Below are 72,089 nucleotides of genomic sequence, written 5' to 3'. Positions count from 1 at the left end.
AGGGGCACGTGACTACATAGGCGCGACATTGTCTCGTCGCTTCTTTATACAGGGGGTGGAAGGACACCATAACTGTCCGGTAAGCTAGTAAGCTCACTAAATACCGTATTTGCTTCCAATCAAGAAGTGTCTGTTCTTGATGGTTCGGCGCGCCTGTCGACTCGTGAGCAAACGCCTAAAGTAATCCTCTACCTTTTAGTTCCGAGAGGTAGATCTCGCAAAGCTTGAGCTGAAGTGAAATTTTACGCAACACCTACGCCGTACAATTTTGCGCCGTACGATACACCTTTTGCATATTTACGCTGCATGACAACGCCTTGCTTTTTGTTTTGGACATGAAAAAAGAAGAAAAACCGGACATTTATAACGTTAGTACAGTAAAATGACAAACCTGTCTATGGGTGCTTTTACATAAAGCACCACCACGGAACACCTTAAGACACTCTTACGAAAAACGTTCAAAACGTATAATTAGGGAAGGCACAAAGCACGGTGTGCATGCAAGAATGATGCAAAAAACTAAAAAAGAAGAAAAAAAACTACAAAATGCAAAGCAATTTAAAAGATTTTGATAATTTGCGCGCCATTACGTCTAATAACGAGCAAAAACCGTTGGAAAATGATCAAACGGATCAAAATTAGGATACCGATCATTTAAGTGACCAGTAGCCGCGCGCAACTCAGTAGGTCGCGCTGGCCAGGCGCGCACATCATTTTGAGTTGCGCTGGTCTATCTTGCGCAAGTGATTCAGTTGCACGCGACATTTAGTTCAGTAAAAAGAAAATCGCAGAGCGCGATTCTTCATTTCGCTCTCTCTCCTTTCTTCACGATTTTCGCCTCTTTCTCCTTCTATAGAACTCAAATTTTCTTGTTTTTTGAAGCTAAAAGAAGTAGATCTTGTCCCTTACTCATATTTTCCATAGTCCAATGTAAGTCTTTTGTTAAATTTCGTTTAATTTTTGCTTAATTGGGACGATTTTCGAATCGTTAAACCCCAAATTTTGAATTTGGGGGTTCTCAATTTGGTCTATTATTCTTGAAATTGTTTGTTCTATGTTGTTATGCTATGTTTAAGGAGTGTTTTGCAACAAATTTCATGAAAAATGGTTAAGTATTGAACCTTATATGAGCATTTATTTGTTTAAGTTTGTTCTTGCTCTTTTTGTTCGAATTTTGCTCGAATCTATGGCTTTTTCTTGCTTATTTTGGTTACATTTTCTGATTATGAAGGTGATTACAGTAATGGAACTAGTATTACTTTCATAATTTACATTTTGCGAATTTTGAATTTTTGAAAAATGGCTCGAAGCATACCCTTAGCTTGTTTTTCGCCATGTTTAAACCTCAAAATTGTTTGGTAGACGATAATCATGTTTGTATTACTGTTATTTGTCTTGGAGTAGTTTATTCTTTGAGATTTTGAAATACAATCCCTTGAATGCTTAGTTGAAACTGGTATTGGATAGTTTTTGTGGGTGTTGGAAGCCCCCATTTATTGAGTTTAACTGCACGTATCGTAACCCCCAAGTATGGGTGGCATTCGACTTTCGTGTTTTGCCCTATCGGCAGCCGTTATGCTGCCGAAATGGGCCTAGAACACGCATATTAGCTTAGTTTTAGAAAGAGAATAAACTAATAAAGAAACCTTATCTAATCATAGCATGGACTCGCCTCCATTCATTGATGTTGAGGAGATTCTAGAGGGTCCTGACGAGGCGGTCTGCCCTCGAATGAGGGTGACCAGTCCTCGAAAGGGTGTTCGGGAGCGACGCGTCGCAGCCGATCGATGTCGCCAAGAGGATGTGGTTTGGGAGGCTCCTCCCAACTGGAACCCTAGGGTCCTTAAGTGGGACCCAGACCATCATGTCTCGATCAGAGGGTGGCGTGACATCGTGAGTTCTTTGCGCCTTCGTTTTTCTCTCTTTTTTTGTTTTTTCTCCTTTTCAAACCATAACCATTTTTTTTTATTTTCATTTTTTAATTTTTTGCTTAGAGTGAGCCTATCATGCGTCTATACGAATCTGGTGACCTACGAGCCCGTTTTGCGAGTTTTCCCGAGGTGGCAAAGGAGATTGTGGAACTTTTGGGATTCAGCCCCCAGCTGGCGGCTCCTCGGGATTTATCGAGTCAGCCTGCGTCGTCAGCTTTCCTCCGTGGATTGCTGGAGTTTTGGTGGGATTCCACCAACACTTTCCATGGGGAAAGATGAAGGTTACCCCTTTCGATTTCTCAATGATTACGGGATTTCCTTTTGGAGGCGAGCCCGTAGGCATAGATATCGTTAAGGGGTCAGACGAGAGACTGCGTGACCTTGTGGGAGACCGTCTCGCGGCGGCCCTTCATGTGTACGCGCAGTCTTGTCCTCACTCGGTTCTTGTCAACTAGTTGTCGGCTGACAAGCTTAATCGGTAGTGTACACCTGAGCAGCTGGCTCCGATATACATTGCTCACGTTCTTTCCGTCACTATCTTGAGTGATCGAGGAGATCGTATTGGGTTACTTATTTGCCTCAGTGATTTGGGGCAAGTAGGTAACCTGGGTTGGACAGAGGTGTCGTATGCCCGTATGCTTACAGCTATGGGAAAGGCGACCCGAGTGATGGATTCCGCGGCAGCTACTGAGGTGCCTCGGATGTAATCCCCCATATTTTTAAAATATATTATAAATGAAATTATATATTATTTATTTGTATTTTTCCGGAATTTAATTTCAAAGTTTCAATTTTTAATTTTGGGTCGAAAATTATTTTGGTACAAATTTTTATACATACCTTCATTCTATATTTATGTCCAAACAATCAAAGTCAATCTCACTTTACATACTTGATTGGCCCATTAATTTTATGAGGCCCAATCTTACAACTTGCCCTACACCATTCTCTCTCCTATAAATACCTCATACATCCCCAAATTTTTCCCCACACAAAAAGGTTAGTCTTCTTTTCTCTCCTCTTTATTTTATTTTCTTATTTTCCTTTTATTTTTCTTTTTCCTTTATTTTCTTTTTCCTTTTATTTTCTTTTATTTTATTTTCTTTTCTTTCTTCTTTCTCCTTTCCTACGTGAGTTACTACTCACTATTGTCGCCCAGCCACCTCCGGCACCCCCCCTGCCGCCGCCACCTGGTCGCCGGCGACCACCCAGCCGGGGCCAGCCACCGCACCACCCTCCCCCCTTCTTCTTCCCTTGTTTTCTTAATTTTGCTTAATGTTTGATTAATTAGTTTTGGGTTTTGATTTTTGTAGTATAAAGTTTATATTTTTAGTATCAAAATCATGTCTTTGATGTTTTAAACTAATAATTTCAGATTATAATTGTGTTATAAATTTTTAGATTTTATAATTTTAAAACCTAAGCTTTCAATTTATTTAAATTGGGGTTTTAGGGTTCTTATGGTCAATTAATTTGGAGCTTTTGTTCCTATTGAATTTCTAATGATTAATTAAGCATAAAAACATGTTTTTGATGAAGTTTTAAGGAGATTTAATCTAAATTATATTGCTGGAAATTTGGTTAAGTATTAATTTATTGTTGTTGCTTGTTTTCTAGGAAGTGATTATTTCTTAGGAGACTTTTAAGTGATTAAAAGTGGCACAAAGGATTGTTTATACGAGGTTCGTACATGTCTACTACGTTGTAAGTAGTATCATGTTTATGTACCAAAGAAAAGAACTTAGTTTCATGATTAGAGAACACTTGGATGGAAATTGTTTGGTTATACATTTGATTTATGCATGTGCTTATATTTATGAGACATGTTTTGGTGAATTGATTATGTTTGTATGGAATTATGGATGCAAACATGTTGAATTATATTGGATTAATTATTTTATGGAATGTTGATACAAGCATATTTTTATTGGATTGGTTTGTTAACCACATTTGGATTATTAAAGGATTGAAATTGAATGGTTTAATTGGAATGAATTTATTAATTATTCCACAAGGTTGTTATTTATTTTATTACTCAAGCATGACTTGTTAGTATGTTGAGTAAAGGTGGATTAAGCCGAAATGGCTAGGTGGGTTAACTATGTTCAACAACTTGGATAATTTGGAAGTTTAATGAAATTAAAGGTCAATTTGTGATGTGATCACCATTGTCCTAAATAAGATTAAAAGTAAATTGATGTATGATTTTTATGTATGGTCTATTTGATTGAGTCGGCTATCAATTAAAATTGTAATCACGTAAAGTGAAACATGGATGAACAATAAAACTCTGGAAAGCGTGCACTTCTGGAGTATTGGCAATTATGGGTTGGGGTACACGGTGGCAGCCCGTGGCTTTCCGAGACTTGTTTGATCAACATGTCCTCTTTTCTTTTGGTATTTACATTTTATTTTATAATGAAAGTTAGATGGGATCCTAGACTAACTTTGTGAGAATGGATTCGCGCCCATTCTTGCATCGCGCTAAACTTTTATTTTAAATGGTCATTTAGGACCAAAATGATTTGGTGGATTGGACAACCTCGTCTATTGCTTACTACAAATTAAATTAATTAAATTAAATATAAAGAGTCAAATGTTTGGAATTGATTAGCAAGTATGTTGAGTCGATTGAATTTTTTAAGTGTGGAGTCTTGATTAATGAATTCGTGTTGTATGTTTATTACTTTAACTAGTTGAGCATGCTAGATTTTGTGCGTTGTAGCTTGTATGTACTCAGCTTTGCTGATTGCGTGCTTTTGTGTGTTTTCTTTTGGTCATGGCCTTCGCCTTTCAATGACCCTGTGATGATCCAATTATTACACTTGTATTATTGGGGAGCAGTATTGCACAGGTTAGCTTGATGATGTGAAGTTCGGGGATTTGACATACGCATTGTCAAGGGATTGGTGTGATTGAGAGTATTCGTTCTTTGTGTTGAACTTATTTATGTTTTACTATTTTAATTATGTTTTGGGATTTTGGAATATTGGTTTGGTTTTAATAAGGGCCTTTATGGTTCCAATTTGTAAGCTTTGACTTATTCGTTTTCTAAATTATATTATTTTAATATTTAAGTTGGATTTCTGCTGCAATACTTTGATAAAGCCTTAATGTTTTAACACGTGGCGGTAACATTCCAATGGTTCTCCTCTATTTTTATTTAAAGTAAGTGGTTTGGAAAAAGAAGAATTATTGGGGTGGTACAAAGTGGTATCAGAGCTTAGGTTAGATTTAATTACCACTAAAGCCAATTTTAAATTTTTTAGGTGCCTAACGTTTTAAATTTAATGAGTTTTATTTAACTACCTTATTTAAAGTTAACTTAAGTTTTCAAAAAAAAAAATTATTTTATTCTATTATATTTATTTCGGCTTTATAAAAAAAGAAAAACGTATTTGTTTATTTTATCTAATTTTCGAATTATTTATTTATTTTGAAATAAAATTAATTAATTAATTTATTTTATTTTCTTAACTTCCTTGCTTGTTTCATTTTATCGGTGACATTTGGGTAGCTTTAGAAAGGGCGTATAGGATAGATTATTTCTTTCTATATGCATTGTAATTAATTCTTTTATCTTTTTATTATTGTATGAAGTGATTATGCAAGTTATTTAATTGTGTATGTTTTATCTAAAGGTGCTACTTAATTGTGATCACCTAGTATCATGTTTAAGGTTTAAAGCACGTAATATGGAACTATATGTGATGATTTGTGCTATATGATATGTGTAAATTAACTTTACGTGAAGCATGTAATTATGTGATTATTATAATGTGTTTATTTAATTATATTATTTACTTAATGTTTGGATTTTGGAAGGGATTTAATCAAGGGAATTATTTTATTTATTTTCTTATGCGTAGGAATGATTAAAATTTAATAATCATTTCCTTTAAAAGTGATTTATTAGGGGCGATTGTGTGGTCGTGTCCACCTTTCTACCTTAATATATATATTTGATGATTATGAATGTGATTATTGAGCAAGTGAGTTCTTTCGTGTTGATGTCGACCTGAGAGTGTGTTGCGTTTCTAGGCAGGGAAGGAGGATGGCTAACAACGATGTTTTAGCTGATGCTATTAGGCTTCTAGCTGAGAACTTGAACCAAAACCGCAATGATAATCCTGATCCTGCGGGTAAGATGTTTAAGAAGCTTGCCCAAGTCAAACCACCATACTTTGAGGGAGGTGTAGACCCAACTTTTCTGGAGAATTGGATTAGGGAGTTCGATAAGATCTTTGCTGCTTTGAATTGTCCTGCGAATATGAGAGTGGATCAAGCTGCCATGTATTTGAAGGAAGAGGCAGATATTTGATTTTGCTGCATTAGTTAAACAGATAAAAGAGTTAAGAAACGCGTATCTTGCACCGTCGAGCACACGTCTCTAAAAGTAACCGATTGTTGCTGTATGTTGCTGTTTGTGTTTTGACGACCTCCTGCAAGCTAGAGAATGCCATCCCGCTTGAAAACCACTACGCCTTGTAACTGCTTCCAATTAGAACATTGCTTTGCATGAAACTATCCTCTCTACTGTGATAATATTCCACGTCCAAGGGAATATCATCGAAAATTATTTCTCTTGAAATAATTCTCATCCGCATTATGATCATCTTCCATGCCTCATGAACTATGATCGAAGACAATTTCGCCCGAAATTACCTTCAGTTGTTTGTGACAACTTTCCACAATCTAGGGAATGCCACCTTGCTGTTTGTTTTGACGATCTTTCGCAATCTAGGGAACGCCGTCGATCAATGTTGCTACATCTTTAGCCTTTTCTTGAATCATAGTGACAACCTTTCCAATCATAGCAAAAGTCATCGAAGACTGCCCATCTCGTGCTATCTTCTCAAATCTTGGGTGACAACCTCCACAATCTTAGCGAATGCCGTCGAAGACCGCCCATCTCGTGCTATCTTCTCAAATCTTTGGTGACAACCTCCACAATCTTAGAGAACGCCGTCGAAAATAACTTTACTTGAAGTCATCCTCATTTGATGCGATAATTTCCCAAAGGAAAATACCGAAGATCCACACCTGTCGATCTTTAAAAGTTCGCCTGAACTTTGCTCTCGCTATGCCTGTACGTCGGCGCTCTTTTGCTCTTGAACCTATATGTCGGTGCCCTATGCTCTTGAACCTATATGGCGGTGCCTTTTGCTAACGAACCAATATGTCGGTGCCTTTTGCTAATGAGCCAATGCTTAGGCGCTTTAAGCTAAGTGAGACGATCTTTTTATCAGGTCGATCACTTTATGTAATCAAGCCGATTATGTCAAATTGCTTATAGGGGCTAACTGGCGTACCAAGGAACCCGAAATTGCTGCATGAAGTCGAAATCACCTTTCTGAGAGGCTTCAAGCTCTGTCGTTGCTGAGATATTTCTGGGGCCAAGAATTGACTCTGTCGCCGAATGCTGTGATAGGGTCTTCCCTGTTCTGCTGCACCTGTGTTTATTTTTGACTTTAGAACTTTGCCAATCTTTTTAATCATCTTAGGGTTGACCTAAGGCTTAACGTTGCTTGACTCATCGACTTGACACGACTCAAGGCATAAACTTGACTCGATATGTTGACTGACTCGAGGTTGACTCGACTCGAAGTGAAATGACATGTGTTAGACTCAAATCAAAGTGATATGACACGACATGACTCAATGTGTACATGACTCGTGTGTGCATTGTAATGTGATCGTGCGACTCGAAAAATGCAAAAACCAAAAAATTTCCGTCAATTTTGGAGGGTACCGACTTTCTCCCGAAAAAGAAAGACGCGAAAAAGAAAATCAAAAGTTTGAAGATGCATGTTGTATGAGCTTAGTCAAATGTTGTTTGATACTATCTCTCAAGGTTCAAGGATTAATTCATCCTAGGCTATCTCAACTGATGACTCAATGATGAAAGTATTTGGGTAACTTAGGCACGGAGGCTAAGCACTTCATACTTCGTGATGCAATGATGATTACGATTGATGAGCGATTTTGATATGACAAGGCATGCTTCAGCGTTGTATTAAGATTTCATGAAAAAGGGTTCCTAAGGGAAGTATATTTGGTCATGTATCTTTGCGGTGTGTGATAGTAACACTAAAGTTAGGCCGCAAGAGCTAAGTGTGTGGAAAAATATATTATTGTTAGAAGAGCCAAATAATGGTGGTGACTCTTAGGCTAGGTAAGCTAATGATGTAGGGATCAAGGCCCCAAGTCTAGCTCTAAGTGAAAAGGGATGAGCATAGGAGATCCCTTGATATGATCATGGTGAAAGTGTGTGAATGTGAATATGAATGCATGTTTATTACGGCCGCACCTCGATGTGAGGTTGCCTACGTATCCGTTAGGAATCAGGCCGAACGTAGCTCTAGCCAAACCTCGCACAAGTGTGTATACCTCAAAAAGGTCTTTTTAAGGGTTGTAACGTGGTTAGGCTAAAGGTTATAGAAGAAGAAGGGGATAAAGGCTCAAGACCCTAGATAAGCCCCCAAGGTGTGCAACCTCGCTTTTGAATCTTTATATTTTTATGCTTAAGTTTCTACTCTTTTTTAGCTCTCTTTTATCTTTTGCTTTAGCATTTATTTTATTTTAATAAGTGTGGGCAATCCCGATCATGCGGTCTATCACTCACTTGGCATTCATGTTTCTCAGGCACGGTACCGAGCACTCGATAAGAGACGCAATCTGAGGCATGCTCTTATCAAAGATATATCTAAGACATTGGAACACTTGCCCTTTTGTATACTTTTTTTATTTTTTTGCTTTTGCTTATTTTTGCTATTTTGATTTTCTGAAATCACTCAAGCTTTGTTCTTTGAAAATTGCATAAGTTGCACACCATCCCATCCCAAGATTAGATAAATGTAGGTTGAAAAAAAGAGGGTCTATCGTTAGACGAGGCTCAAAGTGGTTTATGAAGAAAGGATTGTAAATTTGAAAGGTGAAAGGAGATATGATGTGGCCACAAGGGGTGCCTCAAATCATTGGTATACCTTGTGCTTAATTCGACATGGTTTTTTTTTTTTTTTTTTTTTTTTTTTTTTTTTTTTTTGCAATTCAATGTGATGATCATATACAAGTAAATAAATGCTCATTTTTATTAAAATAAAATAAATAAAGAATCTACAAAAATTAATCTAAGGGAAAAGAAAGGTGCCTATGCTAGACTTATTGAGGAAAGGAAAAAATGAAAAAGAAATAGAAAAAGAGGTCATGAAATCTTTTTGTTGGAGCTCGCCTCTTGTCTTGTGTTGTTTCCTTTATCATCACTCGCTCTTCTTGTTAACTGGAGGCATGGGAAGCTTGTTATTATCAATCAAATGTTAGATAGCCTCCTTTAGCTTCCAACAGCTCTCAGTAGTATGACCCCTACCTTGATGATACTTGCAGTGTTCGTCTGGATTCCAACTAGGCAATCTCTTTTCAGGTGCGGGATCTTGAATAGGTCCAATGGGAGTAATGAGTCCTTTGGCATGGAGTCGATCGAAGGCAGTATCGTAGCTCATCCCAATGGGGGTGAAGTCTTTCCTTAGTTGCTTCTTAGATCGTTGGTTATCTATGGCTAAAACTTCACTGAGATCAAAGGTACTAACATTGTTACTAGAGTGGGCGTTTTCGGAAGAAGAAGGATTGTCGTTCTTCTTTCCTTTCCAGCCACCGTGGTTACTATTGTTAGTAGCTTTTTGCTTTGCAAGGTCATCTTCGATTTCAATTCCGATGTCATAAACGGCCTTGAAAGTATTCAAATTGTGTTGATATTTTAGGTGCTTCGAATACTTTTCTTGGAGATTCTTGATAAACATCCTCACAGACTCCTTTTCGGTGGGGACCTCAATCATCTTAGAGGAAGTTTCCCTCCATTTATTAAAGAAAGAAGTAAAGCCTTCATTCTCTTTTTGTCTTAGCATCTCAAGTTGTCTATGATCGGTTTCAACTTGAATATTGCACTTGTACCTATCAACGAAAGCGTTTGCTATTGATTCCCAGGTAGAGGTTTTCTCCTTGTCAAGGGAGAAGAACCATTGTTGGCAAACGGTTTCAAGAGATAGTGGGAACAGAGAGGGGAACACCTTTTTATCGATACCCTTAATGGTCATTATAGTTTCAAAAGCTCTTAGATGGAAGTAAGGATTATCTGTTGCCTTGAATTTTGGGATGTCGTTGGCATTGAACTTCTGCGGAAGAAGATTTTTGTCCACCGAGACCCCTTGTGATGTAAGCTCTTGAAACTTGTAATCGCTAGACAACTTGCTTAGGATCTCTTGCATGAGGTCTATCTGTTGTTGCTTCACGGGATCATCAACCTTGAGGGTGAGTAGCTTCAGTGTTTTAGTCATGGTAACCAATTGATTCCTAACCTCATTGACTTCTTCTTGAGTTGCCATTATCTTCTTAGCCTTCCTCTTTTGACGAATCGGTTTATAAAAAAGCGAGACTTGAATAAAGAGGTTGTCCTTGATTAATCGCCCTTCTCTCCTCGACCAAGTACTGTGGGAAAGGAATTTGGAGATACTTATTGTTAATTATTTGACTCAATATTTATTCAACATGCAATGGATGGAGGAAGTGAAGAAAGATTGGAATAGAATGTGAAAGAAGATTTAGATGGAGGTGGAGGGATATGAAGATTTAGGAATAGAATGTACCCCAACTCAAATGACGGAAAGACCGACTCATGCATGAACCTAAGACATGGCCATGGTGATGTATACTCAAAGTGTGTGCTAAGACTAGTGAGTGTAGATGGTGCGTAAAGACTCGTGTCATGACCATGTGGCTAGACTATGTGACCAAGACTTGATTAATGACTCGACAAGGTATTATTGACAGCGAAAATTAACCGAATTAATTAGTAAACTGGTTAATTAGACCCTAGGTGATAACCTCACAAATAATCCGAACTGTCGGCCAAGAGACAGGACTGGCGTCACAATATGGTGATTGGCGCCAGACTTTTTAGTAAATGTCTGGCGCTACACACCATACAGTGGCGCTACAGCTCAGATTTTGGCACCAATGTTGGAGCCTCGGTCTGGGACTGTTTTTGGTATTATTAGTCAACTGGGGTATGCCTAAAGTCGTACTAGGTCGATTCCGATTAAAAGAAGAAAAAACGTTATGGACTCGAATTAATTAATTAATTAATTAATTAGGAAAAGTTTTTTAGTTCATTAATTATAATCTCAACACAAATCAACAAACGGTTAGGAGAAATCACATAGAGTATGCACAACAAATAATGCACAATTAGTCAAGTAGGCACAATATGATGCAATGAGTTCGCAACCTAACCATGGCTCTAGTTCTCTAAAGTTCGGGATATGGTTTAGTCAAATAGGGTCCATGGTTAATTGTCCAGATGCACCGCGTAGAAGCCTAACCGTGAAGGGTTAACGTGTGTGGATAGGACACCGCAAGTTTTTAGAAAAAACTCACTTCCATGGTTTGGTGAATTCAACCTCTCAGATGTACCCTTTGTTGCCAGGAGCGTTCAATCGGGTAGATAGAGCATGAATTCCCAGAGGTTTATGTCCATATGTAGAACACATATGGGTTTCAGAAAAATGAGAAAAAATTCAATCAGGAAGTAGGATCGAGCAAACAATACGAAAAACCGGTCGAAATTAGAACGTATATTTCTGGCTCGGTATTGGGGGAAATTGGCGCCAGCAAACATAGACTGGCGCCAACTTTTAACTGTAGCGCCTGGCGCCAATACTGGCGTCTGGCGCTACGGCTAAAAGTTTGGCGCCAAGCTCTGGCCCCTGACGCTACTTCCCACATGCCTCAGCAGCTTTCTGTGCTCAATAAAATCATCATGTTTCGCGCAGTGTTATTTCAGTCCTAGTTGTGAAAGACATTTCTTAAATTTCCTACGTGTGAAATCCTTATGTTTTTTGACTCATTACGGATGGTCTATCCAATGAGAACCTTTTTATGCATATGACACAATGTTAATCAGAATTACGCACGTGAAATACTTAGAACTTTTCGAGTCTCATCCACTCGTTCTAAATCATTGCCGAAACAAATTCAGGAATTAAAATAGAAATCCTCCCCAGCGGAGTCGCCAAAAACTGTAGGGAATAGTTTCAAGCCTTTAAAAATCCCACTAGCTTGAACCCCACTGTGATCATACACTAAAGTACGGTGGCGTCCAAAAGGGAAGAAGATAGAGCAAAAGAGTCGCCAGCCAACAAGTTTTTAAGGAACTTGTAAACCGTTCACGAGGTGAAGGTTACACCCCTTAACAATCCAAGAGATCGTCAACTCCATAAGGTCATGAACCAAATAAGGGTTCGGGGATGAAGGTACAAATCCAACCTAAAAGAGATTGAACCTGCCCTAATAATGGGCCTCTACTTTATTCTGATCGTATTCATGTGCGCTTTCTGATTAACATACAATCAATAGGATTAACCCTAAACCTGTTTAATCTATGTTGGTTGAATATTAATGCACAAACAAACTATTATTGGCGATTACTTGAAATTATAATCACAATTAACCCTAAACAAGATTATTAATTATCTTATTAAGCGTGATTGCAAGTACCAATTCCCTTTAACATGCAATAAAGGTGATCAAGCAATAAATAAATATCAAGCAACATAATAAATAAATAATCAACATCATTAATAAAAATAATAATATCAATAACAATCATGTTAAAGCATAGCAAGATCCTAGGCATGATACTAACAAGATTAATAACAAACCCTAGCATGTCACTAAGCAATAAAAATCAAAGCTTTATCCCTAACATGATACTAACAATCATAAGTATTAGGAAGAGAATAAAAGGAATCATAGCAATCATATTTGATATTAAAATTAACCTAGACATGATACTAGGAATCAAAATAGCAATATAAGCATGATATCTACATCATAAATCAATAAAACCAATTAAAGTACATACTTGGATGCCTCGTACCTCTTTCTAATAACAAAATACACACGTTAGTAACTTCAAGGAAAATAATAATCAAAGCAATTAAATTAAATAATTGGAAGAGAGATTTGGGACCAAACCCTCAGAAATTAAAACCTTTCGCGTCTAGGGCGAAGGCAACTTCGAATATGGCTAGGTATTTCTAGATCTTGTGAATGCGGAATTTTGTATTAAAAAGCAAAGAAAGAAAGAATGAATGATTTTTAGAAGAGAATTGAAGATTCTTGGTGAATGAATATTGATAATCCGTGAATGAAAACGGAGTTTTTGATACGATATTTATAGAGAAAATCATCCAAAAAAGATAATTTATCAAAACAGAGTCTGAAGACCACAAAACTAACTTGGCGCCAGCCCTGGCTCATTGGCGCCAGGACCAGTGGCTAGCGCCAGGCGCCAATGCTGGCCTCTGGCGCCAATCCTGATTCCAGGCGCCAAGGCCTGGGGTTGGACGCCAAACCGGCTTTCAACGCGTTTTCGAAAATCTGATAAATTTCCCGTACTGGAAGATAAAATCATATAATTTCAGTCGAAAATGCTATTTGATCTAATTAAAACTCTGAAGAGTCCTAACTGAATTAAGAATGATAAAACCTTCTAGAATGTTCTAGAAGACCAAAACCATTCCTAATTACATTAGGAATGATAAATCATATTAGGCCCTCCCCTAGATCATTGGGCCGTACTTAAAGCTCAAACCGGGCCCAGTTTAGTAAATTGGCCATAACTTCCTCAATATTCATCGGAATTGGGCTTATAATATATCGCTGGAAAGGTCTTTGCAAACCCCATCCAACTACACCACTATTGGACCCATATCATGGACCAACCAAACTGGATTGGCTGTTTTCTTAAAAATAAAGTTTTCAAAAACAGGGAGAAGAGAAAAGAAAAGAAATAAAACTTTCCGCAACACTAGACCTTTCCACACTTTCGTTTCATTCGATTATGATTCGACGTGAAAGGTACTCATCACTGGGTTTGGTTTTGGGGAGACACAAATGGGTGTCTACAGTACAAAAGAAAAGAACTTAGTTTCATGATTAGAGAACACTTGGATAGAAATTGTTTGGTTATACATTTGATTTATGCATGTGCTTATATTTATGAGACATGTTTTGGTGAATTGATTATGTTTGTATGGAATTATGGATGCAAACATGTTGAATTATATTGGATTAATTATTTTATGGAATGTTGATACAAGCATATTTTTATTGGATTGGTTTGTTAACCACATTTGGATTATTATAGGATTGGAATTGAATGGTTTAATTGGAATGAATTTATTAATTATTCCACAAGGTTGTTATTTATTTTATTACTCAAGCATGACTTGTTAGTATGTTGAGCAAAGGTGGATTAAGCCGAAATGGCTTGGTGGGTTGACTATGTTCAACAACTTGGATAATTTGGAAGTTTAATGAAATTAAAGGTCAATTTGTGATGTGATAACCATTGTCCTAAATAAGATTAAAAGTAAATTGATGTATGATTTTTATGTATGGTCTATTTGATTAAGTCGGCTATCAATTAAAATTGTAATCACGTAAAGTGAAACATGGATGGGCAATAAAACTCTAGAAAGCGTGCACTTCTGGAGTATTGACAATTATGGGTTGGGGTACACGGTGGTAGCCCGTGGCTTTCCGAGGCTTGTTTGATCAACATGTCCTCTTTTCTTTTGGTATTTACATTTTATTTTATAATGAAAGTTAGATGGGATCCTAGACTAACTTTGTGAGAATGGAGTCGCGCCCATTCTTGCATCGCGCTAAACTTTTATTTTAAATGGTCATTTGGGACCAAAATGATTTGGTGGATTGGATAACCTCGTCTATTGCTTACTCCAAATTAAATTAATTAAATTAAATATAAAGAGTCAAGTGTTTGGAATTGATTAGCAAGTATGTTGAGTCGATTGAATTGTTTAAGTGTGGAGTCTTGATTAATGAATTCGTGTTGTATGTTTATTATTTTAATTAGTTGAGCATGCTAGATTTTGTGCGTTGTAGCTTGTATGTACTCAACTTTGCTGATTGCGTGCTTTTATGTGTTTTCTTTTGGTCATGGCCTTCGCCTTTCAATGACCCTGTGATGATCCAATTATTACAATTGTATTATTGGGGAGCAGTATTGCACAGGTTAGCTTGATGATGTGAAGTTCGGGGATTTGACATACGCATTGTCAAGGGATTGGTGTGATTGAGAGTATTCGTTCTTTGTGTTAAACTTATTTATGTTTTACTATTTTAATTATGTTTTGGGATTTTGGAATATTGGTTTGGTTTTAATAAGGGCCTTTATGGTTCCAATTTGTAAGCTTTGACTTATTGGTTTTCTAAATTATATTATTTTAATATTTAAGTTTGATTTCCACTGCAATACTTTGATAAAGCCTTAACGTTTTAACACGTGACGGTAACATGCCAATGGTTCTCCTCTATTTTTATTTAAAGTAAGTGGTTTGGAAAAAGGAGAATTATTGGGGTGTTACATCGGATCTCCCTTACGTGGCATGGTCGTATCCTTGAGGTACGTACTTTAAGCTTCTTTCAATTATTAATTTTTCTTTTCTCCTTTAAGCTTATAATTTTTCGGCTTTCTTTTAGGCTTGGGGATACTAGTACCTGCCTTTCTTAGTCCCCAGGATACTTGTGGTTGCTCGTTTTCCTATCGGCCATCGATTGGTCACGATTAAGAAGAGACGAGCCACTTCAGCCGGTGACTTTTGCCAGAGGATCCTTTCGGTGACTCGTGCGTCGGTGAGTATTTCAACTACATGTGCATCTTTTGATTATTTTTATTTACTTTCTGATGATTTTTCATGTGGTTGTGTTTATAGATCGATCTTCGTCCTTGGAGCTTGATCGTTGGAGTCCTTGAGGCTGTCCGGTCTGGCATGATTCGTTGCCGTTTCTGGGCCCTTTATCAGGGACTTCAAGTTTTCCAGAGAACAAACGCTTGGTTTTTAGGCGAGCGTGTTCTTTGGCAGTTTGCATTTGAGGAACCCAGGGTTCCTGTGGATCCTCCGATCCGGATGTTACGTCCGGATTTGCTGTCTACCGAGGATCGAGCTCAGGCGATCCTTGGTTATCCAGCGGAGCAGCTGGTGCTGCCGGATGCATCGTATCCGACTTTCATTGCATCCAGGCTGACTCCTTTCCCAGCTTTTGTTCCGGTTAGTACTTTAACTCTTTTTTTTTTATTTATATTTATTTTTTCGGAACCTTGACCCTTTTATTGTTTTTTTGAAGCGGGTTAAGCTAGGTGGTTGGGTGCCTCCTACAGCGGAGATCACGTATACCGATGCTGTTGGGTCAGTAATTTGTGAGATCCTTCCAGCAGCGGAGGATGAGGAGAGGATACCATGTGAGAGACCATGAACTGTATGGTGAGGACTTTGCGCGCTTTCCGAGCTGCTTATCGGAGAGCTCTCATCACTTTGTCATGTCGTGATCATCGGATGGTCGCGGTAAGTTTATTATATATTTATTTTTCTTTTAACGAAGTTATCACACATTTTATGTATTAATCTTTGTTCGGATTTTACAGGATGTGCAGCAGCCGTCTGGGAGTCGCCGAGCATCCTGACCTCTTTTGTACACACATTTTTTTTTTATTAGGAAACAGATGTATATATATTTTTTGTTGTACATATGACACGTTTTTTTGTATATATATGTCATTTTCTTTTGTTTCCATGTGTACATTTTTTATATATTTTTTTTAATTTATTTTTTTACTATTTTGTGTTTTTTTTTTCCTTTTTTTTTGGTTTTAATAAAATTTTAAAAAAAATTCCCAAGGGAGGGAAGGGTTCTCGACTTACCCCCTTCAAAAAAATAACAAAAAAGAGACAAAGGAAGGAGAATAGGAAAAAGAAAGGAAAAAAGGAAAGAAGAAAAGAAAAAAGTAAAGGAAAATAAGAAAAGAAAATAAGAAAATATCAAGGAAAAGGACACAAGGGTTAATAAAAGGTAAGCGTATGATTTGTCTTAAGATCTCGTGAGATTATGTCATTATGTAGTCCAAAATACGGAAATAATCCTAACTCACATGCCGCGACAGAGCAAACGCGCGTAACTGGATGAGTTCTGCGTGGTTGTCGCGCGCATGTAAATTGGTTGCGTGCGGATGACGCACGCAACACATGAGTTTCGCGCGGCACCTGCTGGTGAACTTTCCTTTGATCGAAAATTGCTGAAATTTTTCCCTTCTTAGGTCTATTTAAAAGTGGTTTCGTGTAGGCTTTTGATCATCTCGCATTCATTGCCTTAGTGATATCATAAGAAACTAAAAAGAATTAATCTCTCGAAATTCTCTCTTCTTTTTTTTTTTTTTTGAATTTGAACAATGGTGAAAACCCTTGAACAACGTTTGAAGCAATGGGTCACTTCCCTCTCAACCGAGGACAAACTAGCTTTCAAAATTTACCACCTAGACCCTCTATTAAACTACATGCAAGTAGTGATTAATTTTGATTTTCTTCATGCTGTCGTCAACCATTGGGACTCTAACCACCATCTTTTCTTGTTTAAAGGTGACGAGATTGTCCCACTTCCTGGTGAGTTTGAGGCCTTGCTAGGCTACCCTACAAACACTCTCCCTGTGACCTATGCGCCTAACTTGTCGGATCCCAAACCTATATTCCAAAGATTTTTTGGTTTGTCTGACAATGATATGACTAACATTGGAAGTGAAGAATGCGTGAATTTGATCCAATTTATTGAACACTTCGTCGCTCCTCGTGACAACATGACTAAACAACGCTTTAAAATTCGTGCTTTATGTTATTGTCTTGTTGTTAATTGCTTGCTTAGGACAAACAAAGAGTATGGAGATTATTCCATGGTGTCCATAGTAGAGCAAATAGAGGGAAGTCATTCACCCGCTCCTTTGGCTTTGGCGGAAACCGTTCTATGCTTGAATCGCCTTAGAGGAGACCCTAATGAAAACGGTTTCACGGGAAGTCCACTCCTATTACACGTACTTTTTTTTTTTTCGTCGTATTCCAGCGCAAGTCATGAAGTTGCTTTGGCATGCCCAGCGCAATCTTCTACGCTGCACTGCGCGCGCAACTGATTTTGATGCGCGCGCCACCTGCTTGTGTTAAATCGCAAACTAATTTTTCTGTCTCTTTTTATAGATTTGGCTCATGGAGCGTTTGCGAAATGTTGATTAGCCATAAAACCTTGAGGCTAATGGATTAAGGACATTCCCTGGACGTCTAATTCTCTACAAACATAAGAATGAAGAAGAGTGGACGTCGTTTTTCGGTCACGGGGTTCCTAACATACGCTTTGTGATTCCCTGGTGGAACATAAGTAGTATGGTTGGGTATAGTTTTAATTGTCCTTTTATTAGGCTTCTAGGCCTATCTAGTACTACTTACATCTTTCCTTGCAGGGTAATGAGACAATATGGGATGAAACAAATTATTCCCCCGCAAGATTGTGACGCTCCTAAAGATGTGATCTTTAAACCTAAATGAATTCCTCGTTTAATGGAATATTGGTCAAATCTTCCTAGATGGGTTGTAAAAAATGAAAGGAATTGTGTCCTTCGAACAAGTGTACTATTCCGTTAGTGGGTTCAGAATTATTAGAAAGCTAATATATTCAGTGAGGTCAAGTGATCGGAATGCCTGGGTGGAGGCCGCTTCCGATCAGTAATATTAATGAATAATTAATATTACAGCTTAATCTTGACTGAACCCTTCGGGTCACACCCAAGCATTCAACAAACCGAAACGACGAATTAATTCGGAAGAAATTAATGAGTCGACCGAGTAATATTTATTTAGACGTCGAAAATTTGAGCTTAGAGCGTCGAAACCGAGCGTCGGAAGTCGAGTCGAAAAATAGTGAAAGACGAGACGAGAAATAGTAATAAATCAACAAAAGACCAAAATACCCCTAGCATCGGAATGCCCAAGAAAACCGAGTGCTAAGGGCGTATGGCCTAGCATGGTGGCTAGCATGCGCACCAAGCCGAGCCTAGGCTGGCTGGTGCGTGCTAGCGCACCCATGCTAGCATCGCAAGGCTAGGCGCTGCCTAGTGCGTGCTAGCATGCTAGGCACAGCCTTGTGCGCGCAATGGCTAGCAAGCCATGCCGCAACAAGCTGCAGCAGCTAGCACGCTAGGCGCGCCAGCTCGCCACAGCTAGCAGCAGCATGGCTAGGCCATTGCTTGCTGCCTAGCAGCGCTGGCCAAGGCACAAGGCCAGCAGCAGCCCGCACAAGCATGCTGGGCTTGCTGGCCAGCAGCGCCTGGTAGGCCGCATGCGAGTGCTGGGCCTGCTGGGCGTGGTTGCCACGGACAGTAGCACATGGCAGCCCACCTTGGCTGCCTTGGTGCCCAAGGGTGGGTGCCATGTGGCTTGTGGTCCTTGAGTGTGTGTGGAGTGTGGTGGCCGGTTATGAGAGAGGGAGTGGGGAGCAAGTTTGGTCCCCCCCTTCTCCAAGTGGTCCTCACCTAACCACTCACATGAGCTTGCCACTTGTTGATTTATTACTAGCTTGATTATTAATTTTATTTTAGCTTTAAAATAAAATGGAAAAATCATACTATCCCACATTGATGGGAGAGTAAATGATACTCCCATCATTTCCTATAAATACCTAAGTATGGGCATTGGGAATGATGCTTGAGTAAGAGTTGAAAAAGGCATCACAATTAGTGAAAACCTTTGAACTCAATATAATTACTCGGGTTTTATTGGTCGGGTCTTGCTAACCCCAAGACATTGGACCTAGTCGGTTTTGTTGGTGCGGGTGGACTTCGTTGGAGGTCTCCGTGTGCGCGGGACTTGAAGCTTTCAAGTAAGAGCTTATTTTGGAGCGAAGCACGCGTCAAAGGTAATTAGCTTATCTTAATCTTGTGATTAATTTAATTATGTTTATGGTTTTATTTATTGCGAGTGCGGTCTTGTTTTTGGGTTTGTTTTCGCGGTGAGTCGGACTCACCAAACCCCAACAAAAAATCCTACCGCGAGTATTGTATTGTCTTCCTTTTACAAATCTTGGATGAATGCGGCGGATAAGAACGAATTAAACAAAGCTCAATCTCAACATTAAGCCGCCACGACTCGCAATCCACCTAAGCCTTTGATACATTCGGCCACCACTACTCTTCCTAGTGGCCAAAACAAAGGAGTGAGAAGAAAATTAGACTTCTCATCTCCTAAGGCTTGTTTAAAGGACACAAAAAGGAAAGCTCCCTCCAAACCCGTGCAACAAGGTGTGAAAATTAAAGAACCTTCACCAAGTACTCGCAAGAAAGCTCCAATTGTCAAGGGAAAAGGAAAACAGGTTGCAAAGGCCCCAATCCCTAAATTGAAGAACAATGTTTGGGTGAAAAAGAAGAGTGTAGGGGAAAGCTCAAAGGCTTATGAAAATACTGCGATGGAAACTACTCCTCCATCATCCATGACAATCGAGGACATAGTAAAACCTTAGAGTGTTACACAATTTTATCATTAGTTTAACTTGAATAAAGTGTAATCACTACTATGTTTTTTTTTTCTTTTCTCTTTTGTCATTCACTATCTAATTCAATAATGTCTCTCTTTTTTTTTTTTTTTTTGAATGAAATAAAAAATGATCTTTATATTTTTTATTTTGATATGACCAAATCATAAAGATTGCCTACGTATCCGTAATACGAAATCAGGTCTTTGCGTAGTTCTTTGGCAAATTTTTTTTATATTAATTTTTTTAATTTTTCTTTAATCTCTTGAATAGAAATTAAATGAAAAATTAATCAAACTTTGTTTAAAAAAATTTAAATCAAAGTTTAATTTTTATTTTCCGAGTATATGTTATATTCAAGAAACACCCTATTTTTGTCACAAGTAAAAGTCGCAACTTTTTTTAAGCATAAAAAATCCGAGTTCGTAGTTCATCATCAGGTGGCCTGGTGCGCGCAACAGCCGAGGTTGCACGAGCCTGTCGCGCGCAACAAAATTTGTTGCGCATGACATCTGCGCGCAACTATTCCAGTTGCGCACGACACCTGTACTACGAGTGTTCTTTTTTGCATTATTACCCCCCCCCCCCAAGTGTGAAGAGTTTTTCGTGATGTTCGAAAAAATCTAAACACTTAGAATGGTCTATTATTTTTAGATTACCCCCCCCAAGTGTCATGTGCTTTGCCGTGTTATTCGGTAAAGTGCATAACACTTAGAATCTTTCGATTGAATGCTAAAAAAAATGATTTATTTAATGAATGAACGAGTTTATCCAGGTTTCATATATAGTATTTTTTAAGTCGATCAATGTTTATTAATTGGCGAATTTCATCACCTCCAATATCCATTAATTTGACGGCTCCTCCTGATAGGATTTCAATTACGCGGTAGGGACCTATCCAATTAGGCTTTAATTTTTCCTTTTGGATCGGTTGGTGAACCCCTAACCTCCTTTTGTACAAAGTCACCTTCTTTGATATTTTTGGGTTTTACCCTTTTATTAAAATGATCCGCAATGCGCCGTTGGTAGACTTGTACATGATGCAAAGATCTTAATCGTCGTTCATCGAGGAATAAAAGCTCTTCATACCTTGCTCTTACCCATTCAGCTTCCGGTAGCTTACTTTCGAGTACGATGCATAGGGATGGTATTTCCAGTTCGACTGGTTGAAATGCGTCCATTTCAAAAACTAAGGAGTATGGAGTTACCCCTATTGATGTTCGTATGGACGTTCTATAACCCCATAATGCGAAGTATAGTTTATTCGGCCAGTCCTTATAATTTTATGCCATTTTCTTAATGATGACTGTTATGTTTTTATTTGCCGATTCTAAAGCTCCATTCATTTGAGTTCTGTATAGAGATGAGTGATGATGTTTTACTTTATAACGAGTTAAGAGGGTTCGACTTCAGCTTTAAATTGAGATCCCTGATCACTGATTAGTTCATGTGGAACTCCATATCTACAAAATATGTTTCGTTCGAGAAACTTTGCGACATGTTTAGAAGTGATATTCACGTAAGAACAACCTCAATCCACTTGGTAAAGTAATCGATTGCTACTAATACGTACTCGTGCCCTCCTGCTCCTGTTGGAGAAATTTTACCAATTATGTCAATTCCCCATGTCAAAAAAGGCCAAGGGGAAGTGAGGTTTTATAGTTCAGATGGTGGAAGGTGTTGTAAATTAGCGAACATTTGGCACTCTGGACATTTTTTAACATATTGTATGCAATCATGTTCCATAGTGGACCAATAATACCCTTGTCGTGAAATTATTTTTGCAAGCATTTTACCATTCATGTGAGGTCCACAAACACCTTTGTGAGTATCTTCCATAAGGCGTGTGGATTCGGGTTGGGCTATACACGATAAGCTTTGACCATTAGGTCCTTTTTTTGCATAATTGACCGTTTACTAGACTGTATTGTGCCGCAAGTGTTCTTAAGGCTCGTTGTTCTTTTGATGAAATATTTTCAGGATATGTGCCATGGGTAATATATTAGAGGATATAATCATACAAAGGATTATCTCCTTCGATGTCATTTATTTCCTCTATTGCGTTGCAATATGCTGGTTCTTCTCTTCTATCAACGCATAATGACATCATATTTAAGTGATGTGGAATGTTGATCATTGAGGCTAATTTTTCTAGCGCATCGGCAAATTGATTATCATCCCTTTGGAGATATTTAAAATCAATATGTTCAAAATTCTCGATGAGTTGCTCTAGGTGTGCTTGGTATAATATCATTGTGGAGTTTTTTATTTTCCATTTTTTCAGTATATGATTTATAATCAAACTAGAATCTCGATATACCTCTAATTTTTGCACACATATGCTAGCTGCTGCTTCTAATCCAATAATGCACGCTTCACATTCCGCGGCATTATTAGTAACCTCAAAGTCTAATTTGACAGAGATTGGAGTATGTGCTCCCTCTGGACTTATGAGTAACACTCCTACACCACATCCTTTTTTATTGTACGCACCGTCAAAGTAAATTACCCATTTTTCATCTTGTGTCATGAGAATCTATTCATCCGGAAGATGAGTAGTTTCTGCATGACTTGTTTGAATTGGATGTTGGGCTAAAAAATCAAAAATTACTTTTCCTTTTCATTAATTTTTCAGGAATATATTTTAGCCCAAATTCGGCCAACATCACCAACCACTTGGATATCCTTCCTTGTATAGGTGGTTGTTCAAACAAATACTTTATCGTGTTTTGTTGAGAAATCACATGAGTGGTGTGTGGTAGCATATAATGTCGTAATTTTTTAGTTGCCCACACTAATTCTAGACTTGTTTTTTCCAAGGTGCTATACTTTGTTTCATATTGAATGCACTTTTTACTTATGTAAAATATTGCACGCTCAACTTTTTATACCTCTTGTGCTAACATGACGCCTGTGGCCGTTTCCGTAACCGTGATGTATAGCCTAAGAGGTAGTTTGGGAACTGGTGGTGCTAAAATTGGTGGATTTTTTAGATAATCATTGATTTTCTCAAAGGCTTTTTGGCATTGATCGTCCCATTCATGTTTTTCCTCTTTTTTCAATTTTTTAAATATTGGCTCACAAGTCATAGTCAATTTGTTGATAAACTGACTAATGTACTGTATTTTTCCAAGGAACCCCCTAATTTCTTTTTCTGTTTGAGGGGGATGCATGTCAACGATTGCCTTTATTTTAGAGGGATCGATCTCAATACCACGTGCGCTTACTACGTATCCGAGTAACTAGCCAGAAGTTACCTCGAAGGCGCATTTTTGTGGATTCAATCACATTTTGTATTCTTTTATTCGATCGAAAAATTTGCGTAAAGCTTTTATATGTCCCATTCTATCTTTGGACTTTACGATCATATAATCCACATACACTTCTATTTATTTATGCATCATATCATGCAAGAGAGTCGTAGCCATTCTTTGGTACGTAGCTCCTGCATTTTTCAAACCAAATGACATGACCGTGTAGCAATATGTACCCCAAGGGGTGATAAAACATGTCTTTTCTTCGTTTTCTTTTGCCATTAAGATTTGGTTGTAACCTGCGTATCAATCCATAAAGGATAACATCGCATGTTCAGTCGTGTTATCTACCAATATATCAATATGTGGTAAAGGAAAATCGTCTTTAGGGCTAGCCTTATTAAGGTCCCTAAAATCAAGACACATGCGCACTCGTCTATCCTTTTTGGGGACTGGGACGATGTTTGCCACCCATTCTAGGTAATTACATACGCGAATGAAACCTACGTCCAATTGTTTTTGTACTTCTTCTTTTAATTTTAATGCGACATTAGGTTTCATTCATCGAAGTTTTTGTTTTACTGGTTTAGAGGTAGGGTTCAAGGGAATGGTATGTTCCGCGATTTCCCTATCAATTCCAGGCATGTCCTTGTATGACCAAGCGAAAACGTCTTCAAATTCTTTGAGCGTCGATATGAGGGTCGATTGCTCTTCCGGATTTAGAGTTAAGCCAATTTTGACTTCTCTTTTGTTTTCATTGGTTCCTATGTTGACTATTTCAGTTTCTTCAATGATAGAGTTCTTTTTTTCTCGTTCATTCATTAGTTCAACCAATTTATTAATATTATCATCTTTATTAGATTGATTGTTATAGCATTCGAAAGATTCAAGAGAACGCACTGTAGGGAATAAATTTCAAGCGTTAACCCCTAGCTTGAACCCCACTGTGATCATACACTAAAGTACGGTGGCGTCCAAAAGGGAAGAAGATAGAGCAAAAGAGTCGCCAACAAGTTTTAGGAACTTGTAAACTGTTCATAGGATGAAGGTTACACCTCTTAACGATCCAAGAGATCGTCAACTCCATAAGGTCTTGAACCAAATAAGGGTTCGGGGATGAAGGTACGAATCCAACCTAAAAGAGATTGAACCTGCCCTAATAATAGGCCTCTACTTTATTCTGATCGTATTCATGTGCGCTTTTTAATTAACATACAATCATTACGTTAACCCTAAACTTGTTTAATCTATGTTGGTTGAATTTAATGCACAAATAAACTATTATTGGCGATCACTTGAAATTATAATCACATTAACCCTAAACAAGATTATTAATTATCTTATTAATCGTGATTACAAGTACAAATTCCCTTTAAACATGCATAATAGTCATGATCAAGAAATAACAATATATAAGCAGCATAATAAATAATATCATGATAATAAAAATCATAATCATAATCATAATAATAATATTAATCATAATAATTATAGTCATTATAATCATAATCATATTCATGTTAATATTAAAGCATAATAAAAATAGCATGATCCTAGGCATGATATTAATGAGATTAATAACAAACCCTAGCATGTCACTAAGAAATAAAAATCAAATTTTTAACCCTAACATGATACTAACAATCATAAATATTAGGAAGAGAGTAGGAAGCATCATTACAATCATATTTAATATTAAAATTACCCTAGACATGATACTAGGAATATCATAATAACAATATAAACATGATTTCTACATCATAAATCAATTAATCAATTAAAGTACTTACTTTGATGCTTCGTACCTCTTTCTAATAACAAAATACACACGTTAGTAACTTCAAGAAAAATAATAATCAAAACAATTAAATTAAATAATTGAAATAGAGATTTGGGACCAAACCCTCAGAAATTAAACCTTTCACGTCTAGGGCGAAGGCAACTTCGAATATGGCTAGGTGTTTCTAGTTCTAATGAATGCGGAATTTTGTATATGAAAAGCAAAGAAAAGATGAATGATTTAGAGAATGCTAAAGAATTAATGATTTGCGAATGAAAACTGATTGTTGATGAGAATTGGTGAATGAAAACGGAGTTTTTAATACGATATTTATAGAGAAAATCAGCCAAAAAGATAAAATAAACAAAACAGAGTCTAACGCACAAAAAAACAGAGTTGGCGCCAACCGTGGCTAACTGGCGCCAGGCACCAACACTAGCGCCAGGCGCCAGGCCTGGTTCCAGGCGCCAAGCCTATTTTCAACGCGTTTTCGAGAATCAGATAAGTTTGCCGTACAGGAGGTTAAAATCATATAATTCCTTCAAAAATGCTATTTGATTTTAATTAAAACTCTGAAAAGTCAAAAGTCAATTTATCAATGCTAATTGAATTAGGAATGAAAAGAACCTTCTAGAAGATTCTAGAAGACTAAAACCATTACTAATTACATTAGGAATGATAAATCCATATTAGGCCCTCCCATAGATCATTGGGCCGCATATAAGGCTCAAAACGGGTCCTGTTTAGTAATTTAGCCATAACTTCCTCAATATTCATCGGAATTGGGCTTATAATATATCGTTGGAAAGCTTTGGTCAAGCCCCATCCAACTACACTACTATTGGACCCATATCATGGACCAACCAAACTGGATTGGCTATTTTCTTAAAATAAGTTTTCAAAAACAGAGAGAAGAGAAAAGAAAACTTTCCGTAGCACTAGACTTTCCACACTTTCGCTTCATTCGATTATGATTCGACGTGAAAGGTACTCATCACTGGGTTTGGTTTTGGGGAGATACAAATGGGTGTCTACAGAAGCCTCCACTTTGACTGAGTTTGGAGAAACGCAAGTTTCAAAAAATGAAAGCCAAAGTAGCGATAGGGACGGAGAATGATTCAGAACGTTCTGCGATCCTAAATCATTCTTGTAACGCCGATACCTGCAAAACTAGCGTTAGTTAAACAGATAAAAGAGTTAAGAAACGCGTATCTTGCACCGTCGAGCACACGTCTCTGAAAGTAACCGATTGTTGTTGTATCCTTGTTGTTTTGATTTGACGACCTCTTGCAAGCTAGAGAATTCCATCCCGCCTGAAAACCGCTACGCCCGTAACTGCTTCCAATATAGAAGATTGCTTCGCCTGAAACGATCCTCCTCTACATTGATAATATTCCACGTCCAAGGGAATACTATCGAAGATTATTTCTCTTGAAACAATCTCCAACCGCATAGATAATATTCCACGTCCAAGGGAATACTATCGAAGATTATTTCTCTTGAAACAATCTCCATCCGCATTATGACCATCTTCCATGCCTAAGGGAATATGATCGAAGACAACTTCGCCCGAAATTACCTCAAGTTGTTTGTAACAACACTCCACAAGCTAGGGAATGGCCGTCGAAGATATCCTCTCTTGAAGTCATCCTCATTTGATGCGATAAATTTCCAAAGGAAATTACCGAAGACCCACGCTTGTGGATCTTTAAAAGTTCGCCTGAACTTTGCTCCTGCTATGCCTGTACGTCGGCGTTTCCGTTGCTTTGAACCTGTACGTCGGTGCTCTTATGCTTTTGAACCTATATGTCGGTGCTTTTTGTTAGTGAGCCTATGCTCATGCGCTTTTAAGCTAAGTGAGACAATCTTCCATCAGGTCGATCACTTTATGTAATCAAGCCGATTAATAAATCATGTCAAATTTCTTAGAGGGGCTAACTGGCGTACCAAGGAACCCAAAAATATGTTGTAGAAAGGCAGAACAACCTCAACAGGTGACTGGGTGCTCTGGCGCCAATGAAAGACCATCAGCGCCACACTATTAGCCTTAACGCCAGGCGCTAATATTGGCGCCAGGCGCCAAGCTTAATTTTTTACGCCAATGCATAGGGCTTGGCGCCAGCACGGGGATTTCCTTAAATACCCCTTTCCTCTTCATTGCGCTGCTTTGCTCGTCGCGAAACTACTCGAAGAAACCCGAAACTTCAATTGCTCGATTCTTGCTCGTTTTTCAACCGAATTCGCTCAAATTTATTGCAAATCAAAGCTCTTTTCATCTATTTTCCCGATCTATGTAAGTTTTCTTCAAACTCACATTGGTTTTTATGAATTCTTGGCATGTTTATTCACGAATTCCATGTAAATTCGAAACTTATAATGCTTAATTTGCTTTGTTTGTCAAGTTTTATGCCATGAAATTGCTTGATTATGTTTGTGTATTTCTTTGGGAGTAATTTGAGACTTGTTTGACTCAATTTGGTGAAGAAATGAGCAATTTGCCATTGTTGGACCTCTTAAGATCTTGAAGAACAATGTGACTTGTTCTTGATGTTTTTGCTAGCAATTCTTGTCCAATTTATCACAATAATTACTATAGTGTCGCAAGAAATTGTTTGATTGCTTGAAAAACATCGTATATGCTCAATTTGAATTTGTGCTCTGTTTTAGTACTACGTACTCTGTTTTTTGCGAACATAGTATCATGCGGCTAGGCGAACCTTAGATACTATAGAACCTCAATTTATGATGATTTTGAACAATGTAGCATGGCTAGACAGCGAGGCTCGGGTTCACGGTCCCGAAACACCAGACGGGAGCATGAGCCCGTGGAGGACGACGCCGAGCCGTCCACTTCACTTGGTCAACTTCCGGAGTGGGATGAGCGGACCCTGTTCTTCGCCCCCGTCCACCACATTTTTGAGAGGGTGAGACGGGGCATCACGCCCGGGAGGACGCGACATCATGGCTCCGGCTGTGATGGTTTGGGCGATTTGTACAGGATGTAAATCGCTAGGGATCTTGAGACGAGACTCCTATGGGAGTCTTGCGGACTAGCTACTCTGTTCGAGACCTCCGAGGCTATGGTTGCCTCCAGCGGGGGTCACCATGTAGTGCGCGCTTTAGTGGAGTTCTTCTGGGCGAGATGATGGTCACCCCTACGGACTTCAGTCTCATCACAGGACTGGAGTTCACTTCTGTGCCACTGCCGTTTGACAGTGGAATCGAAGTCTTTTCTTCGGAGGTCGAGGAGCTGTTGGGGCCGATCACTATTCGGGCCCAAGCTGAGGTCGAGACGAATCAGTTTAACGCTAGGGGAATTCGCCGCTCGACACTTGCAACGGCTCTTGATGACGATGCGACCACCCGAGAGCAGCGGGTGCACATCTTTGCGCTGATGTTGTTGTCAGGGACATTCTCCCCTGACAAAGGTAGTAGGGCATTGCTTTACTATCTTCCTGTTGTCCGTGATCTTCACCGGATCGGGACTTATGACTGGGCCAGCTTGGCCTATGCTGACTTCGTTCGTGCGTTGAGGGACTCGTGTCGACACCGGTCCTTTGGGACGAACGTCGCTTTGTCTGCCTTTTGGAAGGTCGTAGAGGTAAACATTATTCCCTATAAAGTTTAGCTCTACACATTTGGCTAGCATTTACTCACAATTTTAACTCCTTGTAGATCTGGTTCTACGAGTACTTTCCTTCTGCTACGCCGGTGAGACCATCGCCGCGGGGATTTCCAGTGAGCGCCTCTTGGGGCGGCCATCATGTGGATATGTCTACTACACATGTCCGGAACTGGATCATCTCGGTACGACTTTTATTGTTTATTTTGCTTTTCCGCGGTGCTTTAGGTATATTCTTGCCTAATTGATGCTCTTTGTAGGGGCCTGAGGTGGTATACCGGCCGTGGGGCGGTTGGACAGTCCCTGGGTTAGCCGCACAGTATTCTGCTGAGCGTCGCTATTTTCTGGGGATTTATGGAGCGATTGCGTACTTAGGAGAGAGGGTTGCTAGACAACATTCCTCTGATGTCTTCGTCGTTCCTACTGCTCCACAACGTCATATGTTCGATGACGCGCGGCTGTCGAGCATGTCTGAGAGAGCTGGTACCCCTTGGCGGTCCTATGTGATCCTCGGGCGGTGCTATGCTGAGGAGCTACTACCTTTGTTAGCTCCAGCCCCCGTACCGGCTGAGGAAGTGAGGGTAAGATTTTTTCAGCTTTTACTTTCCATTAAGTAGCCCCCAAGTAATGTTTTACTGATTTTTTCTTGTTTTATCAGGACGGTGCTGCAGAGTTCGTTCCACCTCGTATGTCCATCCACTACCAGGGGATGTACGGGCCGATCGAGGAGATAATTCCTCCGGCTCCCGAGGGCGAGCGCTTCGTAGAGCGGTCGATTCCTCGCCACCAGACTCGAGTAAGCCTAGATATTCACAATTTTGTGTTCATATATCATGCATATTTACTGACTTATTTTTCTGACAGTTTTCACGCGAGGTGGTTTCGGCGATGGCACGATGCATAGATACCTTCCGGAGCCAGCTCGTCCGGATGAGGAATGTGGCCACTTACCGTCGGGATGACGTCATCCGAGAGGTAGCCTTTCTTTACTTATTTTTTTGCTTTGCTGCTTCAATTTTACCTTGTTTCTGATTTAATTCTTTTTCCAGGGCCAGCCTATTGCTTCTCACACCTGTACGAGACCTGAGGGGCGGAGGGATCCAACGAGGTCTAGCTCGAGACGTCGTCGCAATTCGTCAGGGGGTAGAGGCGGTCGCTCTGAGGCTGCTCGTGCTGACGTTGCAGAGGGCTCGGGATCTTCTTCTGAGGGTGTTCATGCTGCACCGGTAGGAGAGGCTACCTCGGCTTTCAGAGGTGGTGGGATGTACGAGATAGGCTCGTCATCGCATCAGCCTCCGCAGCCTCAGCCTCAGCCTCAGGTTGATCCTGGCTGGAGTGGTCCTACACTGAGTCTTCCTCCCCCTACGGAGACTAGAGCTGGAGCTTGAGCTAGAGCTGGTGGAGAGGTGAGTCCTCGTACGGCGCATTTTTATGATATGATGGGCATATGTCCTCCGGCGCCGTAGTTTGTTCATGTGTATATTTTATTTTGACTTTTCATAGAACTTTGCCTTAGACTCACTATTCTTAGACATATTTTGTATATTTATGTTATTATGAGTTTATTTGTTTGTTATTATTATGTGTATGTTAGTGTGTGCAAGAGAAGTGTGACAAACAATTTTGCGCAAAAATTCCGTCATTTTTATTATTGATGGAGGGTATCCGACTCTCTCCCCCAAAAAAGAAAAAATAAAAAAGGAAAAAGTCGAATAAAATGTCGGGTGTTTGGAATAAAGTCCAAAAAAAGAATAATAATAAAAATAATAGCTATTTTAATTAATTAAGAAAAAGGATAAAAAAGATGTTTAGGAAAATAAACGGAGCCATAAAGTCATTAGCCGACTCGAGTTTAATATTAAAAACGCAAGTTAAGCATGCGCGGCTGATGTGGCAACTACAATATGGCGCGTGGCGCCAGGCGCTACACTTGGCGTGTGGCGCCAAGCGCTGGCGGATGGCGCCAATTACGGGGTTTTGACGCCAATTGACGCTGATACCGTATTTCATTTTGATTAAAACTTCTCGCAATTTGTGTATAAATAGCCCCCTGCCCAGCCGATTCTTCTCATAATTCCAGCGAATAAAATAATTCTCCGCTTTATAAAAAATAATAATAATGTCTCTAGTCACTAAAACCTTCACCCAATACACTCATGAATGGTGTCGATCTCTTAATGCTAGAGACAGAAAAGAATTAGATTTATTTCACTTGGGGGGAATTTATGGCATCAAAGGGGTAGATCTTGACCTAGATTTCATACATACCGCTTTAGAATTTTGGAATGTTGATACTTATTGTTTCATAATAGGGTATGATGAGATTAGCCCTTTGCCAGAGGAATTTGGTGCTATTTTAGGCTTCCCTGCAATAGACCTCGTAGTAATCCCTAGAGTAGATTCATACTATTATAAGGATTTTGAGCGCTTCTTTAATTTAAAAGAAAGGGATTTATCAAAAATAGTAGATGGCAACATAGTTAACTTGAAAGAATTCGCACGCCATTATTTTGATAAACCTCTTTCTAAATCTTTTCATATATATAGAAGAAGGGCGTTCTTATTTTGCATGCTTAACCAATTTTTTCTTAGTAGTGGTAAAAATAATGAAGGTTAATCAATTATAACCACTGTACTAGAACAAATTGAATCAGGGAGAAATCCAATGCCATTAATAGTTGGAGAGACTATGATTAGTCTAGATGAATTGAAAAGGGACCCAAAAGCACCTTTTCGCGGCTCTCCAATTTTATTACAGGTAGAAAAATAATATTTTTAATTACAGAAATCAAAAAAATATATTTTTGTATTGTAATACTAATTTATTTGCATTGCAATGTTTTACAGATGTGGCTAATGGAAAGGCTAGGATTAATTAGCCCTCCGGACGATATTGAGAAGTATACTTCCAATTGCTTTGTGAGAAGGAAGAAACGTTTCTCTAAGATTGGGCGCCATGGGTGGAGAAAAGTCTTCGAATCACGTGATTTTGCTATCAAGTGGGTCGTCCCATGGTGGAAAATAGAAAGGATGGTTGGTGTTAACAAGCAACCTTTCTGCCGTCTTCCCAGCTTGTCTCATGTGACTTATTATTATCCCTGTAGGGTAAAAAGACAATACGACTTGCTTCAGAATATTCCTTCCGGGGATCTTTGTCCTCCTTACGAGTACCCTGTATCTCAAGAAGTAGACAGATTTGATGCTTACTGGAGCGCTAGACCTTTATGGGAAGTAATTACCCAAAAGGTTCCTCCTTCTTTGCCTAATGATGTGAAGAAGTGGTTGCTGAAGAAACCTTCGAAGGATTCAAAGAAAGGTCAGGGTAGAACTGATGTAAAGAGTCGTCTGAGTGACAGGGTGATTCCTGCCAAGGAACGTCTAGGTGTAAGAATTGAATTCAAAACACCTGCAATGCCTAGGAAGAAAAATGCTACCAAAGATAAAAAGGCTTGGGTGGAAAAGAAGCATGGAGTGTTAGTTGAAGGGGAGACTATCTATTCTAAAATTGAATGTAGGTCCTCTAAAGGGTGCCTACTAGCTAAGGTTATGGATGAGGAGGAGGAAGCAGACAAAAATTGGAAAAGGGCTAGAAAGGAAAAGAAAGATTAGGAGCATTGCTTGTCTTTCAATTTATTAAACTTAGTTTATTATTTTTTTTTATTTAAAGTTAATTTATTTCAGCTTTATTTAAATTCCCTCAATAATGTAATTTTATTTTATTAATGAAATTTCAGCTTTTAATTAAATTATTTACTTTAAATTTATTTTATTAAAGCAATGAAAACTGAAAAAAATTAATTTTCCAGAAATTCTTGGAGTACGGAAGTCGAAAATTTTCTGAAAAACACCGAAATTCGCCCAGAGTTTATTTCCAAATTGGTGCCAGTTATTGGCATTTGGCGCCTGTAATTTAAGTCTGGCGCTAGGCGCCAATTTCATTGGCTGGCGCTGATGGCTGTTAGCTGGCGCCAAGCTCTTCTTTGCGACGCCGATAATTCGCCGATCTTCTGTTGAATTTTTAATTAATTCTGGAACGCGGAGATGTCGAAAAATAAAGTGGCCGCACCCGTAAAGGGTTTCCTACGTATCCTTTGTTAAGGAATCAGGCCGAACATAGCTCTCTTGAGTATCCTACTCAAGTACTTATGGATAGTATTACTTAAGTTGGTCAAGAATTGTCATGTTTGAGAATTCATTGCCATCCATATCAGTTAGTTTTGCTGCACCTCCTGACAGGATTGTTTTGACAATGTAGGGTCCAGGCCAATTAGGTCTAAATTTACCCCTTGGGTCTAAAACATTTTTCCTTAGTGCTTTTAACACCAAGTCTCCTATTTTGATATTTCTTATCTTGACCTTCTTATTAAAATGCCTAGCCATACGATTCTGGTAACACTAAGTGTGATGTAGCGCTTCTAGTCGTTTCTCGTTGAGTAGAATCAATTCTTCATATCTTGCCCTAGTCCATTCAACTTCATCGAGTTTACTCTCTAACGCAATGCGTAGAGATGGTATTTCTAGTTCGACAGGTTGTACGACATCCATTCCATATACCAAGGAAAATGGCGTATTTCCTGTACGGATTGACGTGCGGTAACCCCACAATGCGAAATGAAGTTTGTCAGTCCAATCCTTATAATTTTTCGTCATTTTCTCGATGATAGTCTTTAAATTTTTATTAGCGGCCTCGACTGCTCCATTTTCTTGAGGTCTATAAGGGGAAGAATGATGATGTTGAATGCCGTATTTTTGTAGCAATTCTTCACATTCGGCTTGAAATTGAGTTCCATTGTCACTTATCATTTCATGTGGGACTCCGTATCGGCAAATAATATTTCTCTCGATAAAGAGTGCTACATGTTTCGCAGTGAGTTTAGCGTATGATTGCGCTTCGACCCACTTTGTGAAGTAATCAATTGCTACTAGAATAAATTCGTGGCCTCCTGTTCCTGGGGGAGTAATTTTGCCAATGATGTCAATTCCCCATGTAGAGAATGGCCATGGCGATGTGTAGGTGTAGAGCAAAGATGGAGGGACATGTTGTAAATTGGCATAAATTTGGCATTTAGGGCATATCTTTTTACATATTGATGGCAATCCCTATTCATTGTAGTCCAATAATATCCTTCTCGCATTATCTTCTGGACTAGCATTTTGCCATTTATATGAGTGCCACAGATTCCTTCGTGGACTATTCTCATTGCTCTTTGTGCATCCTTCTTTCCTACACATAAGAGAGCTCGACCTTTAGGTACCCTTTTATGTAGCTCGTTGTCAATGAGTACATATTGGGAAGCCAAAAGCCTCAATGCTCGTTTTGCTCTTTTGTCAGCATGAGGAGGGTATTCTCCTTTGGTGACATAATTAAGTATGTCCGTGTACCACGGTTCTTCTTCTTCTTCTTCTTCGCCTTGGACTACCTTGTCGTCTTCTATAGCCTGGATGTATGCTAATTTGTGCCTTTTTTCTATAGTTAGAGGCATTTGCTCGATTTCCGTGGGAATCCTAAACATTGAGGCTAATCTTTCCAAGGCAACGACAAATTGATTTTCCTCTCTAGGTAGATATGTATATTCTACCTTGTCTAATTGATCGGTAGGAGTTTCCAAATAGGTTTGATAAGGGGCTAGACTTTCGCTCCTTACCTTCCACCTTTTAGATATCTGATTGATGATTAAAGAAGAGTCTCTGAATATCCTTAACTTCTTTACTCCCAATGCCAAAGCTGTTTCAAGGCCTACCACGCATGCTTCATATTCAGCAGCATTGTTGGTAACGTCGAAATCAAGCTTTATGGAGATTGGAACATGCTCTTCTTTAGGTGATACTAGTAGTACTCCAACGCCACATCCCTTTTGGTTTGAGGCTCCGTCTAAATACAAGGTCCAAGTATCATCTTCAGTAACCATTAGGTCTTCATTTGGAAATTCATTGTCCTGTATTGGCGTCGAGTCTTCTATTGGAAAATCTGCTAGAAAGACTGACACCACGGATCCTTTGATAGCTTTTTGTGGCATGAACCTTACATCAAATTGTGCTAGATTGACTATCCATCTTGATATACGTCCATTGAGTGTAGATTTCTCGAATAGATACTTGAGTGGATCTAATCGGGAGACTACGAAAACGGTATGCACCAACATGTAATGTCTTAACTTAGTTGTGGCCCACACCAAGGCGAGGCACAACTGCTCGAGCGGTGTATAGCGTGCTTCGTATTCAAGCATCTTTTTACTTAGGTAATAGATTGCGTTCTCTTTGCCTTCTACCTCTTGTGCTAGCATTGCTCCCATTGTCTCTTTGGTAACCGTCAAATATAACCTAAGAGGTATTCCGGGAAGTGCCGGTGCTAATACGGGAGGATTTGCGAGATAGGCATTGATCTTTTCAAAGGCTTTTTGACACTCGTCATCCCATATTACTGGTACATTCTTCTTGAGGTTCTTGAAGATTGGTTCACATATTGTCGTCAGTTTTGATATAAACCTACTTATGTATTGCAACCGGCCAATAAATCCTCGAATCTGTTTCACAGTCTTGGGCGGTGGCATTGACATGATTGCTTTGATCTTGGTTGGGTCTACCTTTATTCCTATAGAGCTTATGACGTAACACAAGAGCTTGCCTGAGGTGACTCCAAAAGCACACTTTGATGGATTCAATCTCATATTATATTTTCTTAGCCTTTCGAAAAATTTCCTTAAGGCTACTTGATGGCCTGGACGGTCTTTTGATTTTACAATCATGTCGTCGACATATACTTCGACTTCTTTGTGCATCATGTCATGAAGTAAGGCAGTTGCTGCACGTTGGTAAGTAGCACCCGCGTTTTTCAACCCGAATGACATTACCGTGTAGCAGTAAGTGCCCCATGGCGTTATAAAAGTTGTTTTCTCCATGTCTTCTTCTGCCATGAGAATCTAGTTGTAACCTGCGTATCCATCCATAAACGAAAGAAGCGCGTGATTTGCCGTGTTATCTACTAAAATATCGATGTGTGGCAAAGGGAAGTCATCCTTTGGACTTGCCTTATTTAGATCTCTATAGTCGACACACATCCTTACCCTTCCATCTTTCTTCGGAACAGGGACAACGTTGGCGACCCATTCGGGGTATTTGGATACCTTGATGAAACCTGCAGTTATCTGTTTTTGAACTTTTTCTTTTATTTTAAGGGCTACGTCGGGTTTCATTCGACGCAAATTTTGTTTTACAGGTTTCATTCCTGGAATTAGTGGTATAGTGTGTTGAGCTATTTCTCTATTAATGCCTGGCATGTCTTCATATGACCAAGCGAATACATCGATAAATTCTTTAAGTAAGTTAATTAAATCGGTTCTTTCTTATTTATCCAATGTTAATCCGATTTTAACTTCTCTTTTATGAGTTGAATCATTTGAGATATCAGCTGTTTCAGTCTCTTCGATTACTGGTGTTTTCTTTTCGAGTGTTTCCATTGCTTTAATAATTTCTTTGTTTTTTTCATCGTTAGTTAAGCAATGCTCGTCATCTTGGGTTAGAGAAGAACACGAGAAGTAAGGAGAATGAGAAATATTATTATACTCTGAGATCATAACATCAAAGAGTGATATGTCCTCAAGGACTGGTCACTAACTATCTTAGGAGAGGAAATAGGAGGGGGAGGTATTACTACTAAAGACATAGAAGACTCTAAAGGGAAAGACTCTAACTCGGACTCTGACTCAGACGACTATTCAAACATCGGCCCTTGCCCTGTCGTGATGGATATCTTCCTTCCGCTTGGAGTAGTCACCTTGATAGTCTTGCGCCACCCTTGTAGTGATCCTTCAGCTGGAGTAATTAGCTTCGAGGGATCAAAGCTTTCACTTTGTTTGACTGTTTGAATGAGCGAGGAGTTATCCTCTTTATAAGTTGGCTCATTCTTTTCTCGCCCAAACAGTAATCCCATGACGTTAAAGTCAAAGCATGGGGATGCTTTCTCCTTGTGGACGAGAGTTGGGATTTCATCAGTGAAGTAGCAATCCAAGAAAATCTCGAATCCCAGTTTTCGTATGCCGTTTACAACAAATGGCTCGGGAAATTCATGGCATGGATAGTCCTCTCCTTCTTTTATGAACTGACCATTAAGCGTAAGAGGGTATTGATCCATTGGGATTGCTTTCTTTTGAATGCGAGCATCCCTACGTGCTTTTGACTTTTCCTGGGCTTGCTTGAGATCTTTCCGAGTCGGTTCAAAACCAAGTCCGAAAGTGTCTAACTTAGGGAGGCCAGGTAACTCCAGCGGTTTTGCCGTTCCTTTCTTCTTCCCTAGGGTCATCCCAAGAAAGTGTCCTTGTTTCTTCAGCATGGCATTGACAATCATGTTTGAATGGGGGTCATGGAAAAGAGGGGTCCTTTCATCCTTTTGGATCAAGGATACTTCTTCGTTAAAGCCCCATAGGTCTTCATCATCCTCGTCGTGCTCCACATTAATAATTGGATTTTCTATAGATTTGATTCTCATAGGCGAAGCATCGATGGTGATTGGAATTCCTCCAACTATAGCTTTCACTTGTTGGTGGAGAGATGAAGGGACGACCTTTAGATCATGAAGCCAAGGGCGTCCCAAAAATAAGTTGAATGAAGCTTTGATGTCTACTATTTGGAAAGTAGTAGCATGATCTATTGCTCCTGCCGTTACATTTAGGGTAATCTTGCCAAGAGCTTGACGACGAGTGTTGTCGTAGGCCCTTATTCCTTGTGTAGACGGAGTTAAATCTTCGTCCCTTATGCCGAGCATCCTCGCAGTTCTAAGTGGACAAACATTCATGGCTGATCCATTGTCTACAAGAGTCATAGGAACATTCATCCTCTTGCAAACTACTGTGAGGTTTAATGCCTTGTAGTGTTTGTCACCTTCTGGGGGTAAATCTTTGTCAGAGAAGGTGATCATATTAATCGGGCTTGGAAGGTCACTTGTGAGGAAGTTGGCTAGTCCTTCAGGAGTAGTGTCAGAGTCTATCCCAATTTTGTCCAAGGCATTCATTACAGCCAACCTATGTTCTCGAGATGTTGCCAGAAGTTTCCATACATTCATCTCAACTTTTTTCTTCTTAAACTGCTTAACAATGTCATTGTCTTCAATGATAGGTATGGGAACTTGTTGTGTGGTTGGCATAGGCTGTGTTGAAACGGGAGGTTGCATTCTCCTAGATCTTGTGAGGACATCTATTGATGAGTCTTCTTCAGCCCAAATGTCATCTGTGGTGTATGACACAGAAGGCGGAAGTCCTACTAAGTCCTTTAGATAGACATCTTCTTCATCACTGTCCCAAACTTCATTAATGGTTGCATCTTCTTCTTGTTGAACTTGGACTAGTTTCTTTTTATCAATCATTTTCTGTACCAAATCCTTGAATTTGAAACAGTTTTCTATAGTGTGACCCCCTGATTGATCTCGCCACTCTCGGAGAGCATTTCGAACATTTGTGCGTATGGGATCCTAATTGGACTGTAAATTCTACTGCTCTTCTTGGGTCTTTCAGTAACTTGTAAGGGAAAATGCTTTGCCTCATAAGTCGTTCTCACTGGTGTGAATTCTCTTTTAGGTTCATCTTTCGAAAGTGGAAGCTCATCATATTTCTTATGGAGTTCGTTCATAACTTTGAGAGCTTCACGTAGTAGTTGCGATACCTCCCTCATAGACAGTGTGAGCAATTGTATATCTTCTTTATTTGCTGGTTTTGGAAGGTTATCCTTGACATCGAAAAAATCTCCTCTTCTTTTTCTATGGCGCTGTTTTCTTTTACAGGTCCAATGAGAGATGAGGGGTCAACCTCGTTTTCCTCATCTGAGATAGCCAGGGTATGAGCTAGAGGTGCATTGTCAATGCTTGGCTTCTCACTGGCAGGGGGCAACGACAGCTTGTTGTTGTCGATCAAGTCTTGGATAACTTCCTTAAGCTTCCAACAGTTTTCAGTAAGATGACCCCTACCTTGGTGATACTTGCAGTGTGCATTGGGGTTCCAATTAGATGACCTCTTCTCAACTGGTGGGTCCCCAAATGGTCCAATAGGAGTTATAAGACCTTTTGCATTTAATCGATCAAACGCGGTGTCATAACTCATGCCAATAGGAGTGAAATTCCTCCTAAATGGTTTCTTCAGTCCTTGATTGTTCATAGCAAGGACTTCTCCTAAATTAAAGGTGCTAACATTGTTTGAGTGGGCGGTTTTGGAAGAAGAAGGATTGTCCTTCTTCTTTCCTTTCCAGCCACTGTTGGAGTTATTGCTGGCAGCTTTTAATTTAGCCAAGTCATCTTCAATATTGATCCCAATGTCATAAACGACCTTGAAAGTATGGAGATTATTTTGATATTTGAGATGCTTGGAATATTTTTGTTGGAGATTTTTTATGAACAGTCTCACAGATTCTTTTTCACTTGGCACCTCAATCATTTTAGCTGAGGTTTCTCTCCATTTGTTAAAGAAAGAGGTGAAGCCTTCATTCTCTTTCTGTTTGAGGATTTCAAGTTCCCTATGGTCAGTCTCGACTTGAATGTTGCACTTGTACCTATCAACAAAAGCGTTTGCTATTGACTCCCAGGTAGAGGTCTTTTCTTTCTCAAGAGAAAAGAACCATTGTTGGCAAACGGTCTCGAGGGATAGTGAGAACAGAGAGGGGAAGACTTTCTTATCGATACCCTTAATACTCATTATTGTTTCGAATGCTCTTAAATGAAAGTAAGGGTTGTCAGTTGCTCTGAATTTTGGGATGTCGTTGGCGTTGAACTTCTGCGGAAGAAGATCTTTGTCCACCGAGACCCCTTGTGATGTAAGCTCTTGAAACTTGTAGTCGCTAGACAACTTGCTTAAACTCTCTTGCATGAGGTCCATTTGTTGTTGCTTCACGGGATAATCGATCTTGAGTGCGAGAAGCTTCAGTGTCTCAGTCACGGTAGCCAGTTGGTTCTTAAGATTATTGACTTCTTCTTGTGTTGCCATTATAACCTTAGCTTTCCTCTTACGAGCTATGGGTTTGTCGAAAAGTTGGACTTGTACGAAGAGGTTGTCTTTGATTAACCATCCTTCTTTTCTTGACCACGCGCTGTAAATAAACCATTTTGCGTTTTAATTACTCGACTCGAATCAACTTGACTTTACGGTTTATTTTAAGGAAAAAAGAAAAGGGTGCATATTTTTTTTTTTTGCAAAAAATAATGTACATATTATTAGGGAACTAAGTATGTTTTTTTTTTTTTTTTATTGGAGGATTAATATCCGACTTACCCCCCTAAAAAAATGACGGAAAAAACGCGCACACAAGACTCTCTTAATCATGGTTAAAGTATGTGTATTGGTGTGTGCGTTGAGTGTAAGTGACATGCTTGGACTCTTGTGTAAGACCATGGGACTTAGCGCCTAAACTCGGTCATTTACTCAAATAAATACTGTTGACAGCAAAATTTAACTGGATTAAATAGAAAACTGATTAATTAGACCCTAGGTGATGACTCGACCAATAATCCGAACTGTCGGCCAAGCAACAGGACTGGCGTCGCACTGTGGAGCTTGGCGCCAGACGACAGTGTTGTCGTCAGGCGCTACACTCCATAATGTAGCGCTACAGCTCAGACCTTGGCGCCAGTAATGGAGCTTCGGTCTGGGACTGTTTTCGGTGTTATTAGTCAATCGGGGTATGCTAAAGTCGTACTAGGTCAATTCCGATTAAAATTTAAACTTTATTGACTCAAATTAATTAATTAATTAATTAGGCAAAGTTCTTTAAGTCATTAATTATATTTTTTTTAGTCTCAACACAAGTCAACAAACGGTTAAGAGAAACATAGAATATATATGCATAACAAATAATGCACAATTAGTCAAGTAGGCACAATATGATGCGATGCGTTTGCCACCTAACCATGGCTCTAGTTCTCTAAAGTTCGGGATATGAGTTAGTCAATAGAGGGTCCATGGTTAATTTTCCGGATGCACCACGCGGAAGCCTAACCGTGAAGGGTTGGCGCGAGTGGATGGGACACCGCGAGTTTAGAAAAACTCGCTTCCATGGTTTGGTGAATTCAACATCTCGGATGTACCCTTTGTTGCACGGAGCGTTCAATCGGGTAGATGGAGCATGAATTCCCAGAGGGTTATGTCCATATGCAGAACACATATGGGTTTCATAAAAGTGAGAAAAAATTCAATCAGGAAGTAGGATCGAGCAAACAATACGAAAAACGGTCGAAATTAGAACGCATATTTCTGGCTCGATATTGGGGGAAATTGGCGCCAGCGATCAGAGACTGGTGCCAGCTTTTAACTGTAGCGCCTGGCGCCAATACTGGCATCTGGCGCTACGACTAAAATGCTGGCGCCAAGCTCTGGCCCCTGACGCTACTTCCCACATGCCTCAGCAGCTTTCTGTGCTCGATAAAATTTTCCAGTTTCGCGCGGTGTTATTTCGGTCCTAGTTGTGAAAGATATTTCTCAAATTTCCTACGTGTAAAATCCTATGTTTTTAACTCATTACGGATGGTCTTTCCAATGAGATCTTTTTTATGCATATGACAATAATGTTAATCAAAATTACGCACATGAAATACTTAGAACTTTTCGAGTCTCATCCACTCATTCTAAGTCATTGCCGAAACAAATTCAGGAATTAAAATAGAAATCTGTCCCTAGTGGAGTCGGCAAAAACTGTAGGGAATAAATTTCAAGCGTTAACCCCTAGCTTGAACCCCACTGTGATCATACACTAAAGTACGGTGGCAACCAAAAGGGAAGAAGATAGAGCAAAAGATTTGCCAACAAGTTTAAGGAACTTGTAAACCGTTCATAGGATGAAGGTTACACCCCTTAACGATCCAAGAGATTGTCAACTCCATAAGGTCTTGAACCAAATAAGGGTTCGGGGATGAAGGTACAAATCCAACCTAAAAGAGATTGAACCTACCCTAATAATAGGCCTCTACTTTATTCTGATCGTATTCATGTGCGCTTTTTATTAACATACAAAAATTAGGTTAACCCTAAACCTGTTTAATCTATGTTGGTTGAATTTAATGCACAAATAAACTATTATTGGCGATCATTTGAAATTATAATAACATTAACCCTAAACAAGGTTATTAATTATCTTATTAATTGTGATTACAAACATGCATAAAAGGCGTGATCAAGCAATAACAATATATAAGCAACATAATAAATAATATCTTGATAATAAAAATCATAATCATAATAATAATAATAATAATCATAATAATTATAGTCATTATAATCATAATCATATTCATGTTAATATTACAGCATAATAAAAATAGCAAGATCCTAGGCATGATACTAACGATATTAATAACAATCCCTAGCATGTCACTAAGCAATAAAAATCAAATCTTTAACCCTAACATGATACTAACAATCATAAGTATTAGGAAGAGAGTAGGAAGCATCATAACAATCATATTTAGTATTAAAATTACCCTAGACATGATACTAGGAATATCATAATAACAATATAAACATGATTTCTACATCATAAATCAATTAATCAATTAAAATACTTACTTTGATGCTTCGTACCTCTTTCTAATAAAAAATACACACGTTAGTAACTTCAAGGAAAATAATAATCAAAACAATTAAATTAAATAATTGAAATAGAGATTTGGGACCAAACCCTCAGAAATTAAACCTTTCACGTCTAGGGCGAAGGCAACTTTGAATATGGCTAGGTGTTTCTAGATCTAATGAATGCGGAATTTTGTATATGAAAAGCAAAGAAAAGATGAATGATTTAGAGAATGCAAAAGAATTAATTATTTGCGAATGAAAACTGATTGTTGATGAGAATTGGTGAATGAAAACGGAGTTTTTAATACGATATTTATAGAGAAAATCAGCCAAAAAGATAAAATAAACAAAACAGAAACTGACGCACAAAAAAACAGAGTTGGCGCCAACCTTGGCTAACTGGAGCCAGGCACCAACACTAGCGCTAGGCGCCAATGGCTAGCGCCAGGCGCCAGGCCTGGTTCTAGGCGCCAAAGCCTGGGGTCAGGCGCCAAGCCTATTTTCAACGCGTTTTCGAGAATCAGATTAGTTTGCCGTACTAGAGGATAAAATCATATAATTCCTTCAAAAATTCTATTTGATTTTAATTAATACTCTGAAAAGTCAAAAGTCAATTTATCAATGCTAATTGAACCTTCTGTCAAGAAGTAGCAATCGTGGAATATTTTGAATCCAGGCTTCTTGATTCCTTCTAGAACTAATGGTTCTGGAAGGTCATAACATGGGTAATCTTCTCCCTCCCTTTTGAATTGTCCATTAAGGGTTTGTTGGTAGGAATGGAGTAAAGTGATTATCCCTTTCTTGTTGCTGTCTCTACATGCTTTGTTTTTCGCATCGTGAGACTCTAGTTCTTCTTTGGTTGGTTTATATCCCAATCCAAAGGATAAACTTTTCTTTGGGATAGGAAGTAAGAGAGATTTCTTCATTCCCATTCCCAAAGGCATTCCAGGAAAGTAACTACTCTTGAATAAGATGTTGGTTACTATCTTGGTGGAATATGGATATAGCTTGAATGGCTCTTTAAGGCTTTCTTCCATTTCAATTGTGCAGATTGGCTCCGCGGCAAATCCCCACATGTCCTCCTCATCATTATCATGGTTTATTTCCAAAAGTGATTGGTCATTTATAGCTATATTAAGTGGAGAAGCATTTATAGTCATAGGAAGCCCTTGATAGTTCAACCTAATCATTTGATGAAGTTCACGTAGAGTCGATTTGAACTCTACGTTACTCTCATATTGGGTAATGAAAGTCGAAACTACATCTTCCCATGTTGTTTTGAATTTCGGATCTAACCCATAGTACCACTCTCTCGCGGTTGGGTCTAAAGATAAAGGGAAATTCAAAGCATAAAGCTTAGGATCAACTCCCTTTAATTCCATGGTGCCAGTAAAACACATTAAGTGATTTTTTGGATTATTGGTCACCTTAAATATTGGCAAGTTCGTAGCTACAAACTTTTCTAGTAAAGTAAGTCATGAGGGTGGAGTAAACTTTTCTGCGTCGAAGTACTTGTTCCCCATGGAAGAACGAAGAACACGCTTCTCTAACGACTTTTCCTTGACAGATAATTGTTCCATCTTTTGTTGCAAGGCTAGAGCCTTGGAATTTTTCTTTTCATCTTTTTCAAGTTTCTTAATTCTTCTTTCCTCGGCCTCTTGAGCCTTTTCTTCTCTCAAGCGAGCAATCTCTTCCTGGAGTTGTTCGATGGTTGACATTGTTGTTGGACTAGGACTAGTTGTCGAGGGAAGGTGGTTTGAAAGAGGTGGATTACTTGATGGTAAACATAGAATACGAGCGCCCGGGAGTCTTCGCTCCCAAGCTTGAGAAACGGCCCTAAAGGAAGTACAAAAGGATAAGTAAATTAATACGCTTGTTGAGAAGAAAGGAAAAAAAGAAATGAAGTAAGATATATTCAAACGGATAACATCACCCTTCAACAATTCTATAATGAAGATATTGTTTGAACGAGTCAATTTGTTTTTTGAGAAATCAAATCGACTCGTAACAATGGGCGCGCACAAGAGATTAAGCTACGCGCGGCTTGCGCTGGTAGGGGTCGCGCAACTTATTAAGTTGCGCGTGCCACCTGCTCGTAGGATTTTTTTTTCAAGCGCTCTTTTTTTTTCATCGTTTTTTTTATGTTACCCTTCGAATATGACTCAAAATTACGAAGGGAAAAATTCATAATTGGGAACCTAAACCAAACTAAAAAATAGAAATAAGAAGACTTTCCTAACACGTTGCATATAGTCATAAGCACATAAAGCATGTCATAAACCAAGATTCACGTAATGCCATTCTAAGGTCAAAAAGGTTTGGGTGTCCAAATGTACCATATCTTAAGAAATGACGCATAAATCAATAACTCAACGTGTTAACTCATGGCATCGCCCTCCCAACATTTTGTTGGTGATATGGGCGGGATGATTGTTATTGATTTCGGGATAGAAGCCTATTGTTGGCGACTCCTAATCAATGAGCCAATCCCCAATGGTTAAAGTGTGCTATGCTTATGCATGATGCAATGTTGCTTGTTTGGTTTTTACTTTTGTGCAAAAGGAAGATATTATGCGTTCAAGTCTCGCTTTCTAACTAGAGAATATCCAAGTTAATTCTCGTTACAACCCATAGGCAACCTAGTTTTGGAAACCTTGGACCATAACCAAGAACTAATCATGTAAGGGGGTCCTTCCTTAGATGCTCATGGCCATTTAAAAGCCTAGGAATTTACACTTGTTGATGTGTAGTAGGATTTGAATTCCTGACTGTTTGGGGGACCTTGAATTAGAATTGATTCTATCATTACACTTTTATTTATTTATTTTTTATTTTTTTTATAAGAAACAAGTAGGAGTCGCCAATGAGTTTTAGGAAAACTCATAAACCTCGTTCATGCCTTTCTTCCATGTGGATTTCATGGATTAATTAGCATGAATCGTAAGTTTACCCATGCCCAAGTTGGTCTACATAAACCAGAAATGAGTTCGGGAGCGAGGGTACTAAAAATAACGTTCCCTTTAGGGGGAATCGCTATCCTAGCCCTAGTGCGGCCTCTACTAGCTCTTCCTTTTTTACTATTTCATCACCAAACAATATATGCAATGCGATACCTAAAACTAAGTTTGTTGATTTTATTTACACACGTTAATTCACGTAGGAATTACATTGCAACGTCGTTATTCTTTATTCAATCAATTTCTTGAAAAGAACAAGAAAATAAACAATATTTGTCTTGGCTTAAGTGACCAACCAACAATTAATTATCCAATTATAATCTTTATTTGACACAAGATACTACGTGGAATTAATTAATTAATTAGTCCTTTTAGGTGATTAAACAACACTAATTAATTCATTAAAGTTCTTTTAAACAAGAAAATAAATATGATTTATCTAAGTGCTCGGGAATTTACCACTTATCTTTGCTAGATCTCCGTTTAGAACACTTATGGACACCTTATTGTTTAAGAACCTCCACCGTAGTAACAAAATATCAAGGGGTGAGTGTTTAAGAAAAGAGGGGTTAAGTAGCACAAGTTCACAAGTATTCCGCCAGAGTTTTAGGTTATTTTTCTGTGTGTTTAAGCCTCGAATTAAGCCTCTAAATAGGGAATGGGTAGGATTAGGGTTTTGAGCATTCTGATTCAATAGGTGTCGCGCGCAACAGGATTAGTTGCGCGCGGCATCCCAGCGCAAGTGATTGGGTTGCGCTTCTATGGGCAACGCATCTGGGTGTCTTGCGCGCGGCTTATGGTAAGATTCGATTTTAAATTTTCGTAAAATTTTTAATCTTCCGTGAGCGCATCTCTAGAGGTTGTGTTGAGTGTCGCGCGCAACTGAATTAGTTGCGCGCGCCTGCCCAGCGCGAATGATTGAGATGCGCGCGGATTTTCCTTCTACAACATTAAAATTTAACCTAGGCGCTCCTAAATCCGTCATTATTGGGTTTTAAGCACGGGCTTAAGCCTAATATTGATCAATTTAGTTAATTGGATCTTGTTTAGCTTTGTTCTTTAGTTTGGGCTTGTTTTTTGTATTTTGTGGCTTAACCATTTATCCATAAGCATTCTCCACTTCAATCCAACACGAAGATGGTTTTATTTATTTTCATTTCACTTCCTGTCGGGACAAGAGGCCAAAAGTAGATGTCTACAGCCTGGCTGCGAGACCGTTTTTATATATTAGTAATATGATATGATATGATTTACTAGTTTTGTGCTATGTCAATGCCCAAATGGATGATAAAATTTTAAAATAAACTTTTTGGCAAAATGTTTATTAATACGGTCATGTAATTCTTTTTGATAATGCAGGATATTTAAACATACGATATTCTATCGCTTATAATTATATAATAATGTAATTTTTTTAGTTTTGTTTGTAAATAGATATCTATGTTATTAGTGACTTGAAACTATTGTTATTGATTTTAAATTATCTTTACTGAATAGAAATTATTTTTACCAAACCAAAATTATTTTTACTGATTGAAACTTAGTTTTACTTATTCTCTATTTTTGTAATTAAATTAATATATATTATAAATGGATCTTATTTTAAAGAACTTTCTGAAATGAATTTCACGATGGAAACAAATCCGGGCTATAGGATTTAATGTTATGATTAATTTTGTACATATCAAATATTAGAAGTACAATGATAATAAAACTCTATACAACATTTTTAACTTACAAAATCTATCTAACAGACGCTTACTTAGCATCATATGTGTTATAATAATACCTATTTGTTGCCTATGTGCCGAAATTTGGCGAGAAAATGGAAGGTCAAGTGTCATTGTCTCGCGACTGGCTCCGAGACCTGTTTTATGTATTAAGGATATGCAATATGATATTAGATTATAGATAGATTTGTTTTTAAAGTAGTACGTAATATTAGTTTTCTTTTATCCTTCCATCTCTCAAAACTATTTTCACACACCAAATCTTGTTTCAATTATTTGGAATTTTTTTTTAGGAATTTTGACTTTTACCACCTCCAAAAAACGACGTATTTGCTTTTATCACCTACATAATTTAAAGTATTATTTAACCACCACATAAAAAAAAATTTTGGTTTTTCCCACCAAAACCAACTTCGGAGATGAAAAGTGATGTGGGGTCCACTTCTTTTTGTTTTGTTTTTTTTTTTTTTTGTTTTTTTTTTTTTTTTATATATATTTCCCTCCAAATTAAATGCTAAAAACGTGGTTTCCCTCTTTTTCTTTATTTTCTCACCTTCCCTATTTAATTGCTTTCACTTTCTCACCTTCCTCCCATTAGATTTTCTGAAATTTTCATCTCTCTCCTCTCATTCTTCTTCTCTATGTAAAAGTGGAACCCTAAATTTAACACAATTATCATTCCCTAACCCTAATTATAATCAATTTCAATTTAAAAAAACCCCAAATTAATTGATACTAACATGAACCCTAGTTATTTAACTCTGAAATTGGGGCTTAATTCATAAGTCATATAAACAATTCCAAGGATATAAAACAATTGGAAGATAATCACAACAGGAATTGCGAAAATATACCCAATAATTCATGGTATTTCCGAAGTAAGTGAAATGCGTACCATGGTATAAAATCTCGGCCGAGTTGATGCGTCGCGGCCGTGTTGTAACGGAATTCAAAACCACCGTTACGATATTTAGCGTTTCATCACGGAGTACTAAAAACAGCGCGACATATACCGCCACAAACGAATTTTAACCGCGACATCCGTATCTTGAACGAATTGTCCGCATTCGCAATTTCAAAAAGTTCAATGAGTATTTATGGTTTTTTCTTAAAACTTTTTTAGAGCTAATATTCCCCGTGTTTCCCGCAAAGAGTCTAATTTTTGTTTTTGTTGTAAATTTTCACAGATAAAAGAAGAGGAGGAAAGCAATCAATTCTGCAACAACCTTTTATTTCCACGCTTAAGTAAAGGAAAAAAAAAACAAGAAAAGCAAGAAAACTTACTGTTTTCAGATCTAAGAAAACTAGAGTCGGGGATAGAACATTGCCGCCGGCCGACGAACATACCATCACCGATTACTTAGCTTCGGGTCTTGACTCTTGAGGTTGAAGATGAGCTTTAAGTAATTTTTAAGAGAGAGAAAAATGGGTTTTAATTGAGTACTTGAGTGGGAATTTAGGAATTTGAAGAAAAATAGAGCACTACTTGGGAGTTGGGAGTAGTCTGGGTCTCTAGGACTCTTGGGAGTTGGGAGTGAGCTGTAAAGCACTACTCAAAGTCTTAAACTCTTAAAATCTCAAGCAGTCAACCGTACTGTAAGTTGTAGCTTGTAGATGTTAAATTTTTTTTTTTTTATTTATAATTAAATTGTTAGATAAGGATTAAGATTGTTGTATCATATAATTATTATATGTAGTATTAGTGTATTACTTTAAGAAAGGTGTTTGACAATTATATGTAGAATTGTGGACTTTTATAGTTGTATCTTTTAAGAAATTGTTTAGGAAATTTTGTTACGTTAATATTTTTTTAATTATTGCATTAGACTAGTAGTATAAAGTATAAACTATAAAGTACTAAACAATTATACATGCTTGAACATTGGTAATTCATTTACTTGTGCATAATATTTTTTTAATTATTGTATTAACTAGTAATATAAACTTATCAAGTGCTAAACAATTATACATGCGTGAACATTGGTAATTCATTTACTTGTGCATAATATTTTTTTAATTATTGCATTAGAGTAACAATGTATCACGTAAATAAGTAAATTAAAGTTAAAATAATTTGTCACTAATTTTTTTACAAAACAAAAGATTTGATTGTAGTTTGGTGTTTTACTTATTTGCAAAAGGTTGATTTTATCTAATGGCTCCAAGAGATGAAGATATTGGTTGGAGTTTTGGTGAACCCGTTGATGGAAGTAAGCGTAAAATAAGATGCAAATTTTGTCACAAAATAATTAATGGGGGTATAACAAGATTAAAGCAACATTTAGCTCATAAAACTGGTGATGTAGCGGCATGTGAGAAAGTGTCCATGGAAGTTAAAAGAGACATGATGGGGCTTCTAATGGAGTTTAAAGATAAAAAAAAAGGAAAAAAAATCAAATGGATAGAGAATTTGAAGAAAATTTAATCAAATCAATGAATCGTCCAATCGATGATGATGAGGAGGAAGATCTTGAATTGGCATATGCAATGCGACAAAGTAGAGAGCAACATGAGTTTGAATATTATCATCCAAGAAATAACTACTATCATGAAGGAGGTAGTAGTGGTATTCCCTCACGATTGAACCGATCATCATCTGTTCACGAAGTTGGAGTTGGGAGAGGAAGAGGGAGAAACATACCAATTGAAGTACCATCAAATGCAGCTGCAAGATTAAGGGCACGTGAGATTGAATTGGAAAAGGATTGTCAAAATAAAAAACAAACAAAAATTAACACTTCATTTATGAAGAAGGAAAAAAAGTCAATCATTAAAGCATTTGGTAATTTTATGATTGATACTAATTTACCATTTAAGGCAATCGAGTCCCCTTACACTAATCCACTGATGGATACTATACGAGAGTGTCCAGATGTTCGAGCTCCTTCGGCTTATGAATTAGCTCAGGTACAATTAATTTATTATGTGAATTAACACATTTTATTATTTGCTATTAAAATTATTTCTTTAGCGTAACTCTTAACATTGAAATTATTTATTGTTATGTTATTAGGTATATCTACCAGAAGAATGTAAAGAGATGAAGAATTACATCAAATCCTTTGAATCGGTGTGGAATGAAAGAGGTGTAACAATAATGTGTGATGGTTGGTCAGGGCCAATAAACATGCACATTATAAACTTTCTTGTGTACTCAGTTCGTGGCACTGTTTTTCACAAATCAATTGATGCCACAGATGTGTATTGTAGAGACACAAATTACTACTATAGTTTGATGGAGAAGGTAGTACAAGAGATAGGGGAAGAGAAAGTTGTTCAAATCGTGACAGATAATGAAGCTTCAGTCAAAGCTGTAAGAAAGAAACTAATGAAAAGATTCCCACATTTGTACTGGATAGCTTGTGCAGCTCATTGTTTAGATCTTCTTTTGGAAGATATTGGGAAGAAAAGTTCAATAAAATCTGTTATAGAAAGAGCAAGAAAAGTCTCCCAATTCATCTACAAGTATAAATGGGCAGTTGATTATATGAAGAAATTTACTGGGGGTAGAGATCTGACACGACCAGGAATCACACGATTTGCAACGCAATTCATAATGTTGGAAAGTGTTGTGAGACATAAGACTGCCTTGCAAGATATGTTTGATTCTAATACTTGGGTGACTTCAAGATTCGGTCAAATGAATGACGCATTAGCTGTGGAAGTTCGTGAAACGTTGTCTAAACATCCTTCCACTGAAGTTGCCAAATTTTGGGAAAAGGCTGATGAAATAATAAAAATACAAGAGCCCATCATAAAAGTATTGAAGCTTGTTGATGGAGATCTAAAACCAACAGTGGGTTTTATATATGAGGCAATGGAGCGTTGTAAGCTGGCAATTCAAAAGAATTGTACATATTACAAGAATTGTTGGAAGATGATAGACAAAAGATGGAATTGCCAATTACATACGGATTTACATGCAGCAAGTAACATTTATAATATTTATGATTCTTTCAATGTACTTATATTTATGTTAAAAATAAATACTTATAATTACTGTATATGTTTGTCATGTTCAAGGATGTTTCTTAAACCCTCAATACATGTACGGAGAAAATGACATTGGAAATGACGATGAGTTGTTAGTAGGGGTGAGAAAAGTAATCACCAGACTTGAAAGAGATCCAGATAATGAAATCAGAGCAACCCAACAAGTAATTTATTATTTATTAAATTTAAAAAAAAAACATTTGTAAGATTACTTTTAAACATTTACATACATTAAAATATGTGGAAAATCACATATTTACATGTATCGGGATAAGGCTGAAAGTTTTGGCAATAGCTCGGCACAAAGGGCAATACATCAAATGGACCCAGCTATATATTTAAACATCAAATTTAATTACAATACATGATTTATTAAAATAATTTTAATAAATAACATTACATAATACATACAAATAATGTTTGCATCTATGTGGTGGATGACGTATGGAGATAGCGCACCCGAATTAAGGAAAATTGTTGTGCGAGTATTAAGTCAAACCACATCATCATCAAACTGCGAGAGAAACTGGAGCATGTGGAGTTTAGTTCATACTAAAACGAGAAATCGATTGAAGTATGGTAGGCTCCATCAAATCGTCTACCTTCGATACAACATGAAGTTAAAATTGAGACATATGAGGAGGCATGGTGCCGATGAGCTGAAAACCACTTATGATCCAATTAATTTAGATTACATATTTGATGTTGACGATCCTTTAAACGAATGGTTGGAGGAATCAGGATCTCCACTTTTTGAAGGAGATGATCTCAGTTGGTTAGATGATGATGATGGCAGAGAAGGTGGCGACGAAGGTGGTGGAAGTCAAACTGGCAACACTGCTCGAGGTTCCTCTAATCATCAAACCTTTGAGCAAAGTCGGCAAAGTGCTGGTAACAAACAATCTGCTTTGACACCACCAAGTAGCGACGATGGAGATGATGGAAATGGTGGAAATTAATTTATCTCTTCTTACTCATCGAGGAAATCAAGTGGGCGCTATCAACTTCCACAATCAATGGTTAATCCTCCAAACTCTAAATTTGAAAATAATTACTCACAAGGATTTCAAAGTCGTACAAGAGAAAGACAACCTTCAATTGAACCTATTGATAGTGATGCATCATGGAATGGATTATCCACAAATGTTTTTCCATCTGAATCAGTAACTTCCAACCCCCAGGATTACAACTATCATGATCCTTTTTCATCATATCCTCAATCTACAATAGGTATGCCATATCCAGGAGCGAGTGGGAGTGGATTTGGCTACCAAGAACCACAACTTGACCCTTTCAATCAAGAAGGTCTTCATATTGTCAACCATGGCACCTTGAATTATGGTGGTGTGCACTATCATCAACCTACATATTATTGTCGTAGTAGCGGTAACTCTAGTCAAAATGAGTCCACGTGGATGGATGGTGCGGGATCATAATTTTTCGGGGAAACTGGAAGAAATAATAATGATGGAGATGCCCAACAAGATGCTCCACGCCACTCATTTTGGTATTAAGAATTTCATATGTATTATTTGTAGAATTTATGGCTTACGCATCATTTCAGTAGCATGGTTTGTTGTATTTAACTAATTAAACAAACGAATTTTTTTCTTTGCTAACTAAGTTATGTGGTTATTATTAATGTCATTTAAATAATAATAATTTAATTTTCTTAATAAAATTAATTAAAAATACAGAATAATATGTTTAAAGATAAAAAAAAATACGTAAAAATTAATACAAAATTAATAAATACATTTACCGATTATTATGATATACAAATAATTTAAAAAATGGCTTTAAATATATGAATTACTTTTATAATCACAATTATAAATGATATTTATTACTAATATACATATTTCGGGCTTCAAATTGGTAAAAAAACACCCTTAAAATGCTCTAAAATTAAAATTCTGCCAAGACGACCGATACCTAGTCCGTTACGGGCATAACAATACCGATACCGCGCTACCGCGACCGCGACCGCATTTTTATTCTATGATGCGTACCTTGTTCAATTTTCTCTAACTGTTGACTTTGTTAAACGAGCACAAATTTGGAACAATTGGATGTTATGATTATTGTAGACATCTACTTTTGGCCTCCTGTCCCGACAGGAAGTGCAATGACGATAAATAAAACCATCTTCATGTTGGATCAAAGTGAAGAATGCTTATGGATAACTGGTTAAGCCACAAAACACAAAAGACTAGCCCAAATTAAAGAAAAAGCTAATACAAAGGTCCAATTGACTAAACCTGATCATAATTAGGCTTAAGCCCGTGCTTAAACCCTAATAATGACGGATTTAGGAGCGCCTAGGTTAAAACTTAGTGCTGCAGCATTAAAAACCGCGCGCATCTCACAAAGTCGCGCTGGGCTGCCGCGCACAACTAATTCGATTGCGTGCGACACCCAGCGCAACTTTCAGAGTTGCGCTGTGGAAGATTCAGAATTATTCGGAATTATAAGGAAAATATAAAATCGAATCTTACCATAAAGCCGCGCGCAAGACATTTAGTTGCGCAGCACATAGCAGCGCAACTCTATAACTTGCGCTGGGTTGCCGCGCGCAACTCTCTTTGTTGCACGCGATACCCACTGCAGCAGAATGCTCTAAACCCTAAACCTAATCATTCCCTATAAATACGAGCTTAAAACGAGGCTTTAACAGACATAAATTAACCTAAAACTCTGGCGAAATAACTTGTGAACTTGTGCAACCTAGCCCTCTTGCCCTAAACACTCACCCTTTCGATACTTTGTTACTACGGTGTAGGTTCCCCAACAAGAAGGTGTCCATAAGTGTTCTAAACGGAGATCTAGCAAAGAGAAGTGGTAAATTCCCGAGCACTTAGTTAAATCACCTTCTTTTTCTTGTTTAAAAGGACTTTAATTAATTAATCAGTGTTGTTTTATCACCTTTAAAATAATTAATTAATAAATTCCACATAGTATCTTGCATTAAATAAAGATTAGAATTGAATTAAAATAATTATTGGTTGATCACTTAAGCCAAGACAAATCTTGTTTATTTTCTTGTTCTTTTATGAATATTATTAAATAAGAATAACGACTTTGCAATGTAATTCCTACATGAATTAATGTTTGTAAATAAAATCAACTAACATAGTTTTAGGTATCGCGTTGCATATATTGTTTGGTGATGAAATTGTAAAAAAGGAAGAGCTAATAGAAGCCGTACTAGGGCTAGGATGACGATTCCCCTCTAAAAGAACATTATCCTAGTACCCTCGCTCCCGAACTCATTTATGGTTTGTAGACCAATTATGGCATGGGTAAACTTATGATTTGTGCTAATTATTCCATGAACTCCACGTGGAAGAAAGGCATGAACGAGGTTTATGAGTTTTTCCCAAAACTCATTGGCGACTCCTACTTGTTTCTTACAAAATATCGTGATGATAGAATCAATTCTAATTCAAGGTCCCCCAAACAGTCAGGAATTCAAATCCTACTACACCCTAACAAGTGTAAAGTCCTAGGCTTTTAAGTAGCCAAGGGCATTTAAGGAGAGTACCCCTTACGATGGGATCACCCTCCTTACAGTGGCGACTTTGTTGGGGACTTAAAGGTTACATGATTAATTCATAGTTATGGTCAAAGGTATCCAACACTAGGTTGCCTATGGGTTGTAACGAGAATTAACTTGGATAATCTCTAGTTAGAGAGCGAGACTTGAACGCATAATATCTTCCTTTTGCACAAAAGTAAAAACCAAACAAGCAACATTGCATCATGCATAAGCATAGCACCCTTAAACCATTGGGGATTGGCTCATTAACTAGGGGTCGCCAACACTAGGAGTCTATCCCGAAATCAATAACAATCATCCCACCCATATCACCAACAAAATGTTGGGAGGGCGATGTCATGGGTCAACACGTTGAGTGATTGATTTATGCATCGTTTCTTAAGGTATAGTACCTTTGGACACCCAAGCCTTTTTTGACCTTAGAACGACATTGCGTGAATCTTGGCTTTTGACATGCTTATGTGATTATATGACTATGTGCAACGTGTTAGGATAGTCTTCTTTTTCTTTTTTAGTTTGGTCTTGGTTCCCAATTACGAAGTTGTCCCTTCATGATTTAGCGTCATATTCAAAGGATAACATAAAAAAAGGGTCAAGTAAAAAAATCAAATAAAAAAAACGCTCGGATTAAAAAATATATATATATATATTACGAACAGGTGGCGCGCGCAACTCAAGAAGTTGCGCGACCCCTCCCAGCGCAAGTGATTTTGTTTTGCGCGACAGCCGCGCGCAACTGAGTTACTTGCGCGCGCCCACTGGATGAGTCAGTTTTGATTTCTCAAAAAACAAGTTGACTCGTCCGAACAATATCTTCATTGAAGAATTGTTAAGGGCGATGTTATCCGTTTGAATATATTTTGCGTCTTTTTCTTTTTTTTCCTTTCAAAAGAAAGTGTATCGATTTACTTATCCTTTCGTACTCCTTTAGGGCCGGTTTTCAAGCTTGGGAAAGAGGACCCCTGGGCACTCGCATTCTACGTTTACCACCCAAAGATCAACCCCTTTTCAAACCACTTTCCTTCGATAACTAATTCTATTCCAACAACAATGAAAAACCGTCGAAGAACTTCAACAAGAGATTCTTCGTATGAGAGAGGAAAAGGCTCAAGAGGCCGAGGAGAGAAGAATTAAGAAGATGGAAAATGCTGAAAAGAAAAAGTTGAAGCGTTAGCCTTACAAGAAAATATGTAGCAATTATCCATCAAAGAAAATTCGTTGGAGAAGCTAGTTCTTCGTTCTACAATGGGGAATAAGTACTTTGACGCAGAAAAGTTTGCTCCTCCCCCCGGACTTGCTTTACCAGAAAAGTTTGTAGCTACGAACTTGCCAATATTTAAGGTGACCAATAATCCACAAAATCATTTAATGTGTTTTACTGGCACTATGGCACTAAAGGGAGTTGATCCTAAGCTTTATGCTTTGACTTTCCCTTTATCACTAGACCCCCCCCCCCCCCCCCGCGAGAGAGTGGTACTACGGGCTAGATCCAAAATTTAAAGCGAGATGGGTAGATGTAGTTTCGGCTTTCATTACCCAATACGAGAGTAACGTAGAGTTCAAGTCAACTTCACGTGAACTCGAGATGCTTAAGCAAGGCGGCGATGAAGGTTTCCTTGCTTTCTATGGTAGATGGCGAGAAAAGGCGACCCACTTTGCCCAAAGGCCTCCTGAACTCGAGTTTATACAAAAATTCATTGACAACTGTCATGAAAAGTACAACAAACATCTACGTTACCTTGGTCTAGATACTTTTCAAAAGGTCTTTTTTGTACCTACTAGGATTGAAGATGATCTTGCTAAATAAAAAGAAAACAAACCTCATTATCATCATCAACCTAAGAATAACTACAAGAAGGGGAATGATAATGCATCATCCTTTATCGACGTATTTGCGACTTCCACGCAATACAATAACATAAATCGATATGATGATCCTAGAAAAAGATGGACAAAAGAGAGAAAATTTACTCCATTTCCTGTAAGCTATAAAGAATTGTTAGAAAAATTAAATGAAAAAGGCTTACTTGCGCCAACAGGGCCAACACCACCCACTCCACCAGAAAGGAGGTTTCCTCAATGGAATGGTAGTGCTTATTGTGCAGGGGCAACAAATGAAGTATGTGGATTATGGGACGACGAATTTCAAGACTTATATGTCTCTAAGTATGCCGCCGTCCCACCTCCATCTTGTTTGCAAAATGAAACAAATGGAGCGCTTGATTCGGATCATTTCTTGGGGAAATCGCAAGATTTATCGAATCTCTCCTTGGATGAACAATGGCATCAATCACAATTCATGGAGCATCTTGAAATGGAGGCACATCCAAAGCCTTTAGAAGAAAGTTGGTTTGTGAGTCCTACAACTAATCCAAACGAGATAGATCATCTAACTCATTCTGGGCGAGTTTATCAAGCACCACCACCACCAAATGGATCTTCGACCACACAAAATCAAACTCAAGGTCAAATGCAAAATACAATACCAACTCCACTTGACGTGGAAGATCCATTGGTTAAACAACTTTGCCAATCCAAGGAGAATGTTAGCATTTGGGAACTCCTAAGTACTTCTAAGATTTTAGGAATTCTCTCATGAACGCTCTAACGGCTTTGTCTGTAAGCACATACACAACCCCTCAGGACCTCGTTGCTTGATTACTAGCGAGAAATCCGACAAGTCAATCGTTTTCACTAATGATGATTTGCTTTTAAAAGACATTACCCACAACAATGTGTTATACTTAACTGTGGGATGCAAGGGATACAATATCCCTCTAACTTTGGTAAACAATGGGTCGGCTTTTAACGTATGCCCATTACGAACGGCAAAATACTTAGGCCTAAATCTAGAAAAAGATTTCCAATCAACAAAACAAAGCATAAGGTCCTATGACAATTCGAGAAGATCGGTGTGTGGAACTGTTAAGCTACCAATTACCACAACCCAGTTTAAAAGATGGTTGAATTCCATGTTATGGAAATAAAATCTACATTTAACCTTTTACCTAGACAGCCTTGGATACATGAGCTTAGTGCAATACCATCCTCACTTCATCAAATGATTTGGTTGAACTATCAAGGGCTTCCTATGACTATACATGCTTCTCCACTCAAAATAGCAATAAATGATCAATCACTCTTAGAAATAAACCATGATAATGATGAAGAGGACATTTGGGGATTTGCCGTGGAGCCAATCTTCACAACTGAAATGGAAGAAGACTTGGAAGAACCATTCAAGCTTGATCCATATTCCACTCGGATAGTAAACAATATCTTGCTCAAGAGTAGTTACTTTCCTGGGATGCCTTTGGGAATAGGAATGAAGAAATCTCTCTTACTTCCTATCCCAAAGAAAAGCTTCTCCTTTGGATTGGAATATAAACCAACAAAAGAAGAATTGGAGTCTCATGATGCAAAAAACAAAGCACGTAGAGACAATAATAAGAAAGGGATAATCACTTTACTCCCATCCTATCAACAAACCCTTAATGCACAATTCATTAGGGAAGGAGAAGATTACCCATGCTGCGTCTTTCCGGAACCCTTAGTTTTGGAAGGAATCAAGAAGCCTGGATTTGAAATATTTCATGATTGCTACTTCTTGGCTGACGATCTTAGTATCGTTAAATCAAAACACCCAACTCTAGGGTGCTATGATGGGAAAGCATTTAACTTGCTATTTGGACTAGAGGAAAATCATGTCGCAACAATGATCAATTAAAACGCCATTCAAGATGAAGCTTTTGACCCAACCTCGTTGATCACCCCCTTCAAACCAAACTTTTGAGCATGGATGGATGAAATCTTTCAAATGGATCAATCACAAAGGCGATAAACAGGAAATCGTCACAGGCGAAGGGAAGATGTTTGAAGGATCAAACGATGAATTTATTGTAGACTCTAAGGAAGCTGAAAATCTAGGCCTTGTGGCCATTACCGAGTCTTGATTTTCTAGTTCTAAGGACGAAGATCCCAAAAAGGATTCTTCTCTTGATGTACTCTCTTTTGATTTTAATAATATGAGCTCTATTTCCAAGTATATGCCTTCTCTTGCATCTTTTGAATGCTATAATAATCAATTTAATGAAGATGATAACATTAATAAATTGGTTGAACTAATGAATGAACGAGAACAAAAGAACCCTATCGTTGAAGAAACTAAAATAGTTAATATAGGAACTAATGAAAATAAGAGAGAATTCAAAATTGGCTTAACTCTAAATCCAAAAGAGCAATCGACCCTCATATCGACGCTCATAGAATTCGAAGACGTGTTCGCTTGGTCATACAAGGACATGCCTGGAATAGATAGGGAAATCGAGGAACATACCATTCCCTTGAACCTTACTTCTAAATCAGTAAAACAAAAACTTCGACGAATGAAACCTGATGTCGCATTAAAAATAAAAGAAGAAGAACAAAAACAGTTGGACGCCGGTTTTATTCGCGTATGTAATTACCCAGAATGGGTAGCAAACATCGTTCCAGTCCCTAAAAATGATGGATGAGTTCGTATGTGTGTCGACTTTAGGGATCTTAATAAAGCTAGCCCTAAAGACAATTTTCCCCTACCACATATTGATATATTGGTAGATAACACGGCTAAACATGCGGTGTTATCCTTTATGGATGGATACGCAGGTTACAACCAAATTTTAATGGCAAAAGAAGATGAGGAAAAGACATGTTTTATTACCGCTTGGGGTACGTATTGCTACACAGTCATGCCATTTGGTTTAAAAAATGCAGGAGCTACGTACCAAAAAACGGCTACGACTCTCTTGCATGATATGATGCATAAAGAAATAGAAGTGTATGTGGATGATATGATTGTGAAGTCCAAAGATAGAATGGGACATATAAAAGCTTTACGTAAATTTTTCACTCGCATAAAAGAATATAAAATGCGATTGAATCCACAAAAATGCGTCTTCGGAGTAACTTCTGGTAAGTTGCTCGGATACGTAGTAAGCACACATGGCATCGAGATCGATCCCTCTAAAATAAAGGCAATTGTTGACATGCCTCCTCCTCAAATAGAAAAAAAAATTAGGGGATTCCTTGGCAAATTACAATACATTAGTCGATTTATCAACAAATTGACTATGACTTGTGAGCCAATATTTAAAAAATTGAAAAAAGAGGAGAAACATGAATGGGATGATCAATGCCAAAAGGCCTTTTCGAAAATCAAAGATTATCTCAAAAGTTCATCAATTTTAGCACCACCAGTACCCAAACTACCTCTTAGGCTATACATTATAGTTACAGACACATCCATAGGGGCCATGTTAGCACAAGAGGTAGAAAAAGTCAAACGTGCAATATATTATATAAGCAAAAATACGAAACAAAATATAGCACCTTGGAAAAGACAAGCCTAGAATTAGTGTGGGCAACCCAAAAGTTATGACATTATATGTTACCACACACCACTCATGTGATTTCTCGACAAAATCCGATAAAGTATTTGTTTGAACAACCACCCATACAAGGAAGGATATCTAAGTGGTTGGTGATGTTGGCTGAATTTAAATTAAAATATATTCCTGAAAAATCAATGAAAGGAAAAGTAATTTTCGACTTTTTGGCACAACATCCAATTCAAACAAGTCGTGCAGAAACTACTCATCTTCCGGGTGAAGAGATTCTCATGACACCAGATGACAAATGGGTAATGTACTTTGACGGTGCGTCCAATCAAAAAGGATGTGGCGTAGGAGTGTTACTCATAAGTCCAAAGGGAGCACATACTCCAATATCTGTTAAATTAGACTTTGAGGTTACTAATAATGCTGCAGAATGTGAAGCGTGCATTATTGGATTAGAAGCAGCAGATAGCATAACTGTGCAAAAATTAGAGGTATATGGAGACTCCAGTTTGATTATAAATCATATATTAAAAAATGGAAACAATGATATTATACCAAGCACACCTAGAGCAACTCATCGAGCATTTTAAACATATTGATTTTAAATATCTCCCAAGGGATGATAATCAATTTGCCGATACGCTAGCAAAATTAGCCTCAATGATCAACATTCCAGATTACTTAAATATGATGCCATTATGCATTGATAAAAGAGAAGAACCAGCGTATTGCAACGCAATAGAGGAAATAAATGACATTGAAGGAGACAATCCTTGGTATGATCATATCCTCCAATATATTACTCATGGCACATATCCTGAAAATACTTCATCAAAAGACCAACGAGCCTTACGAACACTTGCGGCCCAATATGGTCTAATAAATGGTCAATTATGCAAAAAAGGACCTAATGGTCAAGGCTTACTATGTATAGGCCAATCGGAAGCCACACACCTTATGGAAAATACTCACAAAGGTGTTTGTGGACCTCATATGAATGGTAAAATGCTTTCAAAAATAATTTCACGACAAGGGTACTATTGGTCCATTATGGAATATGATTGCACACAATATGTTAAAAAATGCCCACAGTGCCAAATGTTCGCTAATTTACAACACCTTCCACCATTCGAACTATACAATCTCACTTCCCCTTGGCCTTTTTCGACTTGGAGAATTGACATAATTGGAAAAGTCTCTCCAACAGGATAAGGAGGGCACAAGTATGTATTAGTTGCCATTGATTACTTTACTAAGTGGATTGAGGCTGCTTCTTACGTGAATATCACTTCTAAACATGTCACAAAGTTTCTTGAACGAAACATATTTTGTCTCGTTATAAAGTAAAATATCATCACTCATCCCCATACAGACCTCAAAATGAATAGAGCGGTAGAGTCGACCAATAAAAATATAACAGTCATCAGTTAGAAAATGGCAGAAAATTACAAAGACTGGTCGAATAAACTACACTTCGCATTATGGGGTTATAGAACGTCTATACGGACATCAATAGGAGTAACTTCATACTCCTTATTTTTCGGAATGGATGCAGTTCAACCAGTCGAACTGGAAATACCATCCCTACGCATCGTACTTGAAAGTAAGCTACCGGAAGCTGAATGGGTAAGAGCGAGGTATGAAGAGCTTTTATTCCTCGATGAACGACGATTAAGAGCTTTGCATCATGTACAAGACAACCAAAGGAGCAATGCGCGTCATTTTAATAAAGGGTAAAACCCAGAAATATAAAAGAAGGTGACGTTGTACTAAAGGAGGTTAGGGGTCCACCAACCGATCCAAGAGGGAAATTCAAACCTAATTGGATAGGTCCCTACCGCGTAATTGAAATCCTATTAGGAGGAGCCGTCAGATTAATGGATATTGGAGGAGATGAAATTCGCCAATTAATAAACATTGATCGCCTTAAGAAATATGACATATGAAATCCGGATAAAACTCGTTCACTCATACAACCATTTTTAATTAAGCATTCAATTGAAAGATTCTAAGTGTTAGGCAGTTTACCGAATAACACGGTAAAATACATAACACTTGGGGGGGTAAGTTAGAAATAAAAAACCATTCTAAGTGTTCAAATTTTTTCGAACATCACGACAAAATCTTCACACTTAGGGGGGTAACAATAAGATTTTTTTAAATAAAATTTTTTCGAGACACTCGTAGCACAGGTGTCGCGCGTAACTGGAATAGTTGTGCGCGGATGTAATGCGCAACTGATTTTGTTGCGCGCGACAGGCTCGCGCAACTCCAGAAGTTGCGCGTGCCACCTAATGACGAACTACGAACCCGAATTTTTGCGTTTGAATGAAGTTTCAATTTTTACTTACGGTAAAATAAGGGTGTTTCTTAAATATAACATATATACTCGGAAAATAAAATTAAACTTTGATTTAATTCTTTTAAACAAGGTTTGATTAATTTTTCATTTAATTTCTATCTAAGAGATTAAAGAAAAATAAAACAATATACATAAAAAAATTAGAACTACGCAAAGACCTGATTTCGTAATGCGAATACGTAGGAAATCTTTATGATTCGGTCATATCAAAATATAAAAATATAAAGCTCATTTTATTTCATTCAAAAATTTAAAAGAGAGACATTTTGTAACTAGATAGTAAACGAAAAAAAAACATAGTAGTGATTACACTTTATTCGGAAAAAAAAACTAATGATAAAATTGTGTAACACTCTAAGGTTTTACTATGTCCTCGATTGTCACAGAAGAGGGAGGAGTAGTTTTCATCGCAGCATTTTCAGAAACCTTGGAGCTTTTGCCTACACTCTTCTTTTTCACCCAAACATTGTTTTTCAATTTTGGGATTGGGGCCTTTGCAACCTATTTTCCTTTCCCTTTGACTATTGGAGCTTTCTTGCGAGTATTTGGTGAAGGTTCTTTGATTTTTACACCTTGTTGCGCGGGTTTGGAGGGAGCTTTTCTTTTTGTTTCTTTTGAACGAGCCTTAGGGGATGAGAAGTCTAACTTTCTTCTCACTCCTTTGTTTTGGCCACTAGAATTGGTTGAATGCATCAAAGGCTTAGGTGGATTGCGAGCGGTGGCGGCTTGAAGATGAGATCGAGCCTTGTTTAATTCATCCTTATCTGTCGCATTCATCCAAGCCTTGTAAAAGGAAGATAATGTGCTACTTGCGGGAGGATTTTGTATTACCCACTTAGGAAGACTTGACCAATATTCCATCCGACGAGCAATCTTTTCAAGTTTAAAGGTCACATCTTTAGGGGAATCACAATCTTGCGGAGGAATAAATTGCCTCATCCCTTATTGTCTCATCACCCTACAAGGAAAAATATAAGTAGTACTAGATAGGCCTAAAAGCCTAATGTAAGGGCAATTGAGACTATTCCCAATCATACTATTTATGTTCCACCAAGGAATCACAAACCGTATGTTAGGAACTCCATGACAGAAAAACGACGACCATTCCTCTTCATTCTTATGCTTATAAAGGATTCGACGTCTAGGGAATGTCTTTACTCCATTAGCCTCAAGGTTTTGAGGCTGATCAACAATTTGCAAACGATCCATGAGCCAAATCAAAAAAAATATATAGTTTGCGATTTATTACACAAGCAGGTGGTGCGCGCAACTAAACCAGTTGCGCGCACCCTCCGCGCGCAACTCAGAAGATTGCGCTGATAAATGCCGAAAAAAAAACGTACGTGTAATAGGAGTGGACTTCCCGTGAAACAGTTTTTGTTAGGATCTCCTCTAAGGGGATTCAAGCACAAAATGGTTTCCGCCAAAACCAAAGGAGCGGGTGAATGACATCCCTCTATTTCCTCTACTATGGACACCATCGAATAATCTCTGTATTCTTTGCCTATCCTAAGTAAACAATTAACAACAAGACAATAACATAAAGCACGAATTTAAAAGCGTTGCTTAGTCATGTTGTCACGAGGGGCGACGAAGTGTTCAATAAATTGAATTAAGTTCACGCCTTCTTCAGCTCCTATGTTGGTCATATCATTGTCGGACAAACCAATAAATCTTTGGAATATATGTTTGGGATCTGACAAGGTAGGCGAATAAGTCACAGGGAGAGTGTTTATAGGGAAACCTAGCAAGGCCTAGAACTCACCAGGAAGGGGGACAATTTCGTCCCCTCTAAACAAGAAAAGATGGTGGTTAGAATCCCAATGGTTGACTGCATCATGAAGAAAATCAAAGTTAACCACTAGTTGCATATAATTCAATATAGGGTCTAAGTGGTAAATTTTGAAAGCTAGTTTGTCCTTGGTTGAAAGGGAAGTGACCCATTGCTTCAAACGTTGTTCAAAGGTCTTCACCATTGTTCAAATAAAAAAAGAGAGAATAAGATTTTAGAGAGGTTAATTCTTTTTAATTTCTTAGGTTACTAAGCGAATGAATGCGAGATGATCAAAAGCCTACACGAACCACGTTTAAATAGACCCAAGAGGGGACGATTTTCGGCAAATTCGGCTTAAAGGAAAGTTCACTGACAGGTGGCGCGTGCAACTCCTTAGTTGCGCGCGACACCTCACGCGCAACAGAATTACATGCGCGCGACAGCCGCGCGCAACTCACGCAGTTGCGCGCGACTCCCCTGACGCAACATGTAAGTTGGGTTAATTTCCGTATTTCGGCTCATATAATGATGTAATCTTCACGAGATCTTAAGACGAATCATACGCTTGCCTTTTAACACTTTGTGTCCCTTTTCTTGCCTACTTTCTTATTTTCATTTTCTTTTCTTTTATTATTATTTTCTTTTTTCCTCAGTTTTTTTCCTACTTTCTTTTTCTTTTTCTTTTTACTTTCCTACTTCTTTATTTTCTTTTTTTATTTTTTTTTCTTTTTTTTTTCCTTCTTCTTTTTCGAGTTTGTTTATTTTTCAAGGGGGGGAAGTCGGGAACCCTTTCCCTCCCTCGAAAATTTTTCGCATTAATGTACACATGGAAACAAAATAATAATAATAATAATAATAATAATAATAATAATAATAATAATAATAATAATAATAATAATAATAATAATAATAATAATAATAATAATAATAATAATAATAATAATAATAATAATAATAATAATAATAATAATAATAATAATAATAATAATAATAATAATAATAATGATATATATACAAATGTGTCGTATATACAAAAAAAAATTACAAAAAATATATATACATAAGTTTCCTATATATATATGTGTGTGTGTGTGTGTGTGTGTGTGTGTGTGTGTGTGTGTGTGTGTGTGTGTGTGTGTGTGTGTGTGTGTGTGTGTGTGTGTGTACAAGAGGAATCAAGGTGCTCAGCGACTACTAGACGGTTTCTTCACATCCTGCAAAATCCAAAACGAAGATTATTACATGAAATGTAATAACTTCGTTGCAAAGAAAAAAGAAATAAAACTTACCGCGATCATCCGATGATCACGGCATGTCAAAGTCACGATGGCTCTCCGATAAGCAGCTCGGAAGCACGTAAAGTCCTCACCATGTCGTTCACGGTCTCTCGCGGAACCTGTTCCAAGAATACAAGGACAGTTAGTAAACAAATGTATATGAAACAAAAGATAAATAGAGATATTTAAGTACATATACATAAAAGACATACCAACTCAACCGTCTCATGTACGAACGGTATCCCCTCATCATCCTCGCCGCTGGAAGGTTCTCACTAATTACCGATTCGACAGCATCGGTATACGTGATCTCCGCTGTAGGACGTACCCAACCACCTAGCTTGACCCGCTAAAAATACATATGACAAAAAACGATAAAAGGGTCAAAATTCCGAAAAATAATTAGAAACACGAAAAAAGAATTAAGAAACTAACCGGAACAAAGGCCGAAAAAGGATTCAGCCTTGATGCTATAAGAGCCGGATAAGAAGCATCCGGCAGCACTAGCTGCTCCGCTAGATAACCAAGGATCGCCTGAGCTCGATCCTCGGTAGACAGCAGGTCCAGACGCAGCATCCGGAACGGGGGATCCGCAGGAACCAAAGGCTCCTCGGTCGAAAGCTGCCAGAGAACACGCTCACCTAAAAACGAAGCGTCGGTCCTCTGGAACACCGAAACTCCCGTATAGAGGGCCCGGAAACGGCAAAAAACCATGCCATACCGGATAGCCTCAGGGACTCCGACGATCAAACTCCAAGGACGGAGATCGATCTATAAAACAGAACCACATGAAAAATCGTTAGAAAATAAATAAAATCAAAAACGAAAAGAGAACATGTAGTTTAGAATACTCACCGACGTACAAGTTGCCGAAAGAACCCTCTTGCGAAAGTCACAGGCAGAAGTAGCTCGTCTCCTATTAATCTCGACCAATCGATAGCCGATAGGAAAATAAGTAGCCCCAAGCACCCTGGGGGCTAAGAAAGGCCGGTACGAGTATCCCAAGCCTAAAATCGAGAAAAGATAAGCCTAAAGGAAAAAACGAAAGTAATAACCGAAAAAAGCTTAAAACACGTACCTCAAGGATACAACCATGCCATGTAAGCGAGATCCGAGGCACCTCAGTAGCTGCCGCGAAATCCATGACCCGGGTCGCCTTGCCCATAGCCGTAAGCATACGGGCATACGACACCTCCGTCCAACTCAGGTCACCTACTTGCCCCAAATCGCTAAGGCAAATAAGTAACCTAATGGCGTAACTCTCTCCTCGATCACTCAAGATGGTGATGGAAAGAACGTGGGCAATGTATATCCGAGCCAGTTGCTCAGGTGTACACTGCCGGTCAAGCTCGTCAGCCGACAACTCGTCGGCAAGAACCGAGTACGCACAAGATTGCGCGTACACGTGAAGGGCCGACGCAAGACGGTCCCCCACAAGGTCGCGCAATCTCTCGTCTAACCCCTTAACAAGCTCTATAACTAAAGGCTCTCCTCTGAAAGGAAAACCCGTAATCATAGAAAAATCGAAAGGGGTAACCGTCTTCTCTCCCCATGGAAAGTGTTGGTGGAATCCCACCAAAACTCCATCAATCCACAGAGGAAAGCTGACGAAGCAGACTGGCTCGATAAATCCCGAAGAGCCGCCAGTTGGGAGTTAATCCCAGAAAGTGCTATAATCTCCTTTGCCACCTCGGGCAAACTCTCAAAACGGGCTCGCAGGTCACCAGAGCCATACAAACAAATGCTAGGCTCACTCTAAATGAAAGAATAAAAATAAAAAAACGGTTATGGTTTAAAAAGAAGAAGAAACAAAAGAAAAGAGAAAGAAGTGAAAGCGCAGGAAACTCACGATGCCGCGCCACCCTCGGATCGAAAAGTGGTGGTTAGGGTCCCACTTAAGGACCCTAGGGTCCCAGTTGGGAAGAGCCTCCTAAACCACCTAAACAAGTCTTTTTACTCCTAATTAATTATTATAATCTAAATTATCTAAGTAACCAATATTTATAATTGAGTATGAAACTAAACTACAAAGAATATGAATAGGGAGAAAACAATATATAAAAGGATCTAGGGCATAGGTTCACCAATAAATAATACTCCAGGGTAAAACATAGTAATCAATCATTGACATTGCATAAATAACACGATTAACAGGCTCTCGCAATTTATTAATCAACATAGATCTAACAGGCTCTCGCAATTTATTAATCAACATAGATCGAACAGGCTCTCGCAATTTACTAGATCTAAGTTCTTATTGAAAATAGCCTTTAATATCAAACTAACATCTGCTCGATTCATCAATTTAATATTGCTATACTTTTACAAGCCGCAATTGTAAAACATTAAAACAATCCAATAAGAAATTATCATGCAATACCAATAATCAATAATAGTCAATCATCAATGCATCAATTAACCAGATTGTAAAGGGCTCTCGCTACGTATTACAATCACACAATTAATTTACCGGTATTAAATCTCATCTCTCGAATCTTGACTTAACCATTTATAAATTAACTTGCCTATTGAAACTAGACTTAAACATTAATTCTCATCTCTCGATTCTTGAATCAATATTGTCAAACTCATGCATAAAAGATAGGCCTAATCTAGTCACAGAACATTAAATCAATCAATAGGAAATTAATCTAGCATTGATAATCAACAACAATAATTTACCCCTTCATATTATTTATTAGATCCCCATAAACCCTAGAAATTAAACTTCTCACAAATCATCATGACTAAACTAATCAAATAAATAAATAAAAGCATAATCAAGGGAGTAAATAAAATAACTGAAATTTAAGGGGAAGAAATTGTTACCAAAAAGTAATCTGGAATTAATAGAAGAATTAAGGACAAAAGTTTAGAGAAAGAATTCTAAGAGAATAATTAAGAGAGTAAAGAAAGAGTAAAGAGGAGAAGAAGAAGAGAAGAAGAAGAGATCCTAAAAACGTATTACGGAGGAGTATTTATACTCCGTACAAAAATCCTAAGCTAAAACAAATTAAAACTACGTTAAACATCAACTAATAAAACATGCGCCCGATCGGGCTCGCCTTTTTTTACTCTTAATACTAATCTCGCGCCCGGCCGGGCGCGTCACCGGGTGCCAGCCTAAGCTTCCCCCGCCCGGTCGAGCGCGCCTCCGAGCGCCAGCCTCTTTGGCCGGGCGGCGCATTTGGGCCGCTATTTGGACTTCGATTGGGCCCCAATTCTTCGGGCCAATCTGGGTTTCCTCTTTGGATCTTGAATACTCGGTCCAAATGCCCCGGTATCACCTATACCGAGCCCTGAATCACCGCTTTGATGGCTCTAACAGGCTCTGGGCTATAAACTCTGGTCGTGCTTCTCCAATGCTCGTGATTGCTCCAAAATATCTCGGGAAAATACTCCAAAAGCATAAATCCCTGCAAAAGTCAACCAAATCTACGAAAACACTAGAAAACACCAATTAGTAATAAAAGTGGCTCTAAAGAGCCAAAAACACTACTAATTATGACCAAGGGACGGGGGTAAAATAATATATAAAATAGACACATCAAACTCCCCCAAGCCAAAACTTTGCTTGTCCCTAAGCAAAAATCTCATCAATGAATCAATAAATATGCTTCACCCCAAAAAGTAAAAATCAAGCACAAACGATCCAAGGTAAATCAAATAAACATGCTTCAAAGTCAACCAATCAAATCCATCCAATTACCTTTCTTCCCCAACAATTGTCAAATAGAGCAAACCACAAGAGCATATAGAATTCAAGACTAGTGCTCACACACTCAACTCTCATTTTTGTGGCGAGTAAAAGATGTACTCAATCGCTCTCCATCCAACCCCTTTATGTGAACAATGCCCTCCCAACTCACACTCTCGTGTGTATAACAATGAACGCTCAACCTACTAGCCGACTCGAATATAAACAACTTTTAAACTCATCAAAACAAAAATATGATCAAGAACAAATTACTTCTCAAACCCCACCCAAATTGTGCAAATAATGTGCACACTACAAACTCCCTCACCTCACTCACTAATAGCTCCCCCAAGCCAAGCTTGGGACTAGTAACCAATGGGGAAAAATAGGCTTGTAATGCGGCTGATAACCAACAAAAGGTCAAGGCAACAACATGGGTAGCAAGAAGGGAACAAATGTATCTACAATCATCTGGAGGCTACCTAAAAGAACAAATGCCTTCGTCCTCCACAATGTGCATAATAATGAATCATATAAATATTATTAATAGTAGCAAACCAATACTCAAATTCATTGACATACCAGGAATTATGGAACTATCACACATTCCTTACCTAATCAACTAGTCAAGCACTATATTCACAAAAAGTTGGACAAAATTGACGCATGTTAAGGTTTCAAGACAATCAAACATCAAATCATGATCAACTAATCCACAATGCTTATCATCAAATACCAGGAATCAAAATAATTTTTCTCAAGTAAGGGGCACAGGGAAGAATAATTTATAATTCATTGGAACGTATTTTTAAATTTTTTTATTTTTCAAATTTTTTTGTATTTTTATATATAAGAAAGCAATAAAAACTACACTAGGAAAGCAAGAAATCTAACCTAAGAAAGCACACCAAAAATAAAAGAAAAGAGAAAAAGAAAAATACCAAACCAAAATCTCCCCCAAGCCAGAATCAGACAATGTCCTCATTGGCTCGGAAACTAGCCCAGCATAGCTAGTCCTCATCATCCTCGTCCATCGAGCCGAAGCCCGCACCTCCACTGCCACCTGCACCACCTGCACCAGAAGAGCTACCACCAAAATAGTCAGCGTGAAAAGTCCCCCCCGCCGGTCCCCCGAAAGGAATGTCCTACCCGTACCCGAAGAAAGAAGAATAGTCAGTGTAAATACCTCGGGCAGTGGGATCCCTATCGTATCCCTAGGGTGGTGGCTAAAACCAGTCAGGGTGAATAGCGACGTCGGGAATGTTGCCCCGACGAGCATAATCATCGTACATAGGGTAAATAGCTCTACCCTGGTTCCTCTCTAGATACTCTAACCTCTGGTCTAAGGAGCCTACCATCCTCCTAAGGTTAGTATGTGAATGCTCGATACGTCCTAGGGCCTGACCTATACTCTGAAGATCCCAAACTGGGTCAGAGTCAACATGAGGGATGGAATGGGACATACGAGGTGGAGAGAAAGCCACCTCGGGCTGAGGCTCGGGTGGTGGAACTGGTGGTGGCTGCCCCCTAGCGTTGGCAACTAAAGCATCGTAAGTCTAAGAAAGTTGCCCTGGGGGAAAGGCGGTCAAGTCTAGACTAGGTAAGGGAAAAATGGGCAAAGGTTGCTCGTTCCCAGTCCGAATACACCAAAAGGGTGTTTGCTCGCTATCCGGTCTAACCCACCCCACATCCTCAAAATACCTAGCAGTCATGTAGGTATCTGGTCCACAGTTAGTCAGCTGGTGGGGTCCGTCTACTACAAAACCGGCCTTTTTCACCGCTATTCGAGTGATAAGGCCACCTAAACGGATAGGGGACTTGGAAGTGGTGCTGGCTGTGGCATGCCTACTCAAATGGTGAACTATAAACCTGCCTATGTTCAATTTCCCGAACCCGTACACATAATGTCCTATGACAGCTAGTTCGTTAGTTTGAGCGTTATGAGGCTCGGCCCTACCTAAAAAACACAAACCCGCAAATCTTTGCCAGATTTTTAGGACAGGGTGGTGAATAGGTTTGGTACTAGCATGTTGGGGGTCGGGGGCAGGTAAACTAGTCAAAGCATAATATAAGTCACCCATTTTATAATCTGCATGCCACTGGTGAGATAATTCAGAATTTTATTCAAAAATTTTACAAAATTCAACAAAAGTTAAACTAATATTTCTATTATTTAACCTGAAAAAAAAATTAGGCCCATTCCTACTACTAACAACATGAAAAGTGGACAGGAATTCACAAGTAAGTTCTCGATATGTAGGATAGTGCATGTCAACGAATTTTCTCATGCCAATATCATTCAAAAATCGTTTAACAAAATCATACAAACCAAATGATTCTAAGGTAGGGCGGTGTAACCACCAAGAAGGAATTACCTCACGACCGACCAAATGCTCAAGCCGTTCCTTTTGTTCCCGGCTCACAATTCGGATCGTCGGCCAATACAGGAGTTGCATGTCCGGGTCGTATTCCTCCCTCGAACTGGAGCTCCTACCAAAAATGGACCTAGCCCTCTTTGAAGCCATGTTGAAGAAATGGGTTGAAAATTTATTGAATTAAAACTGAAAAAATTTTATATGAAAGTGAAGAGAATGAAGAGAGGATCACAAATATATAAAGAGTTTTGAATTTGGGTTAGTAATGGAGGAGAAATCTTAGAGAGAAGTTAGAGAAAATTTGAGTTTTAGAAAGAGAAAGTAATGGGGAAAGAAGAAATGGAGGAAGAAAGAACGAACGAAAGAAGAAGAAGGGGGGCGGATAGGCTCGCGCCCGGTCGGGCGGTAGGTCGCCCGGCCGGGCGATCTGGAAAATTTT

General features: G+C 38.3%; 1 protein-coding gene across 1 annotated transcript; it reads left to right on the top strand.

Moving 5' to 3' along the window:
* Positions 1 to 49,668: 49,668 nt before the first annotated feature.
* On the top strand, positions 49,669 to 52,187 carry LOC145636823 (uncharacterized). The gene is made up of 5 exons (XM_081688365.1): positions 49,669 to 49,914; positions 50,053 to 50,142; positions 50,249 to 51,164; positions 51,259 to 51,392; positions 51,849 to 52,187. The coding sequence occupies exons 1-5, from the start codon at positions 49,669 to 49,671 to the stop codon at positions 52,185 to 52,187; spliced, it is 1,725 nt and encodes a 574-aa protein (XP_081544491.1).
* The last annotated feature ends 19,902 nt before the right edge of the window (positions 52,188 to 72,089 follow it).

Source organism: Chenopodium album, chromosome 6, assembly GCF_948465745.1.
Source record: "Chenopodium album chromosome 6, dcCheAlbu1.1, whole genome shotgun sequence".
Classification (NCBI taxonomy): Eukaryota; Viridiplantae; Streptophyta; class Magnoliopsida; order Caryophyllales; family Amaranthaceae; genus Chenopodium; species Chenopodium album.
The sequence above is the reverse complement of the archived record's forward strand: the minus strand, read 5'-3'. Positions and strand labels throughout refer to the sequence as shown.

What these genes read in the sequence shown, in the direction of transcription:
- LOC145636823 (XM_081688365.1), top strand. Translation starts at nt 49,669, where the DNA reads ATGAATCGTCCAATCGATGATGATGAGGAGGAAGATCTTGAATTGGCA. An exon ending in CGGCTTATGAATTAGCTCAG is followed by an intron (nt 50,143 to 50,248) that starts GTACAATTAATT and finishes TTATGTTATTAG; the next exon opens with GTATATCTACCAGAAGAATG. An exon ending in AAATCAGAGCAACCCAACAA is followed by an intron (nt 51,393 to 51,848) that starts GTAATTTATTAT and finishes TACAACATGAAG; the next exon opens with TTAAAATTGAGACATATGAG.